Source organism: Ixodes scapularis, unplaced genomic scaffold, assembly GCF_016920785.2.
Source record: "Ixodes scapularis isolate PalLabHiFi unplaced genomic scaffold, ASM1692078v2 PGA_scaffold13__105_contigs__length_92229423, whole genome shotgun sequence".
Taxonomy (NCBI): domain Eukaryota; kingdom Metazoa; phylum Arthropoda; class Arachnida; order Ixodida; family Ixodidae; genus Ixodes; species Ixodes scapularis.
This window is the reverse complement of record NW_024609839.1, coordinates 2,495,754-2,567,842: the sequence shown is the minus strand read 5'-3', so window position 1 is coordinate 2,567,842 and position 72,089 is coordinate 2,495,754. Positions and strand designations below refer to the sequence as shown.

The following is a 72,089-nucleotide window of genomic DNA, read 5'->3' as shown; positions in this document are numbered from 1 at the left end:
ATGTACAGGTTTGCCTTCAACAAACACAGATCTTTGTTTACACAGACAATAACACTTTGTACAAATATATACAGCTCAGCATTCAACAAACACGGATCATTGTATGAATATCTATTGTTATTGCATAATGTTTCCTGTACCCCCTGCATAATGCCGCGGTGCTGCAGGTATTCATGTAAATAAATATATATGTTTTAGACACACTTTTTGAATAAGGTAGGTCAGCATGAGAAACGCGACGCCGAAGTTGTTTACTTATGTGATTTGATCTGGAGGGAACCGAAAGAATGACAGGATTTTTGCCCTTCAAGGTCCGGTTCATGCAGGGGGTAACGGAGCACACTGTCCCTCCTGCCATCTTCACTGACTTCAGTCAAGGAGGATAGAAGGGTCGGCCGCGTAGCCTCCAGAAGCCATGCTCCCTTGACGCCTCGCCTCTTTCTCATTTTCCTCCTTACTCTCCTTACTTACCATGCCAACGTGACCACATCACGTGACCACAGCTAGCCTTCGTCTTGCTATGGGGTACTAGAATACACCACAGTCTGTCCTTCAATCTGATAAAACCTACCGAAAGGGGCGCGCGCAAGTCTGCAAGGAGTTCTTCTACAATCCACCATCCATCTCACACGTGACATGTCACGCGCATCAATCGCCAGAGAGATCTGCGGTCACGCTGGGCACAAAATCGTTTAAACTTTTTATGGCTAGGCTTCACCAATATTGCAACGTGCCCCCTCCTAGCACTTCTAACCTCCTCGGCTTCAGCGCAGGAGGCCCATGACGATTACTGGATCATGCTTCCCCGCTGCAGCGCGAGCGAAGCCACCGGGCGACCATCTTGCTCGTAGATGATTTGCGGTTTTGCTAGCGTTGCAGAAGCTGACGGCAGCGTGCTGTAACCACTTTTGTACTCGTTCATCGTCATTCGCCGAAGACGGCTTTTAAGACCCTGTGTAACCCTTGAGACTTGTTGTTCTTGGGAACACGTCAACATTTTCTGAAAGCGTAGTGCCGCAGGAAAAAAGGTACAACTCGTCGAAAGCAAGTTTCGCCGGTCTCGCGGCGGGATCAAAGCTTCCTTGGCACGCCGAAGTGCTGCGCCTCTGTGCCTTCACACGCTTGGATACCGATCAAGATTCTACACCGTGGGGGCGTGTTTTGCGAGTGGGCGCTGGCGTCGATCACCACGTTGTCGACATCAACCACTACCGTTGACCAGCACGGTCGCCATCTTCAAGGTCTCTTTCTATCCCACGTAGGTGTATTGTCGGCTACCGACTGGCCGGACCTTTCAGCCTAGTTTAGCAGCATTTTACAACTTTAAAGGGTCTTTTAGGCAAAACTAGGGGTTATATATATATATATATATATATATATATATATATTCTTTTTTTTTTTTTGCTTTTGAAGAGCGTTTCGGCCATGTGACCGTGTTGTTCTATTCTCTCCATGTCGTACGTCGTGCCTACGGTGTTCGTTCCTGTGCAGAAACATACCGCGCGGCTCACCGTGTACGCTGCTAATGAAAAATGCGGCGCATTTTTCATTAGCGAGTGGCGCTTCTTTTCGAAGTTAAGGCTGCCGGCCTCTCACACCTGTTAGTAGTGAGGAAAAAGCCCAATTTCGCAGCGTTTTCGTCGATAGGCTTTTTTCGCTTGCCCGGTAAGAGCACCCTAACACCACGGAGTTCACCATCCCCCAACCGATTTAAGCAGTGCCGTAAACCGCGGAAGGATCAGAGGGGTACCGAACACCCCCCTCCCCCCCTGTGTTTAGACTGGGGGATTGGGGGCGGGGTGAGATTTTGCATTCGAACAGCCTTTATTTTGACCTGGTTCAAATTTAATGTCAACAAGCGCTATTCCAAAATCAACTTGAAGTTCCAACTCCTCACAGACACAACGAAATAAATAACATCCATTTGATCGGTCCGAACAGATCACTACTTCCGCGAGGTTATGAAGAATAAGCGATAATGCACGCGACTCAAAATGCCTCATTGCTTTCACTGTGTCCTTTAAAAAGGGAGGCGACCAGTTTCTGGCCTTAACGAGAGCCCCGCGAGCTTTGGGTGCCATTTGAGTTCTTACCGTGCGGCCTCTCCACTTTTTTGTCGGCTTTTCTCCCCAATTTTCTGTCCTCGTCGCCTTTTGACTCTCTCGTACATTCTGTTAAAGAGCTCGTGTCATAGAAAAGTCGGCGTCGGTGGCGTGAAGGGCAAATCATGATTGGTAGATAGGGTTATGACGTCGCAACTACGTGACATCGCGCAAGAACGACGCTCGTGTAAATTGTGACGTCACGAATGGAATGAAAGTGATTAAAAAAACATGACCTGTTATGTGAATTTAAGTTCCCGGCATGTCTCAAATTATTTCACTTGTAAAGTAATTCGTTTGCTGCAAAGAAAAATTTGAATTTTAGACAGGATTCGAACCCACGACCTTTCAGTTGCGAGCCGGGCACGCAACTGACACCGCTGCACTTCCTGCTCGTTGGCAGAAAAGAATGAGAAGGTGATGCGAGCGGGCCCGATAGCGCTATCGCATTCCACTCTTAAGAAAGTGCAATACCGCTACTTATTCCTCCGTTTTGACACCAGATGGCGCGCGGCTCATTACATGGTTAAAACGTGCGACTTCTTGATGGTGCCAGTACTGAAGTGTGAAAAGGCCCTTGTTATCCGCTGCGGATAACGCCGGCCTTTTCACCATCCTTCGCCGAGGAGCGTGGACGGCGAGCCTTGCACAGTCGCGGCTTCCCGCGACTGACCGACCTTCATTCATTTCGCAAACGAAAACCTCCGGGTTGGAACACGGTGGCTTGATCTCACCAGAAACCTAAACGTACTAAGTTTCCACAGACAGTCGCTTACAAGTATTTTCAACGTGGGACTTCCAAAGCTTTTGCTTGCCATGGGAGCCTGCTTTCGACCCATGACGCCATAGGCGAACGCAACACTTCCGAGCGACACAAATTCGAATGCACCAAACGAAGAGTGCAGCTGCACTGAACTGAAGCGCGCCCGCTCTTGCCCGTGTGAATACAAAAAAAAAATGTGTGCACCAAGCTACACGGCGAAACTACTCGATCTCTTGTCCTTATCAGTCCTTGCGGACAGAGACTACCATCTACCGGGAAGAGAACAAAATGCAAAAGACACCAAAATTAGTTGGAAAATTGCTTTCGGAAATATTGCCGTAGTTCCGAAACGGATTAACCTACACTAATTATTTCTCTACCAATCAATTCCGTATTGCATTTTATAGGAAATGATGCGAACACAAATGTTTTCTTTCTTAAATTAGTTGATTATGTGAAATGTCGTTGAACCCAAAAGTGTCAAAACAGCTGTTTTCAGTCGGTTTCACAATTTTTAAAAAAGTGTATGCACTAAATATTGAGATATGATCTGCAGCGATGCACCAATTAAGTATTAATCTCTTTATTGTAAAAGTTTCAAACAAATACAAAGAGCAGTTCACATGTAGGAATTTTTCAAAAACGTCAAAAATCTTCATGTATTCTTTATGGTGTTTGTGGGTACTATGCCCTCTTAAAGGCGAAGCTTAGAGGAGCTGTGCAACGATTTTAATGTTGAAAGGATTTGCATCTTGTACTTTCGACATTGTTTATCTTGTTACAAAGAACAGAAAACACACCTCTTTCCTTTGAAGTGTTGCGATTCCGCTGCATCATTGCGAGGCAAAAAATTTAACATTTCTCTATCTGCAGCCGTGAGCAGCGTCCACGAGAACCACGTAATGCGACGTCAAATTTTTGTTAAAAAAAATTGCGGGGCAGCAAATTGATGGTCGAGGCAAATTTGCAGAAACCACAGGGGTGATTATCTATGAGTGCAATAGCATTTATCGTTGCACACCGGCAAATTTAGCGGGCAAACTGAATTGATGCATAGGTCGTAATGTGAATTTTCTTGCTAAGTTTAGTGGGCAAACTGAATTTAGCATCATCCTCTAGGACGACGCTAAATCCTAGTTGTCCTGGAGATCACCCTAGAGGTTGTCCTAGACGTTGTTCTTAACTTCGCCCCAGATGTCTAGGACGACGTCAAGGATGTGAGGTCCTTCTAAGAGGGTGCGAATGTGAAGGAGTGCATACTACCGTTCCACATACGAGCGGCACAAAGGGGTGCGAGCAGCGAGCTGGAATTTATCTGCTCATACCTACTGCACATTAGGAGGCTAGAATATACGTAGCTGAAAATCTTTTGTAGCATAATATCCTATCGCATTAAAAATAGCAAGTTGTGCAGCTACCTGCTTAATGAAGGGTAATTTTTCTATAAATCTCGTTGTTCAAACATAAATTTAAATGCGTCAAAAACTCTGTATCACTGACAAAATTTGTATTATATGGAGTTACAGTGGCACCATCTATCCAAGGCCAACAAAACCGTCGGCTCTATCTACTACCACAAGGAGCCGACAGAAGCCGTACGGCTGGATGGACACACGAAGTAGCCAAAGAATTTCTACGAGCTTTGAAAATTCGACAAGCAGGAGAATTAGCGCTCTTCGCAGTCGTGAAGATAGAGAAAAACCGTTTGTTTACGCTGCCAGGAGAAGTTTATTAGGGTTGTCAAGAGCAACTAAATATAGATATGATGGAGTCAGAGTACTGCATTTATTTTTCCTTCGCCAGGAAATTCGCATTGAAGAAAATGGAATCTGCATAAAAATTGTCCAAGCACTGCTGGGAAGCAGCCTTAAAGAGTACACAAATCTGGGCAGAAGCCATTTTTCGCTAAGCATTTGCCAAATGTACACCTTGCATTGAAGTCAGACTAGTAGCTTGAAGACTCAGCTTTCAATAGGAAGCGAGCAAGCCGGCCGTGTCGCGGAGGTCGCCTACTGTTCGCCGCGACCTGGCGGTAGCCGCCGCAGGAGCATCGGGCAGCAATGGCGACGAACAGCACGGCGGACAGTGTCCCCGTCGTGATTACGACGGGACTTAAGGCAGTTACATGTTCGGAAAGTTCCTTCGGAAGCCGGTGCCGCCGGCTCAGAATCATCGCGAAGTAATAGCAACGAACAGCACAGAGGACAGTGGGCGACTAAGAATCCGGAAAGCTTCTTCGGTAGCCGGTGCAGAATCATCGGGGGGAAGCAGTGGCGATTAGCAGCACAGCGGACAGTGTTCCCGGGGTGATTACGACGGGGTTTAAGGCGGTTACGAATCGAGAAAGCTTCTTCCATGGTGCCAATATGACGAAGAGAAAACTGTTTCATGAATCTGGCCGCATGTGCGGCGTGAAGGAGGTCCGTTTCGACAGACAAGTGGATGTCACGGAGTGCCGTACTCTGCAAACAAAATGAAGCGCTCCCGCAAAAAAATTTTGTTGGCGTTGAGTGGACCGCGGTAATTATGTACGTTTATTTCTGAATCAACTTGACAATAACTGGGCGATATTTTTCGCGCAGTTCCGCGATTCTCTTTACTATCTTCCTGTAGGCTGCTGGAAACGTCCAACGGTAGGCTTAGGAGGGCGACCGCATTCCGCTTCTCGATTCCAGTGAAGTATTTGGTGCATACTTTAGAGTTCGCCGTCGGTGTCGACGCTGTTCCATCGTCGCTAGAACAGAAAAAAAAAAGTTAATTGTATTATTCGTGAGCAGCTTAAAGGGATACTACAACGAAATTTCGGCGCTCATTTTTTGGTCTATATGTGTTCAAAAGAGCAGTATCACATGGAACATACCAATATATTGTTAAAAAAGTCTCGGAAAGAAATTTTAAAACGAATTAAACGATTAGCAAAGAGCACCTGGGGATGTCGCTAACGCCTCGTTTGTAATGCACGTCTAGGAACCTTGACAGCTAGTGACGGAGGTTGTCTCGTCTCCGGCCACGACGAGTGAAGGGGGGAAGGAGGAACTCCCCTCCTTCCGAGAATCCCTTTTGTGTGTCGCAGAAGTCGCTATTGTCTCCCTAGAAGATTATAGAAGATTAACCCGTCACTCAAAATTCGTACAAAAGCAGCCGCTTCGGTGGCTGGAACGACTAGGCCATCCTCTCGACGTCAGCCTCGCCGTAGCTTTGCTCGTCTTGAGACGACCTACGTCACGATTGCGTTGGATGTCACGTGCTCTAAGCTGGGCCTTCTCCGAGCGCTTGCCAGAGTGGGCCGTTTATAACGAAAAATACAGCCACCAGGATCAAAATACAGACGTGCGATTGTCATTTACGGATATTGTGGATCATATTCAACCTATTTTTGAACACGACGGGAATATTTCAAATTTCGTTGAAGTATCCCTTTAAACAAAGCGCAAACTGGAAGGTAAGAAACACCACTAACCTGTATTGAGGAGTTTCAGCGACGGTGTCACCGCCCTAGCGGCCGCTCGCCGAAGGAGAACGAGGGGGATAGGTTCGCTGGGCGTCGGCTTGGTGCAAATAATGCGTTGGCCGCGAACGTAGGCTTATAAACCTCGGCAGCAAGAATATTACGCGGCTCTGTTCCGGTACGAGCAACAGAGGTGACACGATATGCTACGACTAGCTACGACCACCCGCCGCAGCGATGCAGGCGTCGAAGGAGCGCAACCTGTGTACTACGCACTTAGTCGCCGTCGCCCACCCGACGCAGGTCGTTTGGCATTCAGGGCGTTCCGCCCCAGGTTCTTCATACGTACTTGGAACCGAGTATTATTTCCTGTGCTTGTGTATGTGCTCAGTGGCTGGATATGAACCTCATAGAGCAGTTCATCAGACTCAACAGCAACTCAAAGTTGACGGCGGAGGGGCTTGCAGCAACGCTTTCGGTTGGTGCACAGGTGCGACGACTACACGGATAAATTTTAAGATTGCTGCTCGCAAGGTGGGCCATAGTCGCTTTATGTTGACACGATTTTGAGTGTAAGTACTCCGTGCAAAGGCGAATCTATCGCGTTTCTAATCCACCTTTGTTTTTGTTGTTTTTCGCACGGACGACCGACTGCTAAGCAAATGCTTCTGTACCGATCACGGAGTGAATGTCTTCGGCCTTACATTGCGGAACGCCCAATAAAAAATCATATTCGTTCAGCGAGAAAACTTCCCTTTCGAGTGACCATCTTTGATAATTTCTCCCGTGCTTAAGTGCTTTAATCAACACGATCGATTAAGTTTGCTTCCCTAGTTAGGACATTTTTGTGCCACATGCGGCACTAATTGTAGAGGACGCTAGTGTAGCGACAGAACATCTATGAATCGTGGCGCCACCTTCGGGTTTTGGAATGGTGTATTTAAACAAAGTGCGGAATAAACCGGGGGCTTTTTTCTCAACCGAACGACGTGGCTGGCGGGTCCACTCACTCTCGGCCGCCTCGGCCGCTCGCGCCTGATCCTTGCGCGCTCGAGCCTTCTTCATGGTGTCAGAAGTGCCAAGATGCCCGACACCCAGGAAACTTCCGCTGTCTCGCCGCTCCTGCCGTCAGCTGCTGCCTTCTCGCTACGGGCCCCGCCGCCGTTCACGTTCGACGAAGCCAGCCTGTGGCCTGCCTGGCTCCAGCAATTTGAAGATTACTCCTTCGCATCGGGCCTGTCCGTCGCTTCGGAGGAAACCAAAGTGCGCACCCTCCTATACTGCATGGGTCCCCAAGCTCGCGTGGTCCTTTCGTCCATCATGCCGGACGACGAGGCCTACCGCTCCTACGCCGACGTCGCAGCCAAGCTCACGGGCTACTTCGTGCACCCCGTCAACGAGGTGTATGAGTCAAGTCGCTTCCACAAGCGCACGCAGTTGGCGGGCGAGACCGTCGACGCGTTCTTCACGGCGTTGCGTAGCCTCGTCAAAAAGTGCAACTACCCGGCACCGGAGGTGGAAGACCGCATCGTACGAGACCGGTTTGTCGTCGGGCTGCACGACTCGCGTCTGTCCGACCAACTTTGCCGGAACCCGAAATTGACGCTCCAAGAAGCGCTCCTGCTGGCTCGACAACATGAGGACGCTGAAAACGAGAAGAAACGTCAAGCAACGACTTCGCAGCCGAGTACCCTCAACATTGACGCCGCGTCGCGAAAGTCAACCAAGATGGCGCCTGCCTCCAAAGTTCGAGAACCTTCTCGAAGCCGGGACCAGGGCCGGGACAGCTACCCTCGTGGGTCGAAAGCGTCGTGTGACTACTGCGGCAACGCACCGCACTCACGTTCTGAGTGTCCAGCCAGGAGGGCTACATGCAACCACTGCCGAAAAAAGGGACATTTCGCAGCAGTTTGCCGCTCCAGAACGAAGCGCCTCAGCCTTATCCAGCTGCACTCCGTTGAGTCGTCGCAAGCGTCCGGCCGGTACGTCGTTGTACGCGTCAACGGCCTCCCCCTACAGTTCAAGGTGGATTCCGGCGCGGACGTTTCTGTTGTCCCCCGCTCTTTTCCGGGATGTCCTGCCTCGTTGGACCAACCCACGGGCGAGCAACTCGTCGGTCCGGGACGCTGCCGTCTCAATCTTCTCGGTACGTTCCCGGCAACCCTGGCATGGCGAGGTCGGACAGTGCACCAGAAGCTGTACGTTGTCGGCGGCGTAGACACTCCTCTGCTAGGCTACGCTGCAATCGTCGCTCTAGGGGTCGTCAATTTTGTCGATTCAATAACCGACGCCGACCTGCCGAAGACGACACCGTCGCCGCCCGCCCGTCGTCGCCTGCCCCGACGCCGCTTGCAGCTGCGGCTCCGCTCTTCACGGGACTGGGTACAATGCCTGATGTGTACCATATTCGCATCAAGCCCGGAGCTGTGCCCTTCTCGCTAAGCGTACCCAGAAGGATCCCCATTCCTCTCCGCGGGGTGGTGAAAGATGAACTCGACAGAATGGAGAGAGAAGGCGTCATCCGACGTGTTGAGACGCCTACGGCGTGGTGCGCCGGACTTGTTGTAGTACCCAAGGCTGCTGGTGGCTATCGCCTCTGCGTTGACCTGACCAAGCTTAACCAGGTCGTTCTACGGGAGAGACACCTGATGCCGACCATCGACCAGGTCCTGGGACTACTGGGAAACGCTGTCGTCTTCTCGAAACTCGATGCGTCGTCAGGGTTTCATCAAGTTCGTCTCTCCGAAAGCAGCCAGGAATACACAACATTCATCACGCCCTTTGGGCGTTACTGCTACAGGCGCCTTCCCTTCGGCATCACCTCGGCCCCAGAGGTGTTCCAACGCCAGATGTCGCGCATTCTCGAGGGTCTCGACGGGTGCGTCAACATGGTGGATGATATCCTCGTTTTCGGCAGGGACAGACCGGAGCATGATGCTAGACTCGACGCCGTCCTCAAGAGACTCCAGCAGTCTGGCGTCACCCTTAACGCCTCCAAGTGTCAGTTTGGTGTGTCGTCCGTCAAGTTCCTGGGGGTGATCGTCAGTGCCAAAGGCATCGCACCTGACCCAGACAAGGTTTCCGCCATCACGAATATGCGACCTCCGACGGATGTACATGGGGTGCGACGCCTCCTGGGCCTTCTGAACCACGTTGGACGATTCTTGCCGAATGTGTCGGCCACGACTGCTCCGATCAGACTCCTCCTCAACAAGGATACAGTATGGACCTGGGGATCAGCCCAAGCTTCCGCCTTCGAGTCGCTGAAGAAGATGGTGGCCTCCAGCTCTTGCGTCGCCCGCTACAACCCCGAGTACCCCACGACTGTATCTGCTGATGCCAGCTCGTACGGCCTGGGCGCCGTACTCCTACAGGAGCAACCGTCAGGGGAACGCCGAGCGGTCGCGTTTGCATCGCGTGCCTTGACAGCCGCTGAAGAACGGTACAGTCAGATAGAAAAAGAAGCGCTCGGAGTCTCGTGGGCAGTGCAGCGCTTTGAAGAGTTTTTGCGTGGCCTCAGCTTCACTGTGGAGACTGGTCACCAGCCACTCGTCAGGTTGTTAGGCACTGCCGACCTCGACCTTATGCCTCCCCGCATCCAGCGTTTCCGCATCAGACTTCTGCGGTACCAGTTTTCAGTACGGTACGTTCCGGGGAAGTACCTGGCCACTGCTGACACGCTGTCACGGGATCCCGAAGGCCCCTCTCTAGCTGCCTCTTCCACCGACAGTGTCGAGCTCTTTGTGTCGCAAGTCGTGACAGCCCTTCCTTCGACTCTGGCGGTGCGCCTCGACGACTTCAGAAGGCATCAAGCGTCAGATGCCGAGTGCTCCGCGCTGAGGGTCTACTGCACTAGAGGTTGGCCAAGACGAGATAGACTCCCCTTGAATATGACCCGTTACTGGGACCACCGGGGCGACTTCTCCATTTGCGAAGACCTGCTGCTCATGGGTGGACGGCTCGTCGTGCCTTCGCTGCTGCGCAAGGACATCGTTGGCCTGCTCCACGACGGACACCAAGGTGTGAACCGGTGTCTGGCCCTGGCCAAAGACTCTGTGTGGTGGCCGGACCTCAAGAACCAGGTCAAGACTGCCGTTGAGAACTGTACTGCGTGTGCAAGCACCCGAGTTCAGCGTTGCGAACCCATGCTTGCCACCGAAACCCCTTCAGTGCCATGGGAGCGGGTTGCTGCTGACTTGTTCTACTTAGATGGCCAGGACTTCCTTCTCGTTGTGGACTACCGTTCGAGGTACCCCGAGGTCATAACGCTCCGGTCGACGTCTGCGGATGCAGTCATCTGTGCCATCAAGAGCATTTTCGCGCGGCATGGCATTCCACAGACGTTCTTCAGTGACAACGGGCCGCAGTTTGCCTGCAAAGCGTTCCGGGACTTCGCGAAATCCTACGGATTCACACACCTCACGAGTAGTCCTCGCTACCCTCAATCGAATGGTGAGGCTGAGAGGATGGTCCGCACAATCAAAGAACTGTTCCGGAAAGCGGAGGACCCCTTTCTGGCACTGCTAGCGTACCGGAACACTCCCGGTGTGTCGGGATACAGCCCTGCCCAGCTCCTGATGGGACGTTCTCTACGAACACGCCTACCCGTCACCGCCGCAAGCCTGGTTCCGGATTGGCCTCAAGTCAAGGACTTTAACGAGCGCGACGCTGCCCAGCGTCGTAGACAGCAGAAAGACTTCAATTCTCGCCACTGTACGCGGGATCTTCGCCCTCTCCAAGACGGGGAGGAAGTGTGGGTACAAGACGCCCAGTCCACAGCAACGGTTCTGAGTCCTGCTCAGAGGCCACGGTCGTATGTCGTCCAGACGCCCAGCGGTGTTCTCGTGCGAAACCGGAGACACCTCGTTCCCTGCAGCAGCCCTCCATCTTCTGCAACTCCTCAAACAACTGACGAATCGGCAGCTCTGCAGCAGGCTTCCGAGGACAGCGACAGCGGCGGAGCACCTCTTGCATCTCTGCGAGCACCTCCAGCTTCTCCAGGGACTTCACGACCGCGCTACTCCCGTTATGGACGGCGTGTGATTACCCCTAAAAGACTGAACTTGTAGGGCATGTTCTTTTTGTTCTGCTGCGCATAGGGCAGGACTAGACTGAGCATATTTCCGTTGCTCTTGTGTATCTAGGCATTGCTTCTCTTTACGGACTGGGCTGCGTAAAGTCTGCCAAAGGTTTCATTCTAAGGCTTTCCTTTAAGCTTCTAAGTTTCGTAAGCATAGGGCTCCCGAAGGGGGGATGTAGAGGACGCTAGTGTAGCGACAGAACATCTATGAATCGTGGCGCCACCTTCGGGTTTTGGAATGGTGTATTTAAACAAGGTGCGGAATAAACCGGGGGCTTTTTTCTCAACCGAACGACGTGGCTGGCGGGTCCACTCACTCTCGGCCGCCTCGGCCGCTCGCGCCTGATCCTTGCGCGCTCGAGCCTTCTTCACTAATGCTTGGCACGATGTATGCCACTGGTGGTAATGTGAGTTGGTTTACTTCCAAAGCTGTGGGACCATTCAATTTGCTAAAAATCTGATATGGGAATTTCGTTGCATAACTAGCGTTTTACGTTTAAGATTGATCAGAAACATGCTCATGTGATGATGCATGTCTACAGCATAAGCTTTGCAGATCCAGAATGGACGTGCTATAGGCTACAGCCTCAAGATGTTTAATGGACCAAATCGGTGATTACACGGCAACAAATATTGTGGTGGAAAACTGCCCATTGACTCGGTGAGTTTTGACCTTGACCATTGGTGTGCTGTTGGCAAATTAGGTAATGGCACACCTTATCCCTGATCATCTGGCTTCAAGGGACATTGCATCTAGATGAGCTTAAATAACTTTATTTCAAGGTTCAATGGACCCCCCTGCATCATTACAGGAAGGCAGTCTCAAGCCACAAGAAACAGCAGTGAATATACAGTGCATAATAAGAGGCACCAGTGTCCAGGCGTATAGTCCACAGAACCCAATTTGAGCCTAAAAATGTTTGTTTTGTTTAGATAGTTTGCATTTGGTGTATAATCCGCAGGGCCCGATTTCCGCGCCCAGTGCATAGTCTGCCAAGCTGGTGCGTTGCGTCTTCATGCTTTTTTTCCTGGGTGGTATTTTCTTCAGAAGTTCTTCGGCAAACACTATTGAGCCTGAAGAACTGCTCTTGAGGCCCATATCCAGCCACTGAGCACACACACAAGCACAGAAAATAACACTCGGTGCCAAGTACGAACGAAGCACCTGGGCGGAAGGCCGTGAATGCCAAACGAGCAGCGTCGGGGGACGGCGACTGACTGCGTTGCACCCCTTCGACGCCTGCATCGCTGCGGTAGGTGGTCGTGGCTAGTCGTAGCGAGATGATCTTCACTTCAAGCAAGAAATCTTGCCATACCATAGTCAAGATATGCGTGCAAGTGTTCGATGACGTGGACTCTCTCACGTTGGTGCAGTTGTCATCAAGAAAGGTACATATCAACAATGTTGCGTGTTTGAGGCTGAAACTAAGACGCCTACTTATCTAAACCTAAATTTGTCGGTCTGCGGCTACAAACATTTTCGTTGACGTTGCTTAGATGACGTAACCGTTCAGGCCTCGCAATAAAAGGTGTTGCGAACTCTTCGGTTGTGTATGAAAACCTATTTTTGCCCTAATAGAAGACAGTTTCAAAAGGACACGTGTCTTCTGTGGATACATATCTTCCAATTTACAATGCAGAGGCAAAGAGAAAATCAACTGCGTACATTTACCTCTTAGCATAAGCACCTTTTGCCATTCATCCTTGAGCACACTCGGAGATCAGCTTAGGTTGCTCTTGTTTTAGAAGCTTTGCCCTGTTCTGTAAAAAGAAAACAGTTAAAAAAGCTTTACCTTCGTTTTCCTTCTCGCATTTAATACAGACTTGTTTGTCAGCAGATCACACACACAGCAGATATCACCGTGGCACATACAACTCGAATAACAGGAGACTATTGCTATTACAATAAAGCTTTCCACAAGAGCGAAAACGAGGCTTGTGGGGGTGCACAAGCACATCGAAATGTGATTGGCGCTTCCGGGGCTTGTTTAAATTATGCGTAAAAACAGGACGATCGGCGACCAGCTGATGGCAATATAACACCAAGGTAACCGATGTTTCGATACATAGAACGCGGGATAAAGACCTCAATCGTCCCTTGTATGCTGTAGTTGTTATACTTCCCATCCAACCGCTTTTTACTAGAACAACCGAAGAGTTCGCAACACCTTTTAATGCGAGGCCTGAATGGTTACATCATCTAAGCAACGTCAACGAAAATGTTTGTCGCCGCAGACCGATAAGTTTAGTTTTAGATAGAGTACGCGTAATGATTTCAACGCGCGAACATTGTTGATATGTACCTTTCTTTGGACCCGCGTACATTCGGTTCAACTTCGTGACAGCTGCACCAGCGTGAGAGCTTACGTCGAACACTTGCGCACATGTCTTGACTATGGCAAGATTTCTTGCCTTCGATCGGCTTGAACACTTCATCTGTAGCATCACGGTAGGTCTTGGTTGAAACGATGATCGTATCGCACACGGCAACAAACAGAGAACGGCATGCTTTGTTTTATTTATACGCTACCGGTCTACGGGCGCCGCAAATCTATCCCCCTCTCGTCCGCCATGTTGGATCGATCGGAGCGCCCCCTATATTCGCTGAAACTCCTCAATAGACGCACAAGTAGTACCCAGGTCGCGCAGTACTCTGCTTCGTACGGCTTCGAAGGGACGACGTAGTACCAGGTAGTACTTCGTGCCGTGCGCGATCTTGCCGACCACGCAGCAATTGTTGCGGCTTTCTTGGTGCGGAATAGCCATCTCAGAAATTACAGCGCTAACCCACTACAACGCACAACCAACGCAGCGACTGGCAGAAAATGCCCGATGCAACGGACCCGTTTGCCGCTAGGGGCGCCCTGGTCGGGGCTTGAATTAGATCCGCACGGTTCCTATTGTGCATAATCACATTCTTATAATGCAGGTGATGTTCTCTCAGAGTTCCGGCAGGCAAACAATGCAGGCCATTAACGTGAACCATGTTGCTGCCGACAACATGGAAGTCTTTGATGGAGAGGCACGACTGCACATGCGTGATTGGTCATGTGCCACCGGGGCTGCAAACGCACGTGACTTGAGGATGGTGAAGGAGTTGAGATATGCCGAAAACCTCAATCTTTGTCATTTCTTAAAAAAATAAAAACTAGGACATGCAGGCAAAAGCTTTTTTTTTTTTTCTTTTTTGTTCTCTACTTCAGAAGGGTCGAGACACCAACTCCTACAATTATTTAAGCAGAGTACTGAAATTGTTGCACACCTCCTTTAAGCATCCTCCAAGTTTTGATAAAACCAACTCTGGGGTCAATTTTCAGGGTTTATTCATATTTACTGAAAACATGGAATCCTACTTATAAACCTAACATCTGTCAGTCGACAATTTTATCCTGAAATCTTTTACTTCGAGTGCTTTTTTGTATACTTCGTGGTTGGTAAGAAACCCTGTATATTGAAATGAAGACTGTTCTGAAAGCAGACCTCAGCAAGGTTTTGGCAATTTTTTTTCCTGTAAATAGGAAAAAACTGGCTCTTTTTAGAGTTCTTTTGTTTTTCTTCGAAAACCTAACCTTGCAAGATTATATATGTTTCACAATAACTTGACGAATCGTGGAGGCTATGGCCCCCTCCCCCCGATCCAATGAGAGCATCAGAGCAAGACAGATGAAAACACCCTATTCGCCTCGAGATCGAACCGTGTCGCCACTGTGCGGCCGAAATCGGAAACGCGCGAAAGCTGGGATACCGCCGTGCGTCGTCTGCTACGGGCGCACGTTCAGAAGCATGGATCTCGACGACGCAAGCCCGTTTCAGGCTGAGCTTGATATTCCTTATTAAATGTTATGTTTTTAGTGCCGTTTCTTCTTACTAAAGTTTGTGTTGTATCGTTTTTCATGCGTAGAAATTCAGCAAAGCGATTATTATTAAGTCGGAAGCTTCCATAATCTTAGTGTGTTGGTTTGTATACAATCGCTGGTCCTACGTATTTTTGTTATCTCGCACAAGCCGTATATTCATAAAGCATTGAATGTTGAGTGGGTCTATGGTTTGATTAGAAAATTAACTCGACTGATCGCTGTCCTTTAATAGACTAATCAATCAATAAATCTGTATATTGATTTTTCTCCGGTCATATTGCGTGCAAGACGTTAAAAAGACACATTTGTTTACTGGTTTTACTATGTCATAAATGGCATATTGCATTCCCATTCTAAACTTCACGTTGTGAGTCCTACATAAATATGAACACGGGAAGCCTTTTAAAATGAAGTATTTTTTAAAGTTTTTATTTAAACAGTATAATCACCCTCGGTGAAATGACAAGCACGCTGAAGTGGTTTACCGTGCAGGCCAGTGTCGCAAAAGAAATAAAGACGTCAAAAATATTAAAGCAGGCATTTTTTACTCCTTGTTGACTTTCTCCAGCACAAGCCTCCAATTAACCGGCAAAGAAAAAAATGCAATTAAAGCATTACTTGAATAATCTGGAAGTTAATCTATGAACTGCCACGTTAGGTGAGGGCGGAGGGTGATCGGAAAGCCTCTTGAAGGTCGCTAGCCCTCATCAGTAAAAGAGTATCACTGCGGCCGATGCTGTCTGTGTCGTGGTGCGCGTCGTTTGTTGGGGTTGCAGAGTCTACTGTGTTGAATACAAGATTATTTAGCCAGAAATTTATAGCATTAGCCTCTTTACACCCGCGGCCCTCACCAAGAAAATTGAAGCGGGTGAACCCACACTACCGAGAAAAGCATTTAATAACAGCAACATTGCTGCGTTGCTCGGTTATACCCGTTTATGACAGTCACGGCAGATGTATTAGAACAGTTTGTTTCACTTGTTTCAGATGTCCTGCCAACCGTGCAGTTTGCAGATCTTAACTAGAAGAGGCACTCTCTCCTCATCGCAACGCAGTAGATTTGTTCATACTCCAAAAAACATACCCACACTATGGCACAGTAAAAGGGCAGAGGAACTCAATAGCATGGTAATTTCCAATGCAGCGCTAACTTATCTTCATTTTAAATATTTATATTACTGCAAAAGCTAGAAGTTAAAAAAAAATAATAGAAGCTGCGATTTCACAGCCCACAGTACCAGTATTATGTTATCTGGGTTGGAATTTATTATTTTTATTGCCAAGTTGATGAACCGATACATCAATTTTAAAAGAAACAAATATTTAACATAAATACTCCAGTTCAGCCAGAGACAGGCATCATTCGTGGTGATCCATGCTTTCCAACGTCTGCCTAGAGCAGACGACGCACCCACAGAAGCGATTATATAAATTTAGGCCGCACGCTGGCAACACGATTCTATCTTCACTGAAGCACCGAAGAGTAACGCATCCTTTTCCGCTAGAATTGTTTTCCCACCGATAGTATGCGACAAAATAAACGCAAGAATCTACGCCGTCCCGCGCACAAACGTGGAGAGACTATGGGGCGGCCGTTGTATCCCCGCTTTGATGATGATGATAGCGCGACCGTAGCGCCACCTCTAGGTCGATCTCGAGGCAGAGACCTCGTTACTGCTAGAGCAAAAGCGCCGTCTGCGACAAAAAGTAGTTCTAGGCTTCTTTTTCTTCTAGCTGTGTCAGACTCCTCTGACCGCAGCGTGACACGACATTAAAGACGGACGAAGATATGTCACTTTCAACAATACTTAAAGGAGCTGTGCAACAATTTCAGGGCTTCGCTTAAATTATTGTGGAAGCCTGACACTTCTGAAGTGAACTACAGAAAACAGATTTTGCCTGGATACCCTAGCTTTTATTTTAAAAAAATGAAAAAGATCCAAGTTTTCGCCGCCTCTCAACTCGTACGTCTTCCGGGTCATGTGCGCAGCGACGTTGAGGGGGTAGGCGCGGGGTTCGGGAAAAGTTCTCTTTAGAGCCGTCAGTGAGCAGCAAGAACTCCTCCGCTCGTGACCGCGTGACCACGTCCTGGCGGGTGCCGCGCGAACAATATGGTGAAAGGAGGAAAGTCTCATCCGGGTCCGAACATAGCCCGTCCGGCCCTGTCCCCCTCCCCCTTTGGCTTCTGGCGGCTGTTCGCGGTAGCAGAGAGAGCCGACGGTTTTGTGGACCTAGGACAGATTAGAACGACAAGATTTGTAGAAAAGTTACCTTTTATCGAGCAGGTATTCGCACAACTTGCTATCTTTCTACAAAATTCCCCTCTGACGTCACGCCGCGTGTTTCTCATGGCCGCCGCTCGTGGCTGCGGGTCAGGGAATATTCATAATTTTGCCTCGCTATTACGCGGCGGAATCGCAACATTTCGATGAAAGGAGGTGTTTTCTGTCATTTGTGACAAGGTGAACAATATCAAAACCAGAAGATACCAATTCTTTCAATGTTAAAATCGTTGCACAGCTCCTTTAATACGTACCAATACTTTTCCGAGAACAATGTGGCTTTTGAACAATATTTGATTGATCACAGCCGTGTAATCGACCACCTCCACTCAAAACATCCGCCTGGCATTAGAACCCCCCCTCCCCCCCCCCCCCCCCCCCCCCCAAATTAGAGTGTTCATCGACCGTATGCTTGTCTCATGAACTGCTCCCGAAGTGCTCGTCACTCTAGCGAACAGCAGTGTTGAGGTGGTGGACGGTACGAATCCAAAGTTGGTTCGTTTCACAGCACACGACTCTTGGAGAGCAGACGACAGCCGGTTCCTCCGGGTTTCGCATTTGACGTAGTGACACGAACGCTCCCATGACATAGTGTCACACGGGGGCGGATCCAGAGGATCCCTCGAGGGGGGGGCCTCAAGATTAAAAAAAGGAGGGGGGGGGGGTACAGAGAGGGAACTCTCGCTACACCTCTCATGGAATGTTGGATCTTAGTTCAAACCTACGTATAAATAGTAGTGATAGGTCTCTACTAGTTAGACGCCTATCTACTATTAAAGACCTATCCCCCCCCCCCCCCCCCCCCCGTCCAGGATCCACCACTGGTGTCGCGCGCCTCGTTTGAACACTCTTAATAGGTCGTGGGGCTGTAGCCTCCACAGTTCGCCAAGTTATTGTGAAACGGAGTATAGTATGATAAATGCACCACCCGAAGAGACTTTAGCGAAAAGTTTCATTGGTTTATTTATACAAATTAATTTACGCGCGAATATCGCTTGAGAACGCCCTGCAGTGCGATGAAACGTGCAGGCTTTATTTCTTCTTCAGAACCTTTCTCATGGCCCGAATCTCACGCTCTTCAGCAACTTGGTCTTTCCTGATGTCGGCCAGCATCTGCAGGAACTCTCTCGCCTGCTCCTGCAAAATATGCATTCAAACGGCCCTAATGACACCAGAGTAGAACATGACTCTGCTATGCAAAGATTGACCGTGCACTGTACAGCAGTGCATCCTGACGAGAGACTCGTCAAGATCCATGATCCCAAACTGCAGAACATGGGCAAGGAAGAAGACAAGATATCAAAATGGACACACAAAGTAGCCACAGAATTTCTACAAGAGCTTTGAAAATTGGACAAGTTAGAAAATTGCCACTCCTCGCAGCTGTAAATATAGTTAGGGGAAAACTGTTTGCACTGTCAGAGAAAGTTGATCAGTGTTGCCAAGAGCAACTAAATATGATGGGGTCAGAGTACCGCATTCATTTTCCATTTAACAACAAGTTCGCATTGAAGAAAACGGAATGTGCATAAAAAGTGAAAGCCGTTTAAAACTCCCTGCAACCCCGAATTAGAGAGCAGCTCTTGAGGAGGGAAGGGTGCCGAGGGGAAAGTATACCCCTCACCCTGCCTGTTACCCTTCCCTCCGAGCGGCGTCGCTGTCGGCGTAACCGTGAGGTCACGTCCATATAAACACGACATGACTTTAGTTCCCCTAGTGTTGCCAGCCTGCCAGATAAAGTCGTCGAGCCTGCGGTAATCATTAAGACTCTGGCTGGCAGACAAGCATGCGAGTGTGCAGCAAAAGTTAGTGCCACAGCTGCATTGCCCTCGAGTTTGCTATTCCCGTCTCACTTTATTTTGCAGCCCAGAACAGCTTCTGGTCTGCCTGGTTCCTCTTATTTTCTTGTCAAAATTTAAAAGGACTGGGTTCTAGTAGTACTACATGTTGATTGCAAGGGGGACAATATGGCAGCCACAGTCAAGGCTCTTTCTAATGCATCAACTGTCCCATAAAGCGAACCGACGTCATAAGCTTTTGAATCCGCGCCAAACGGCACCTTTCCCCTGTCCCAATGAAGCAAAGCCTGTCGTCTGTAGCAGAAATCTGATGGCTCCCATTGGCTGGTGCGCCTCATAGTTTCAAGGAACGAGGCTCCCGTTGGCTCTTGAGCAGTATAACTCCAAGGAATGCAACCAGAGGATCCCTTTCCATGGTGGCGCAGCGCACGCAGCGGCCTGGTAGGCAGTAAAGGGGCAGCGTTTGGCCGCAGAGCCCGCACGGGCAAACTGCGGAGAGGCTGCTGTGGCCGAGCTCAGCGCGGCCACTTCACGAGAGTGCGCGCTCAGCCGTCGACTGCTTCCTCGGCAGCAGCGAAACGTGGCCGCCCACGCCAGTACGCCGCAGACGAACCAAGAGAGCAGAAGAACGACATTCATGCTTTTGCATTCACAACTCGTAAGAAGTGCTTAGGTGTTCTCAAATTTTTTTAATGCATTAGCTTGTACAGAGATACATCATAGATGCGTTTACAGTCAAACCCGTTTATAACGAACAGCAGGAAACGCTACGATTGGTTTGATATAGCAAGTATATAGCGAAAACCATATACAACGAACCTCCATGATGCGTTCGTTGTAAGGCAAGTGTTTCTCTTTCTTTCTCATCTCTTCACTTCCGCCTTGTAACAACGCGCTAAAAGATTTTTTTTTTTTTTTTTGCTTGCGTGCAGAGTTTGTTATTTAGCTGATCTCCCCTTCTGAATCGCTTCTCTTCCTGGGCAAAAGCTTTGGGATGAAAAGAGTTTTTCTTTTTTTTTTGTGCGTGCATACATAGTGAATTTTTTAGCTTTCTCCCCTTCTATATCGCTTCTCTTCACTCAATTTAATATTAATAATAATATTATTAATAATCCTTTATTTCTTTAGTGCCCCAGAACAACCGTGAGGTTTTGGTGTGGTGGTACATCAAAACCTTTGCTCGCAACTTGAGCTTTTGGAATTTTCTTTCTTTACGTGTTTTTTAGGTAAACGCACAGGCTAGAAGACGATTGTTTATGAGTTTTTGGAAGCCTTCCCGGGGGGGAAAAGTTCGATATAGCCAATATGTTGTTCGTTATAAAAAGAACTTTTTACATGCATTTTTATTCAGATTTTCCGCGAGTTCGATACAAACAATATGCGCTGTACGTGGGTTCATTCTAAACGGGTTTCACTGTATACTGTACCCAAAAGTGTTGCGCTCAGGAACGGACCATTTCATACCCAAGAAAAGGATACTGTGGTGACACCAAAGGTCACCACAGGAATTATACCGTATTTACCCGAAAATAGGTCGACCACGAAGATAGGTCGACCCCTATTTATTGAGCCCACCGAGAATAAAAAGAAATAATTCAATTATAGGTCGACCTTTCTTTTCTTTTAAGCAACAGGGGAAAGTTAGGGCAAAAGAAACAAACCCTTATTTACAGCACTCTCAGCTAAATCACAGGGCGATGTCAAAAACTTATTCATCGTCAGAACTTCCGCACATATCGTTGTCCGAAGCTTCGTCAGCTTGGTAGACATCCTCGCAAATTGGCAACAATACCTCACTGACACCGTTGTAAAATGACGACAAGAAGAAACGAAAGAAGGTGGAGACGGGCGAGCGACGAAAGAACAAATACTAAGACACGAGCAAAGCTGCGAGCCCCGTGAGCAACACGCGACCCGCCGGAAAAAGAAAAAAAAAAAAAAAAAAAAACTAAAGTACCTCTGTTTTTTTGTTTTTTTTTTTTTTTGCGCGTTTGCGAGGAAGAGAGGAATGGAGGGCAAAGTGCACGGCGCATCGCGTTCCTCTCCCTCCCCCTTGCCCAGCAGGGGGAACGCTACAGGCGTGATGGCGAAACCGAAGCCCGAGGAATGTGCGCGAGAGCCCTAGCCGGCGGCCGCGGGCTGTCGGCTGCTGCTGTTCGGTTGTTTTTGTGCATCAAAAGCTTTTTGAAACAAGAAGCCGCGCGGCTCTACCGCAACGCCGGCTAGGTGATTGATAGCTTCATACCTTCGGTAGGGTTTCAAATTTTGGTCGGCGAATTAGGTCGAAATTCTTTGGTCACGATTATAGGTCGACCCTCAATTTTTGACAACATTTCCGAAAAAAAAAGGTCGACCTATATTCGAATAAATACGGTAGTTTGTGGGGATAACAAACTTGATTACACATCTTGGTATAGTAATAAATGCTCCGAAGAAATTTCACTGAGAATAATTTCCTGCTAAACAAAACGAGGTCTAACCCTATTCTGTGTTCTTTCAGGTTTGAAACTCTGTGCTGCACACAGTATTGGGCATGTGCCCACTATAGAGTAGGGGACAACTTTCCGTGGCTATGTAGTCAAAGTTTTGAGACTATATGCTTGAGTGCCAATTTAAATTGATCGAACATGCACTCTTCCTCTCCGAAAAATGCAAAGTGTGTTTGCCTTTCCCTCGCACAACTTCTTTATAACGCAGAACATATTTTACGTGTAATTTTCTATGAGAAAATAGTCGTGAACGAATGCCCTAGCCGAGCGCCGTGAATAAGCGACACCCTGGGAGGGTTGCACAACGTTGAGGTGATATATAAAGTTCGAGTTGGGTCGGTGCAGTGCCAGTCAGATGCCCACTCAGTTGCGTAGCACAGCTGCTCTGGAAGGATTGGGCTCCCACCAGAACGTGCCAGCGAGAGCAGTGTGACGTCGTACCATGTGTCCGCTAGTCGTACCATGTGTCCAAGCCATACAAAGGTAGTGCCCGTGCGGCGCGCTCGGGCACCACGGATGTTAGCCCTGGTAAACACCTGTGGCGTGCAATGGAACATCTAGCATAAACCACGCATGAAGTGCGGTTTGTGCTAGTGTCTCACACGCCTGTGCGGCGCACAGGACACATTCTCTGTCAACAAGATTGAGGAAATTTTTTTCTAAAGTAATTTGATTATCCTTTTTTATTGACATGAGCAGGATTCAAAGTATCGAGGGTTACCCACTCGGAAATGTCGGCCGATTTCCTTACCTTGGACAGCCTCTTGGTGTTTTTCATTCTCTTCCGGCAATTGTCTAGGCCGTCTTCATATTCTTTTTGTGCCTTTTCCAGGTCTCTCTTGGCACTGTCCAGGCTGGTGGAAGATACATTTTTAGGAACCGGGTGAAAACTCCGTAACTATAGAAATTAAAAAAAGTTTACATTAGACTACCATCACTTCCTATAGGGCAGGCAGGAGCTTTCAGCCCGAGAGCCACCAAGGATGCCAACAGAGTAAACACTGAGTAAGGAGGATTTAATTTCACTGTGGAAAGATCTACAGATGAGCCTTCTATACCTGCGTAAAAAGGAAGAAACCCATATTAATTCTCCTTCAAATTTGGAATGCTGTAGCAAAAATAATAGGAACAATGACATGAAACACAATCGGTGCACAGCTATGCAGGCTATGGAGGTGGTGTTCAAAACGGTGAAACTCGCTGAACAGATTATATCTTTCCAATGTCTGAAAAAGAAAATTGAAATATTCAAAGATATTAAGGGGAGGCACTGCACTCCCTTGGGGGCTCAACTTTTTAAATATTTGTGCTATTTCAAGGAAGTTGGCAGGGTATACTAGGCGTGCAGACTTAGGTTAATTCTGTGCCAAGTTACAGCCTCATTTCTCAAAACTGGTGCAACTAGTGGCGCTGAGGAAAAAGACCATAGTTCAGAAACGGCACTAAAATGGCACAATTTTCCTGGAATGTAACGATGGGTGATGCTAATTAGTAGTAGGCTTGGAATAATTGTTATTCACATATGTACCGGGTGAAACAAGGAGACGGTAGGCTCTTTAAATCGATCGGAAAATTCGGTTTCTTAACCTATCGCGGTACGACTTTGTGCAGCGTTGCCCACAGATGGTGCATTTTTTTGGTAAAATTTGCAAAGAGCGAACTTACCTGAGGAAAAAGTAAAGAAAGAAAAAGGCTTAGCTCCTATGGAAACGCAGCGACGCCACCGGTCTGCAATCAACACGGCGCCGTTTTGCACGGTAGACAAGAGATGGCGCAACGAACGCCGCCAACGAACGAGCATACGGGCGCCGAGAGCCGGCCGAGGTATTCCTCAAAGGCTCTTTAGCAGACGATCTTTTCGACTCAAAAGCGGCGCGCGTTCCGCAGGCGGCGACAGTCGCAGAAACAAAAAAGACAGGCGCGGTAACAACAAGGAACTGCAGTTCCTTGTCTGCTAAATACGCCGGCTCTCGGCATCGTCTGCTCGTTCGTTGGCGGAAGTTGGCGTCGCGACCGCTTGCGCCATCTCTTGTCTACCGTGCAAAACGGCGCCGTGTTGATTGAAGACCGGTGGCGTCGCTCCATTTCCATAGGAGCTAAGCCTTTTTCTTTCTTTACTTTTTCCTCAGGTAAATCCGCTCTTTGCAAATTTTACGAAAAAAATGCACCATCTGTGGGCAACGCTGCACAACGTCGTAGCGCGATAGGTTAAGAAACCGAATTTTCCGGTCGATTTAAAGAGCCTACCGTCTCCTTGTTTCACCCGGTAGTAGTGGAAAAATGAACTTTGAAGAATAGCTTTTCTTCCCCTTCATTTTTACACTTACGAAATTGCATTTTCTTTGTCAAAGCAATAATCTTGAAAGGGTAAGTACATAGCCAAGTGTTCTAGTAAATTTCACTAAAAACAATAGAAAAACTGCCTGGCAGGTATGCAGGCATCTCAGTCATCCAACAATAGATTTAGAGTAATAAAGAAGAAATTGTCAAAACATAAAGCTGAGAAGGATGCATGTAAAGGGGGGACACTGGCTAGAGTGTCCCCCTTTAAATTATAAGAACTATTCGAGAAACTGGAATGACATTTGCAGGGGATATTTAACATCAAAAGTAGGTGTATTGTGCAAACGTTCAGTTCTCTAGGACTATTTTTCATTCCTGCATAAGAAGATGTGCCACTCTTCGTTAAGAAATCTATTATATGCAAATGAAGCTATTAAACACTTTTTGCCTGCTTGGATATAAAGAGGGAGATGTGAGTCTTCGAGCTATCTAGTTTCTATAACTCAAATGTAAATATTTCAGGAAGAGTTATCTCAAAATATGAGATGCATATCTGTTCTATGTCAATTTTCGAAAACATAGTTCTTCCTCAATGAAGACTTCAACTTAAAACAAAGTAAAGTCGATAGCCCAATTCTCCAGTGAATTTCAGTTCAGAAAGACCTTGATTGTGGTATCAAAATAATTTTACCATTAAACAAAAGATTCCTTCATATGAAATTTGCAGCAAAAAGTAACTGAGAAAAATGTATTCAAACATTGAACTGCTTTACTTTGGTACTGCTTCACAATGTGTTGAAAATATTTCATATCATTGGAACTATTTGGCATATGGTTATCAAATTTAGTGTAAGGGTATATAATAAATTTCTAAAACCGAAAACATCAAATTAAAAAATGAGCCTTTTAGAATAAAACTTGAAATTTAGGCCCATGTCCCCCGCCCCCCCCCCCCTTAAAAAAATATTGAACCAAAATATGGATTTCCCAAAATAAGGCCGCAGAAACGTGGAACGGGACGCTACGAACTCCAAAACATCACTCGTACATCGATATCTCAAACGGATGGCCGCACCTCTAAAAAAGAAGAGGGCGAACAAGCGAGGTCTATAACGTCATTATCATCCTGGAGAATTTGACAGTGAGGGGAGGCGGCCTCGCTTCTTTCCTCGCTTCGGTTGACCAGCTCGACGGGACATACCGAGGAAGAGAGGGAATGAGAATCGATGCGACGTCCCGCCTATCCATCCAGCCTTGTTTTGTGAGCTCAAAAATGTGTGTTTATCTTTAGATAGGGTGTGCCATTTTATCTGAAATGGGGCATAGGTCAATCCTTCCCCTGCACGGTCCTTCTCCGCCTGGGCCACAGTTTCCATCTTTCTTTCTTGTGGTACATCTTCGATGACTGGAGCGCTTTCACATGGCCTTCGCAACCTTTACCTGGGTGCATACGACTCTGTGCATACGACGCTTGGTGGCTGGACACCCACTTCTGACAGACCTTCCATGATGCCTTGAGGCTTAACTTGAGGACTGCAAGGGCCACGGCACGCTCCACTGTCCTGAGGGAAGCAAACTCCACCTTGAGGCACCTCTTCCACACTAAGGCATTGAAGCTTCCGTTGGTGTTCCGAGTATTCCTCCGGGAACACCTCTTGAGCAGATGCCTCCTTGACGGGCGGTTGTATAGGGGTACCAGCTCCCTCGCAATCTCCTTGGAGAAGGCTCCCTTGTGTGGCCGGGACGCAGGTGGTTCTCCCGCTGCCTCGGGGGCCTTGCTCCGATTGTGGAAACACTTGGAGTCCGTGCCTGTGGGGCATCCCATGTGCTTTGGCTCCTCGTCAGTGGAGTATGAGTGCAGAAGGGAGGTGTTGGTCAGCTTCTTCGTATTGAGGTTTGTTAGGTTCCCTTTCTAGCAAAATTCCTCCTTTGTCTTTTTCGGGGCTTCTGGGCCTGTATACATGTTTTGCGACATGGTTGACACAGCCTTCCTTTTTTATCTCCTTGTCATAATGGTCGAGATTTGTTACCTTGGAAAAGACCTTGCTGGATCGCCATCACACAGCATGGTCGTATACTGCATACCGTGTTGCACCACTGAGCGTCAAAACAAAATTGTGGCTGCTTTTTTTTTATGGCAACTGGCTCTGCCAGTTGAGCAAGTGATCTTTCATCGACTTGTGTACCACTCTAACTGGCTTTGGACCCTGGGTGCACAGCTCGCAGTAGTGACCGTGGACGCTCAAGTCAAGCACAAGATCACTCTTGAGTTCGATGGCGACACCAATACTGAAGAGAGACGTGTGGGCACGTTAATGCCAGGTTTCGTCGTACATGACGCACATGTCTAGATGTTGCCTGTTGTTGGCCATCTCTGCTTTGCATACCAACTGGGCAGTGCTCATCACGTTGCTGGCAGCTGTGATAGCTGCATCGTGTACCTTCGCGGCAACTTTCTGAAAGGCCTTCGGAGTCATTGGCAGCGGTAGATTTATGCCAGAAGGCTGGGCAGAGAAACTTCCTCTCCTCCTAGCTAAAAGTTCCCATTAGATCCAACTGGAACTCCAACTGGTTTTAATTGGAACCAATTGGTTTGAGTGGTTCCAACGGGAAGCACACTGGCCAATGGGTCTCACCAATTAAAATTATTTTTCCAGTTGGAAATTGAATACGTTCCAACTGGTTCCCATTGGTTCTTGTTGGCAGTGATCAATTGGTCGTCCGAAAACCTTACTGGTACCAATGGGAAAATTACAGTTTGAACCTAATCGGAATTTTTAACTGGGCTCTCCTTCGTTCCTACTGCTCTCCCTTCGGCCTCGATTGCCCTCCTCTCCTAACAAACTTCCTATAGTCCGTTGCAACTCAAGAAGGTAGGGCGAGGGTAAGATAAGCCAGGGAGGAGGAAGCAGATGGAATGCTGAAGAAGAGAGGGGGAAACCTCTCTAGCCTCCCGTCTGCTTCCTCCTCCCTGGCCCGTCTTACACTCGCCCTAACTTCTTGAGTTGCAACAGACTACAATGCTCGCCCTTTCTCTTCACCTGGCGTTGCCTTTGCCTGCACTGCACACAACTAGTGATCGAGTGTAGGCAAACAGGTCAACTGCTGAACTTCACAAGCTAAACAAGTCTAGCATTTCACGCCATGTTTGCTTAGCCCGATGTGCTCCCATTTTCGAGTATCAGGTGACCAGGGTAGCCAATCAATCGAAGAGATGAACTCTCCAATCCCTGTGATTGGCCTAAGCCATTTGGAGCACCTTTCGGAGGAGCCAAAACAGTGTTTTGGAGCAGCAAATGTAGCCTTTGGAGCAACCAAGACAGTGTTTCGGAGCAGCAAAAGTGGCTTTTGGAGCAGATATTCTAAGAAAAATAAAAATATTTGTGTTAAGTGCTGTACAAACAGAGGGCACTTTGTGTGGTGTTCTGTTCCAATGTGACGTGTTGTGATGGAACTCGCTGCTTGTGTTTTTAGTGCTCAGACATCCCACAAGTGTACAGTGCTGTAGGCACTGTCGAGCAATTCCGAAATACCGCTTCCCGCCGTTTAACTAGTTCCCGACACTCCAGATTTTCGTCAAAAGTAAGCAAACGTAAAACATGGATTGCAAGCGTCCCGGCTGGTGCCTGTGTCGTTCAATCATGTTCGCATACACGTAGGGCAACTTCGGCAGGCTTGCAGTTGCGCGTGCGTCGTCGCGCGAGCGAAGACAATGGCTACTCGATCTAAACCGAAACCATGCCACTCCGCTCCGTCTGACTGTCGAGCATACGAGAAAAAACAGTCCAGCTGCGCGTGCTTGCCAAGCCGGCAAACAAGGTACAAGCTAAGCACAAAAAAGAACCTGAGCGCATCGATGCAAGACATTGCGAGCCAGGGTAAAAAGATCTTGGATCGCTTTGCGCAATGACTGATCTCGCGACAAACAAGCGCGCTGTGCGGGTTCAGCGTGCACACATTGCCTTCTTTGCTTTAGCTCACTTCGCTTCACCAACTTTCTCTTGCGGCCGATTTTTCACGTACCGGGGAAGCTCTCGAAAGAAAACCCACCGAGAGAAACCTAGGTAATCAATACTTCGACACAACAGTCTTTCAGTTAAAGAGGGATTTTTTTTGTAACGTACGATTAAAACAAGAAAAGGAATGTTGATGAACATGCGGCAATACTTGGTTTCATTTTAGAATGCGTCATATGTACAGCAATGTGGAGACGGCAAGACCCGACATCGCGCGACCACAGTGACTGAAAGGCAGGGACCAAATATACAATTTTCCCACGGCCGTTGCTTTCAGGAGCGAGTGCTTCAGCTCTCAAAGTAACTCCTACCGCGCAAAAATATGGTTTCGTTTCACAGCATGACGGCATGTCTGGTACCCGGCATGCTAGCGTCAGAGCATCCGCACACACCCGCGTTTATCGTTGAAAATGTTTAAAAAAAAAAAGATGCGTGACAAGACCCACGGCACGACGAGACCGCGGGAAAACCATGCAGGGTACTTTGTGTCAGGCGGCCGCTTCCGCCACATAACCCACATATGCTCAATTACAATACTCAGTTTAGTTTTGGTTTTGAAAGGCGACCGAAATTAGTTTTTTGGCGCAGGTTTGGCACAGATCACCCATATTTTGGCAGGATGTAGCAGGGTTAGCCCCTTGGTGCAGTTTGGCGCAATCGATGCACATCACTGCAATCCTTGCAACTCAAGAAACAATGTTGAGATGCAATCTTACATGCTCTTTTTGTGGCCGACATCCTCCTCCTGCGTTGCCTGGCTTGTCCTCTGCTCGGCGGAAAGTTCTGCAATCTCGGCCAAGGCTTTCTCCAACTGCTCGTAGACGGCTTCCTGCTCGTCTCGGAGTTGCTGCACACAAAATTGCCCTCGCTCAACCTAGAGCCAACGAATCAACTAAGCTCCGAGTATCAACACTGTACTCCCTAGCTATCTCGTGGGAGCCCCCGTTTCAGCGCTTAGCACAGACCGGGCGTAATTGATGATCGTTGAAACTGTGAAGATGAGATGCCTCGAGCGCTCAAACGATGTCGGGAGTTCAGACATTGTTTTGGATTGTGGCAGTCTTTTCTCACACTCCTGAAAAACGGAAGGACGTTTCCTGCAATTTCGGGTAAAGCTTCAGATAGCTGGCAACAATGAGTGTCGTTCCCCCGAAGCAGGGCCTATTTATTGGCTAGTTCAACCAGTCCCCTTTCGAGAACGCTGGAGGTTCTTGGATGTATGTAGGGTTCCGCGTTTTCGGTTTCTATTTTTTCAAAATTCAGCGTACTTTTTTCGGTGTTTATTTTAATATACAATTTTCGGTTTTTTTCGGCGGATATTTATGCCCACAAAAGTTTATCGGCTTTTTTCGGTGAATATAAAATAAACACCAACCGACACCGGATCAGTTGATCCTTGTACATAGCTCTGATGTTTGTGATCACTCAAAGAAGAACGGCACAGATACATTGAAAAAGAAATGGACACTTCGTTTGGCAAATGTGTGCAACTGTAAAAGAAACAAGAAAAAAAAAATAGAAGTACAAACAAGTCAGATATGAAGCCTATGCCCAATAAACATGGAACTTCACTTTCTGTACATCAGGATTACGCAATCTCATTATAGTACACACACATGTACTTGCCAAGGTTCTTCTCCTTAATCCGCACTATTTCTCTTCTGTTAATATGCCCCTGAGCTTCGAGAATGCCCTCTCAACGCTAACACCGGACACGGACAGGCTGAGGAGATGAAGCGCTGCCTGAGCCAGCATCGGCCCATCAACCAGTTGTGACCGCCGAAAAAGGCACGGTGCGACGTTTTAAAGCACAACACAACATGCAGAGCTTGGATCACGTCAGTCTTCCTTAAATGTAAACATTTCGGCGGAACTCCGCCTTCCTTACAACGAGTTTGAAAGCATGCTCGTACATGGCGAAGTCATGGGGCATTTCGGACTTCACGTTCTGATCAATGATGCGCACATTAAACCAAAACGTTGTGATGCCATTCGTGTATCCCATACTTTCTGACACGTTTCGATAGACACTGTCGTTCCACTTTTTTGCCACGGCTCTGTTGTACGACTGGAAGGTCAAAGTGACCTTTTCCGGTTAACACTGAATTTTAGAAAATGGACTGGACGAACTTTTATCGGTTTAAATCGAAAAGGCCGAACCTAAAAACTCACCTTTTTCGGTTAAAACCGAATTTCCAAAAATGAATTCGGCGTACTTTTATCGGTTTTTATCGGTTTAAACCGAAAACTCCGAACCCTAGATGTATGGTACCACACTTAGGCTTGCTCACAAATACAGCACCACACTAATCCGGTGCTAATTCAGATCTGGAAACTTTACGTGCCCGAGACAATGAGAGACGCTTTAAGTAGCCGAGACGTTACGAGAATGTGTTGCAGTGCTTAAGATTCTGGCAACCCGCTCCCCTTTTTGGATGAAGATGTTCGATGATGTGTGCAAAGAACGCCGTCGAAGTACCAAGCTTGACCCAATACTAAAAATTTTGTCGCTTACCCGTTGCGACAGCGGACAAAAACAAACACCAGGTGCGCCTCTATGGTCCGTGTAGGATCTCGTAAAATTGATCTCGCTGCAGCGAACTACCCATGGGTATTGCAAGTTGCGAGAAGGAAACATTTATAGTGAGGAAATAAACTTCAGCAATAAATGTGTTGCCAATTACGGCACTGCATTTGTGAACCGGCCTTTACACGACTATAATCCAACCTTTCCTAAAAGTATGGTCATTCAGTTTCCCAAAGACATACTACGCTCAACCGACATCGCCCAACTTTCAAGAGATAAGAACATCTCGCAACAGAGAATTTTGCTCTGGACCCCTTTTTTCCGGTAACCAAATGTGCACACAGCAAAACATCTGCTCACCTTTACGACAGCTTCTGCGCAGGCCTTGCTTTTCTCTGCTATCCTCTGGTCCCATCTGAGCTCCATAGTGATATTTTCTATGTCGAACTCGTACTGCAAAGAAAATGCACTAGACTAAGAAGCACATCTACTATACTCCACTTCACCTTACGTGTGGGCGCAGCAGATCTTACGAGCCACAGTAGCCAATCCAAGGCCGTGTGGGCATCATGCGACCTTGGAGAGGGGGCACAGCAACGAGCGGCAACCGTACCACGGGCTACGTCCACGGAGCGGGATTGGCTAGGATAGCTTGTAGCGACCGCCGCGTTCAGACGTATAGGTGAAACGGAGTATAATGCTAACCCTTCTAGGCTTTGTGTGCTTGTGTAGTGTAGCCCATTGGGCCGCATTAAAGCCATTCTGGCAAGGATGGCTCAACAAGCCGAGAGATTCGAAAGCATGCAAACATTAAGCTGGCTGAAAACTGAAAAAAAAAAATAAACAGAAAGTTACTGAAATTTATATTTTTGTGCAAACATTCAAATATTTTAATAGTTGCAAATAATACGCTATTCAATATTCGCTTTGAGATGAACCGAACACCGGTGCAGTGCAGAGAAACAACACCCGCGAAGCTCGCTTGCGTGGGTGTTGCCTCTCCGCAGTGTACTCGTGCTCGGTAACACGCGCGTTCAACAGGGCAAACCCGCAGTGATCAACGCTTCGTAAAGTACAAACATCGCAGTCGCGTGCTTAAAAAGGAAGCACACTTCAAAAGCGGGGTGGAGCATGAGCACACCTGGTGTATTTAAAAAAAGAAACAAACTTTGACTAGGGCTATTATGCAAGAGTACTGTCGCCCAGCTGTACTCATGAATGTTGCTCCCAAACTTCCACTTGCTCATTTCCAAACTCCGTTAATTTCAATGTCACGTGTGATGTCATTATGGGAAACGTCCCATAACGCAACGCAGTTACGCCGACGCTGCTCAACCCGGAAATTGGTGCCTAAGAACTGTGCTCTAAAAAGGGGGGATGTAGACCAGTACTAGTTTGTACCAAGAGTGCATAAGGAGAGGGAGCAATCCCTCAGCAGTCGTTCAGAGGCCAAAAACTGAAATTAACCAGACATTCAAAAAGAGTGCACGGACGGTACACACCTTCTCAGAAAGCTCCTTTTCATTCTTGATGTAAGCACAGAGCTTCTCTTCCACCCGCGTCATCAGCTGCGAGAGCTGAGCAGATGCAGCCTCGTTGCAGGATTCCTGCTGCTGCACGTCTTCTTCGGTGAACACTGGTCGCAGGTCAAAGTCCCGAAGCACTGCACTCTGCTGGCCCCGCAGAACACTGCTCACAGGCTTCTCCAGAAGCTTCAACACTGCTGCCCCATCCTCACGCACATCTTGAAGCTGAAAGTAGGACATCTATCAACGTACAGTACAGCCGACTGCCAAGAACCAGGGGTTATGTGCCTTGCATGGTTCCCTATAAGCAACGAACCCTCCTGCACTCGTATTGCGTTGCGCTCCAATTTAGAAAACAGGCTAAACAAGTACAGCAGCATCCTAAATAATATCAGGGTCACTTGGCTGTATTTAGAAGATGTCACCTCGAGAGGTATACCTCGCCAGCAGAGGACATGCAGTGTAAAGTCACACTTGCATGTCTAATGACCATGACAATGCGAAGGCACAAAAACCCCCCCTCCTGCTGGTTCACGCTGGTAGGAAACTATGCTTCAAACTACCGTAAAATGCAGAGCAAGCGCCCACTCAAAATATGAAGATAATTGCGAAAATTGGGTCATCAATTTTACCTATATATGGACTGTGCACATTTTTTTCAGATGTTGCAAAATTTGGGGGGGGGGGGGGGCGCTTAGAATGGAATGGTCGGATATCGGTATTTTATGCTATGTCTAGCAGCTCACTCGCTTTTTTTCTCTCTTATTGGTCGTACAAAAGAATAAACAATTAGCAAGAGTTCGTGGAAAGGAGCATCCAAACCTTCTCGTGCTCCTTCTTCCAGCCCATCTGTAGTTTGATGTGCTCTTCCTTCAGGGCTTCAATCTGGTTCCTGCTGCACCTTATGTTGTCCTGCAGCTCAGACCTCTTTGTGTTGAAGGTCACCTCGTCCTCTTGCCTCTGAATCTTCTCCTGAAGCCCCGACCCAAGCCCGCAGAGCTCGGCCTTGAGCATCACTTTCTCCGCTTCTGTAAAGAATGAAAACGGGAAAGAGAATAGGTTGTGCGGCAGCTTTTCGCCGCCCCGTGACTTAACAATCGCCGCCGTACGGTGGCAATTACACATTTCCAAGTTCCCGCCTAAATGCGAAATCAAGCACGCCCCAGGAGGTGCTACTTCCTGTTAAGTCTTTAGAGAGCCATAAACGTTGATATTAGCACCGTTTCGCTTTGCTGGGGCTATTTATAGTTTCAAAATAGGACTCTTTGTGCTTGATATGAGCGCACGATGGTTGCTTTGCATGCTCTCACGGTAGCGACTACTGGAACAGCAGCTCTCCCAATACGCTTTTCAAAATCGAGTTCTGAGAACGAGAGCTCCTTGTCCGACGGAAAGGCTCTGTAACGTACGTCGGTTCGGAATCCGAGACCACCGAAATGTCACGGATGCAGATGCGTCAAAATTAAACCGTAATCGAAGAAAAGCGGCAACTTTTTGCCCTCAATGTTTCCATCAGATGCTTCTCAATCTGGAAGGCTTGCAAGCACTGCACATACCCCCGCTAGATCACCTTAAAAAACCTGCACATCAACACTTTCTTTGTATTCTCCCTATGGACGAAAAGTCACCCCTTTGCCATACTAGTGTGGCAAAGGCAGTGGTAACACAAAATCTGATGAGTTAGTGCGAACGTGGTGTGAAGGAAAGGCAGAAGTAGGTGGCCGAGGATTGGTATACATGTTGCCGCGTGCGGCACTTGGAGGAATTTGATGCCGCCACGAGATTGCAGCTCTTCTTAAAGTGTGTCGTCCGCTCGACTGAGGACCTGGAAGCACACTCTGAAGGCTCCGTGCGTATGGCTGGCCTCGCAGCCCTGTATCATGCACGGTTGGCGCGTGAATCCTTCATTGCCGTTTTACTCGTGGGTGGCCATCATCGACAGTGCTAATGTGAATGTGACCTTCTCAGAGCCTGCTGCAGTGCGAGACGCAGTAGACGGGCCGTGCGGAAAACAGAACAATTGGAATACGGCAGCACCGTAGAAAGCCTAGACTAGAGTTTCCGACGGCTCGATCAGAGTCACGTAAATCCTGCGCCGCGTGTGCAATACGAGCCACGAGGAGGCGGCTGAAGCGCCTCTTCGTGGCTTGGCTAAAGTGGAGATCGCCTGCGGGCCTCTCCACCTGCTTTCCCATTCGCCATGCGATTACGCAGCACGTGCAGACTTGCAACTAATGTCCGCGGGAGGTGGTGGCCATCACATTGCAAATGCTCCCCATTGGTTTGAGACAGGCCCTCTGTTCACTCTCCATTCTCTGCAGCACAGAGCAGACCCCTGGAGCCCGCTCGTAGGAAAACAGAAAAAAACACTCGGATTATCTTGACCTGCTACGGCAAAGGGAGCTGTCTAATGTAGCGCAAGCTTTTCTGTCACGCTCTCCTACGCGCCCTTTCTCAGGGGAAGCCTGGAGCGCTGTAGGTCCGAACACACCATGTTTTATTCCTACTGGGAGTGACACGGAGGCAGTCTAGGAAGGGGTTCGGCTGACACTGGTGTCCAATCGGTGAGGAGACGAGCGCTGCATGAGCGATCGGCTGGCAGTCAGCATGTCGCCTTCCATTGCATGGAGCCTGACCAGATATGGTTAGAAGCCAGCCATGGAACACATTCTGCATTAAATAACCACTGGGACACAATTTTTGGGAAGTGGTTGAGTGGAATGTTTAAACTTTAATATCGTCACGTAGGGTGCAATAATATCAAAGAATAAAATTGGAGAAAACAAAGCTAAAATGTCACGTTAGAAATCTGCAATACTCAAAGAAGGATGCACTCTGTGCCTACAATGTGGAAAAAAGTAAAAGCGATAGCTATAGCACGCTCGCACACCTCTGGATCCTGACATCGCCATGTATGTGCGGGGCAGCCTCTTGTTGGTAGTCAGCATGGGCGCAACGCCGGTCGCGAGCCGCATAAACCAGTAGATTTCTTAGCGCTCACTCATGGGACGGAATACAGACTTGGTGCGGCGACGCCGTGACGTCTGCGGCAGTGACGACGCAAGCGAAGGCAGGTTTGCCCGGTGTTGAACGATGAAGGGAGGAGATAACGTTGACGTTAGCCTAATCTGCTAACAGGTTAACCCAACGTTTGACTATCAACGATAACCTGCTACTTGAAGCCGTCGCTTTAAATGGCAACTTGTCCAGGATACATACCGGCATCTGCGAGAGATTTAGAAGCCTCCTGCGTGCCAAACTTCGTTGCTTCGGAGTGCTGCATCATCTTTTCAAAATAGAGGTCATGCTTTTGGATCTTGGTCCGAGTCTCTTTGAGCTCCATCTGGACTTCCTCGTACTTGGCCTGCAAAACAAGAAACAAAAGCTGCACAAGGAATTCTTCACCTTTGCCACAAAAAGCATCGGACAGCTTCGACATGACCGTGAACAAAAAAGCACAGAAACCTTGAAGCCACTAGCACTTTACAATAGTAGTCGCACTGTAATTACACCGTTCAGCACTGCTGAACATTTTCTGTTGTTCAACAGGAGCAGCTTAACTATGTACAGCTGATTTGGCTAAAGTTTCATTACTTACAAAACAATGATGTATTGAAAAATGCTTATTCATCTATAATACTTCGTTTGGGAATTTATGAAAGAGTAGAACATTTCTTTACTAAAAAAAGATTTTCGGGAAAAATAATTGCTTTTTAATACAAGTACCTGCACTATATTAGAACTTATAAGTGCCTCTACCACTACACTAAGCACACTTACACTTTGCTTATTTATGTTCCTAGCTTTGCAATATCTCTCGGTTTGTAGTGCCCACTACAAATGTTTCTATCAATTCATTATCTCACATCAAACTTCCTTAAAGTTCCGAGAGAATGCCCGCCCCCAAGACCCAAGAAATTGCCCATCGCGTTTCAGGCTTATTATAGATTTAAGTGACCCATTTCATCTCTCTTCTAATGGCCCCCAAGGCCCCCGACTAAGCCCCAGGGCTAGAAAAAAAAGACGGCATTAAGCTAGCACATTCATAGCTGAATGCCGTTTTAGCTAGGTGTTTCAAAAGTTTGGCGGATGTTAGCCGAGGGAATAATCGTCAGTTAAATAATTCACTAAAATCTGCAAACCTTTTAAGTATTGGTTTTAGGGGTCATGTTGCAATTGCAGATATGAATGTAATTACTATTGAGACCAGATCCATTAAAAGCATTTTTAAATTTTTTTATTAGGTATTGAGATGTTAGTCAATCAAATTTTATATTTATAGCCAAATATAAAGACTGTGGACAAAAAGCCCGTTGCAAGCGCTGCACACAATGATGCTCAGAACAGTGAGTATGTCACTCTTCCTAGCATGATTGTGGGGCAGGGCTCGCAGCACGTTTTTTTGTGGAATTTCCAAAAAAAGTTAAAAAACATGAAGATTAATAAATTAATATCTTAAACATGATAAACTTTTGCGATTTCTTTGAATTGGTCTGGCCTCTAATAGCAATATCTGCCAATAACACAATTGCAACATGACCCATAAAAGCAGTGATTAAAAGTTACAGATTTAAGTTAATTAGTCAACTTACCATAACGATTATCCTCTCAGCTCATGTCCGCCGAACTCGAGAAACATTAACGGAAGACGGCGTTCAACTAGCAGTTTGCATCTCTTTTAAAGACTGTTTCCATTAAAACATATCACCCCATATATCTGATTTACTACAGGATGGTTCTACTGCAGGCATGAAGCAGAACGTTAGAAATTGAAGACTATGTCCTCCCCTCTTTCAAAGAAGCAAATCCAAAACGTACACAGGCCTGTTTTCAGTGATTAAAGGAATCGAAGGCTCGAGGTACACCTAAGCACTTGTTACGAGTTGTGAATGCGAAAGCATGCACATGATTCTTCCGCTCCCTTATTTCGTCTGCAGCGTACTTGGGTGACAATCAGGCACTATAGTCAGATACAACATAGGAAAGACAGGGCGAGGGGAAAAAGGGCACACACGTAAGAAAGCTGGAGTGGAGAGGGGCAACCTTCTTTCCGGCTTTTCTCTTTTTTATAGCTCTCCTGGGCACGCTGACTTTGGGTGTGGAGCCGCTGCCTTGCGGACACTCAGCGCCATGGGGTGGCGGTCGTTGAAACTGACGTGCAGCGGCCAATGGTAGCCTTGTTTCTCGAAACTATGATGCATACCAACCAATGGGACCATAGTCGAAATCCATCAGCTTTACTCCGCTCCTTAGGGATCGGGGAAACTAGGGACCGTTTTTCGTTTCATAGCTGGGAGCTGACTTCACATAGAGAAAAGATGTGCCATTTGGCACAGTTTCAAGGCTGACGACATTGGCTCACTCCATAGACCCTTCCAGTTAATGCTTTCACATTAAAAAAAGAGAACATAGCGTCTCTTTTCTTGCTGAATATTGAAAATTGCATTCTGAACAGCTGAATGCTCAAGAAATAATTAATGTTTCTTGCATTCTTACACATCAGACAAAACATGCATTCTGTTGAATGAAAATGTAGCTCTACCTAAACAAGATGCCCATAGTGCACCTTTCGTGACGCAGAGCTCTAAAACCTGCTTACACATACACCAGTATTTTCTGGCAATCTGAAAATGATGCAGCAGTTTCTGAATTTCGACCCATTTTTCGCTGACACATTTGCAAGGATACATCAATTAAGGGCAGTAAATTGAATCAAACTGGAGTGTAAAACATGATAAAATGAGCTGGTCTCTTGCCTGCCAATACCGATCAGAAAGGCAGCGATGCAAATATAAACGCAAATCGATGGAACGCCACGAAACAGGAGCTCCGGCCAGAGCTGCCACATACTTTCCACCGCATTTCTGAATTTTCAGGAACCAAATTGCATCATTTAAAATGGGAGCAAGTTAGACCTACATACCGCACGTGCCTCCATATCTGCCAGAACTTTCCGCTCCCTTTGAATGTCCTCGTCGAGTTTGTCGTCCTCCTGTGGTACTTGTTGCGCTGCTAGTTACGACAAGCAAACAAGATCAACTGGTGAGGTATATATCCATTACGCTGGCTGGAAGGTGTCTCCGACAAGCATGTTTATTGCAACTTTCACTCTGCATGCCGAATTTTTGCCTGGCGATACAACAATAGACCAATCTCACTAAGCGTTCCACACATGCGTAATGCCGCCACAACTGTACTCCACAGTTACGAGGGCAGTGCACGAGACCGCTCGTGCAGTCTCGTGCTCTGCTCGCAGCAGGGTCGGAACGTCTGCAAAAAGAAAACAGTTCCCACAATGCATGGCGACAACGGCGGCATAACAAGACTGGCTGGCAAGACCAGTCTATCGGGCGCTCCGAGATTGTTGCAACCCTTGTGGGAGTTTTCTAAACTGCCAGTGCTTGAAACAGTGAAACCAGCAGGTATCCCCTGAACAATAAGAGATGCAATACTTTATTTGGCCTTCTATGAGACCAGCAGCCATCACAAACTTTAGGTGTGCATCGTCTCTTGATTTATAAAGGAGTTCATAAACAAACCTAAATCTTGCAGTACAGTTTTAGAGAGAACTAAAGATTCTTTCAAAGCTGGCAAGTATGCCAAAGAGGAGCAACAAGCTGTTCACACTGATTACATCCGCGATAGAGCATCTCCGTATCTCACGCGCCTGCCAGACGATAACGCCAAAAACCCTTACTGTATATGCAGGACACTTAAAGAGCGGTGCAACGATATTCAATTGGAATGTTTTTCACTTTACACAAGCTTATTGGCACTAGTGGGACTCAAGGATTATCGCACGCAACGCCACTGGCCAAGAAACTCCTTTGTTGTGGTGTAATTTCAAGAACAAAAGCGATCATTTTCATTCAATCTCTCCTTTGCAAAATTTGATGACGTAACATAGGGATCATAGTACACCCCAATGACGATATTTGAATGCGGTTCATAGATTGGACCCGAGCATTACGTGGGCACTCGATTTAGGCTCGTGATAATTACTAGCTCGAGAAGTATTCGGGTAGTGGTCCGTGTCCAATCGCTGCAACGACGACAATAGGCGAGCCATAACAATGTCTGGAACTCAGCGCGTGTCTTGCGCTTTGCCAACCCCGGCGCGTGGCTATGATCAACACTGGTGGCATATAATCGGCTCCAGATCACGTGGCCGCTTGTTCTGGCTGCGAGTTGAGGGAGTGAACGCTGCTCGTTTCTCTTTCATTTTTTCTGCAACTTCGATTGCGTGTGGTGAAAAACAAACGCGTGTTCCGTAGGTCATTAACGTCGGAGATCCGTTCTAAGCGGTATTTGCGCAAAGTACAAAAATTGTTGCATCGCCCCTTTAAGAGCCTCTTCAGCCTAAAATACAGGTCGTTAGTTTCGTATAAAAAGCTTGCGACGGGTACCAGGACGTCCTCATGGAAGTGTTCACGAAATCTCAGCTCGTCATTTGGAGAATAAAGCATATAAAATGCCTATAGAAATTCCTGTATTGCAACGTGTTCAATAAACGCACCGTCTATATACATTGCTTCCCTCGCCGTCTGGCCTGTTGGCGGGATGGGGCTTCTGAGAGAAGCTCGACATGGGTAAGGAGGGGAACCGCAGGAGGAGTCACGTCACGATTAGTGGCTGTGGTATCCCGTTACGCCACAGTTTTGTGTGTCAAAATGTTCGCTCCTCGATTTCATTTCTAGATGAAACCTTAAGTTATTTTGGTTTGATAATTTGGCAGCGTAATTTAAAATGTGTAAAATTGAGCAAGGCGCGAGGACCTACAATCACAATTTTTAGGCTGGAGCGGCCCTGCACCAACAGTGGCATCAAAATTGTTCGGGAGATGTAGGGGCAATGGGAGTGGGGGGCGAGAGGATTTCCCTTGTTCTGCCCCCAAAATATTGATTAGAAACGCTGAACATGTCTGGAGCGGAGGACGGGGGCGTAGACCCCACCCCCTGTTCCAACGCCGCTGCTTAGAAGCCTTAAATTGCAATGTACCCGACCAGACATCAGGTATAAGTAAATTGTGACAAAAGTGACCATCTTATACTCTTTTCGTAAAAAGTTGCAAATGCAGACATTTCTCATTTCAATTTGGGTAACCAAAGACTTGGAGCAATCTAGATCCTAAACTGTCGAGACCAGTTATGACAAAGTCAACGGGAATCGGAAATCACTTCGATATAGCCGCTTCTTCGTTATATCTCGACTCCATAAAAGTAACACGCAAAAAAAAAAAAAGAAGACAACACAGGCACAAGTTTATCGTGCCTGCAAAAAGAGGTTGGGGCTTCCCTGCATGTCCGCCAGATCGGAAACGCTTCTTGTCAACTGCGAGAAGCTCCGATCGAAAGAAGGCCTTCCAAGCTACGTACAGACTGCGTCGACAGCTGCGACGGACGCCGCAGAGAACGGCATTCTTTACATTTATGTACACTTCGTCAAAGATGGTGGCACGCTTTGCCTTCATCTTTGCCGTCATGGGGCCGGTAGTGCCGAGACTCGCGATTGTTGGGTGGCAATGAGTCGCCACATCGGTGCTTGAGCGAAGCTAGACTTTTGCGCATAGAGCGACCACATCGACCAGCGACGTCAACATGGAACACTAAGCAAAAAACAAACAGTCGCGCACGGCACCGAGTTTGTGCTCAAGGGCTCAAGTTTGTGTTTCGTCAGTGAAGAGAGCCTAAAATTAGGAGGGGGGCAACTGCTCAATCGGGGTCACGTGGTTTGTGAGCCGCATTTGCAAAACGAGCTGCAGCCTGCAAGGAGTCAAAAGTGTTCATTGTCTGCAAACGTGTCTGCCTCTCCGACGGTTCAAGACAACCAAATGCTAGGCGCACTTGCGCCAAGCGGCCAGGAGGCGTCCGCCATTAAGTTGCAAATGCTCTCAATGGTTTGGGTTGCTCCCTCTCTTAAATCTAGGCTCTCTCCGTGATCACCGTCGGTACTTGTCGCTAGCGCACGCCACGACAGCTTCCCCGCGTGCGATGCGGAAAAGCCGCTTCATGAATGAGGAGCGGGGAGCAAACGAAAATGCAGAGGCTGCCGCCGCAGCCTTTGCAGTGCACCTGCGTCCCGTTTTGGTTGGAGCCGCTCAATTTCCTTCGCTAAAAACAGACACAAATACACCGAAAAAGTGCAAACGGGAATGAGAAAAAGTGATCGCTTCGCCGTAGCCGCCATTTCGTTATGAACAGTCGTGACAGCACTAACATTAAGCCACAGTTGTGCAAGAATCTGTCGGTGCGCACACAGAAAATAGAAAATTCCTTACCGAGCGACTGAAGAAACCTTTTGCAATCCGAGTCGTCAGCATCAGGATTGTCCAGGCAATTGAGCAGCAGGTCCGCAGCGTAATGGCCCTGCACACGAAGGAAACGTCTGCCACATGGCACTACACTGCAGCTGGCTTCGTCAGACGTTCATGCAAGTCCTGTAAATTTGCATGTAATCAGTTTGTTTTAAAACAGTGTCTAATACCGCTAGAGTAGGGTGGATGAAGACCGACAAAAGTAGGATATGTTTGGTGTAGTCAATCTGCCACCCCAGTTTCAAGATATCAGTCAATCTGTTGAGCATTGGCATGCTCAAGTTTTACTGCTCAGACATATTTCACAAATGGTTAGAAGCCATTCCTACTACATATTTTGGCAATTAATGTGCGCTGTGCATGCCAGTTCTGCCCTTTGGGAAATACGGGCTTCCAAAAAGGAAAAAACATCCGCCACTGGTCGAGATGGTGGCGTGTCAAATGGAGCGGACTTTCTTCTGGTTATACATTTTGCTGACTGCCCGGGAGCTATACTCGGGGAAATCTTCGCTTTTCCGAGGAGAGCTTGCACACAGCTTTAATCAGCACTCCAAATGGGACTGGGCACATGGGCCCATACCTTGGCCTGCGTTGCCAAGTTGTAAACGAGTATACTAACGGAAATCACCACAAGAAATAGTACCTAAGAAAAAGTATGCATCTACTCAAATACTACAAGTCGATCACGAATATAGGTCGATGCTTTTATATTAAACTCGCCGAGAATAAAAAAAATATATAATTCGAAAATAAAACAACCTTTCTTTTTTTTATAAGAACAGTGGAATGTTTGGGCAAAAGAGTGAAGCAAATCTTTATTTACAGTGCTCTCAGCTAAATCACAGTACCATGCCAAAAACTTCATCATCGTCAAAACTTCCGGACATGTCATCGTCATCGGAAGCTTCGTCGACATCCTCACAAATTCGCAACAATACCTCACTGACACCGTTGCAAAATGGCGACAAGAAACAAAAAAAGGTGGAGATGGGCAAGGTGACGAAAGACAAACTATAAAGACGCGAGCATCACTGCGAACCGCCGCAAGCATCGGCAACGCCGTGAGGAGCCGCCGTGAGCAACAAGAGGCAAAACCTCTGTATTTTCTTTTGCTGTGCGTCCGCAAGGAGGAAAGGAATGAAGGGGAGGGGGCCAGGTGCGTGGCGCGTCGCGTCCCCCTTCCCCTCTTGTGCCGCGAGAATCACGCGTGAGCGGCGCCGGCCGCGGCAGCCACGGACAGGCGCAAAACTCGACAGCCAAGGGATGCGCACCAGCGGCGGCCCCCCGGCTGTTGCTGTTTCGGTTGTTTTCGTGCACCAAAAGCTTTCTGAAACAAGAAGTGGCTCGGTATTACGATGCCGCCGGCTTGGTGACTCGTTAGCTCCGTGGGGTCGCGAAATTTGGTCACGAAAGCAGGTCGAAATTCTCTGATCACGATTATAGGTCGACCCTTAACTTTTGACAACATTTCAGAAACAAAAGGTAGACTTATATTCAAATAAATATGGTACTCCCCATATATAATCATTCTAGCCTGGTCAAAACAATAAGTGCAACAAGCAGTTGGCAATTTCCGTGAAATTCATTACAAAGTCCCAATAAAAAGTTAATACGGGAACAGTCTCTGTCTTGCACTTTTACAGACATATATACCGATAACCTTGGAACCACATTGTACAGCTATCACACTATGTGCTGAACAATCATTCCCACTGGGCTGTGACTAACACTTCACCTAGATTTGAATGTCTAGGGGAGCATTGCAGCCGCAGTTTGACAACACCTAATGCCTCTTGGCTATGGCACCACAAATTGCTAGTCCACGTCTGGGACTGCTCGCCGTGAAAATGTTCGTGAAACCAAATTTATTCGAAAAACTCAGAATTGCAAAAATACAGAAAAAAACTGTCATTGAGAGCACAGGGTCCCAACCAGAGGTCACTTCAGCTTCCTTTCTAATGTTGTATTAATCGCGAAAGCAGGATTACCATATACCTCGTCAAGGTTCGTTTAGAAAAACGGGTCATTGCACTTCTGGGTCACGGCAAAAGCCACTGTTCTGGCTTCCACTAGGACCATGTGATGGACTAGTTGGTTATACAAAAAAGGTAGCTCTAAAGACATTACAGTCTTTAGCGCTACCTTCAATTTGGTTCTGGTTTCCAGTCGGGACCATACTATGTATCTAGGCTTCTTAGAAGAGTGGGTTGTGTCTTTAAAGTGGTAGCTTTATATAGGGTCAACCAACCTCAGGAGTTGCATAGGCATGAAATGTGCAAGTTGAAGTTCGTAACCGCTAAACAATCAAAAAAAAAAAAAAAAAAAACAGCAATTGGGATGGTTGAGTGTGCTGCTGACTGAGCTACGGACCGAACACACCAGAACGGGAGGAGCAGAAGCAAGTGGTGCGAGAATGCGTGCAGAGCAGAGATTTGTGGGAAGCGCAAGAAGGGGAGGTGCAGAAACAAGGTGATGTAGAAAGAGCGCATATAACAAGGAGTTGAAAGGGTGCCATTGTCGTATCCAGTTAAAGAAATATTTAATACAGGTGAATGTAGGGTATGCTTGCATGTGGATAATAATCTTTTACTTTTAAACTTTCAGAAATTTCGAGCACAGCAAATTTAAACCCTGAATTTTGGAGAAACGGGAAAGTAACAAAAATAAACCCCAATAAACCCTGAATTCATGGCGAAAAATTGGCTGGGAAAAACAGGCTTCAAATTTCCGGAAAAATAAACTCCGAAGACGCGGAACCTTAGTTACGAGGTAAAGTAACCAAATTCAACATTATTAATTAAAAACTGCATCATATTGAACATTCTAATAACTCCAATACAGAAATTATTTCATTAAGCCAATCGTGTTGCCACTTCCTAAACAGAAGGAAAGCTAGTTTTGCGACATTATTAGAAGCCCAAATAGTTGAGTTGCTCTAGCAAAAGTAAGTACAGTTTACCATGCAAAATAGAAAAGCATGAACAAGGGACAAGTTAAGCAAATCATGCCACAGGTTCCCATGTCTCCCACACATACTCCCCCTTTCACGCATGTCTTGTTTCATGTAAAGTCAGATATGGAACCACTCGTTTAGCAACGACTCAGTCACCCGATGCATCAACACTGCTCCTTACTGAAATTCTTAGAAGGCCTCCCAGTCTCCTAGCCAGCAGTTGTTTCATCCCATCTCACCCGCTCAGCGACACACTTTACATCATTAAACACTATCTAGACATTTGGAGTGTTTTTGTGCCTACCCCTGGCCCTCCATAACTAAACATTTCTATCTAGAAAGAAAACAGCTGATGAGAATCTCGATCAAACATTAGATAAACTTTCAAGGTAATATGTTGCAATTTAAGTTGTATATGAGTATGGGAACAAGCAGTTAGGTGATGGGGTGCTGCAAACTATGAAACGAGCAATTACTGAGAACTCTAGCCATTAAAACCCCCAACTTCATGCGGTGGAAAATTTGAAATTCTGCAAATCCAGATTAGAAGAATCAGCAAAGTTCTGTGGCAGCATTAAACAGACATAAGGTACATGTAACAGTTTATTTATTAAACACTTTGAGGCTAGCATCAATTTTATACTGAAGGAAGCTGTTGCGGCCGAGCATCAGGTGATGCTTTGTACCGTATTTGCACGAATATAACGCAAGTTTTTTTTTCTTCGGAATTACGTGCTCTAAAACGCACCTCGCGTTATATTCAGAATCGAGTTGAGGCACGAGGCGCGCGAGTCTGGAGAAAGCCAGAGGAGAAAGCCATCCCTCTTGCTCAATGCAGGCGATCGGGTGGAAAAAGAAGAGGGGCTGTGAAAGGTAATTTATTAGCTATTGGGCCACCTGAAGGGGCGAATAGCGAGTCTGGAGAAAGCCAGAGGAGAAAGCCATCCCTCTTGCTCAATGCAGGCGATCGGGTGGAAAAAGAAGAGGGGCTGTGAAAGGTAATTTATTAGCTATTGGGCCACCTGAAGGGGCGAATAGCGAGTCTGGAGAAAGCCAGAGGAGAAAGCCATCCCTCTTGCTCAATGCAGGCGATCGGGTGGAAAAAGAAGAGGGGCTGTGAAAGGTAATTTATTAGCTATTGGGCCACCTGAAGGGGCGAATAGCCAGTCTGGAGAAAGCCAGAGGAGAAAGCCATCCCTCTTGCTCAATGCAGGCGATCGGGTGGAAAAAGAAGAGGGGCTGTGAAAGGTAATTTGTTAGCTATTGGGCCACCTGAAGGGGCGAATAGCGAGTCTGGAGAAAGCCAGAGGAGAAAGCCATCCCTCTTGCTCAATGCAGGCGATCGGGTGGAAAAAGAAGAGGGGCTGTGAAAGGTAATTTATTAGCTACTGGGCCACCTGAAGGGGCGAATAGCGAGTCTGGAGAAAGCCAGAGGAGAAAGCCATCCCTCTTGCTCAATGCAGGCGATCGGGTGGAAAAAGAAGAGGGGCTGTGAAAGGTAATTTGTTAGCTACTGGGCCACCTGAAGGGGCGAATAGCGAGTCTGGAAAAAGCCAGAGGAGAAAGCCATCCCTCTTGCTCAATGCAGGCGATCGGGTGGAAAAAGAAGAGGGGCTGTGAAAGGTAATTTATTAGCTATTGGGCCACCTGAAGGGGCGAATAGCGAGTCTGGAGAAAGCCAGAGGAGAAAGCCATCCCTCTTGCTCAATGCAGGCGATCGGGTGGAAAAAGAAGAGGGGCTGTGAAAGGTAATTTATTAGCTATTGGGCCACCTGAAGGGGCGAATAGCGAGTCTGGAGAAAGCCAGAGGAGAAAGCCATCCCTCTTGCTCAATGCAGGCGATCGGGTGGAAAAAGAAGAGGGGCTGTGAAAGGTAATTTATTAGCTATTGGGCCACCTGAAGGGGCGAATAGCGAGTCTGGAGAAAGCCAGAGGAGAAAGCCATCCCTCTTGCTCAATGCAGGCGATCGGGTGGAAAAAGAAGAGGGGCTGTGAAAGGTAATTTATTAGCTATTGGGCCACCTGAAGGGGCGAATAGCGAGTCTGGAGAAAGCCAGAGGAGAAAGCCATCCCTCTTGCTCAATGCAGGCGATCGGGTGGAAAAAGAAGAGGGGCTGTGAAAGGTAATTTATTAGCTATTGGGCCACCTGAAGGGGCGAATAGCGAGTCTGGAGAAAGCCAGAGGAGAAAGCCATCCCTCTTGCTCAATGCAGGCGATCGGGTGGAAAAAGAAGAGGGGCTGTGAAAGGTAATTTATTAGCTATTGGGCCACCTGAAGGGGCGAATAGCGAGTCTGGAGAAAGCCAGAGGAGAAAGCCATCCCTCTTGCTCAATGCAGGCGATCGGGTGGAAAAAGAAGAGGGGCTGTGAAAGGTAATTTATTAGCTATTGGGCCACCTGAAGGGGCGAATAGCGAGTCTGGAGAAAGCCAGAGGAGAAAGCCATCCCTCTTGCTCAATGCAGGCGATCGGGTGGAAAAAGAAGAGGGGCTGTGAAAGGTAATTTATTAGCTATTGGGCCACCTGAAGGGGCGAATAGCGAGTCTGGAGAAAGCCAGAGGAGAAAGCCATCCCTCTTGCTCAATGCAGGCGATCGGGTGGAAAAAGAAGAGGGGCTGTGAAAGGTAATTTATTAGCTATTGGGCCACCTGAAGGGGCGAATAGCGAGTCTGGAGAAAGCCAGAGGAGAAAGCCATCCCTCTTGCTCAATGCAGGCGATCGGGTGGAAAAAGAAGAGGGGCTGTGAAAGGTAATTTATTAGCTATTGGGCCACCTGAAGGGGCGAATAGCGAGTCTGGAGAAAGCCAGAGGAGAAAGCCATCCCTCTTGCTCAATGCAGGCGATCGGGTGGAAAAAGAAGAGGGGCTGTGAAAGGTAATTTGTTAGCTATTGGGCCACCTGAAGGGGCGAATAGCGAGTCTGGAGAAAGCCAGAGGAGAAAGCCATCCCTCTTGCTCAATGCAGGCGATCGGGTGGAAAAAGAAGAGGGGCTGTGAAAGGTAATTTATTAGCTACTGGGCCACCTGAAGGGGCGAATAGCGAGTCTGGAGAAAGCCAGAGGAGAAAGCCATCCCTCTTGCTCAATGCAGGCGATCGGGTGGAAACAGAAGAGGGGCTGTGAAAGGTAATTTGTTAGCTACTGGGCCACCTGAAGGGGCGAATAGCGAGTCTGGAGAAAGCCAGAGGAGAAAGCCATCCCTCTTGCTCAATGCAGGCGATCGGGTGGAAAAAGAAGAGGGGCTGTGAAAGGTAATTTATTAGCTATTGGGCCACCTGAAGGGGCGAATAGCGAGTCTGGAGAAAGCCAGAGGAGAAAGCCATCCCTCTTGCTCAATGCAGGCGATCGGGTGGAAAAAGAAGAGGGGCTGTGAAAGGTAATTTATTAGCTATTGGGCCACCTGAAGGGGCGAATAGCGAGTCTGGAGAAAGCCAGAGGAGAAAGCCATCCCTCTTGCTCAATGCAGGCGATCGGGTGGAAAAAGAAGAGGGGCTGTGAAAGGTAATTTATTAGCTATTGGGCCACCTGAAGGGGCGAATAGCGAGTCTGGAGAAAGCCAGAGGAGAAAGCCATCCCTCTTGCTCAATGCAGGCGATCGGGTGGAAAAAGAAGAGGGGCTGTGAAAGGTAATTTATTAGCTATTGGGCCACCTGAAGGGGCGAATAGCGAGTCTGGAGAAAGCCAGAGGAGAAAGCCATCCCTCTTGCTCAATGCAGGCGATCGGGTGGAAAAAGAAGAGGGGCTGTGAAAGGTAATTTATTAGCTATTGGGCCACCTGAAGGGGCGAATAGCGAGTCTGGAGAAAGCCAGAGGAGAAAGCCATCCCTCTTGCTCAATGCAGGCGATCGGGTGGAAAAAGAAGAGGGGCTGTGAAAGGTAATTTATTAGCTATTGGGCCACCTGAAGGGGCGAATAGCGAGTCTGGAGAAAGCCAGAGGAGAAAGCCATCCCTCTTGCTCAATGCAGGCGATCGGGTGGAAAAAGAAGAGGGGCTGTGAAAGGTAATTTATTAGCTATTGGGCCACCTGAAGGGGCGAATAGCGAGTCTGGAGAAAGCCAGAGGAGAAAGCCATCCCTCTTGCTCAATGCAGGCGATCGGGTGGAAAAAGAAGAGGGGCTGTGAAAGGTAATTTATTAGCTATTGGGCCACCTGAAGGGGCGAATAGCGAGTCTGGAGAAAGCCAGAGGAGAAAGCCATCCCTCTTGCTCAATGCAGGCGATCGGGTGGAAAAAGAAGAGGGGCTGTGAAAGGTAATTTATTAGCTATTGGGCCACCTGAAGGGGCGAATAGCGAGTCTGGAGAAAGCCAGAGGAGAAAGCCATCCCTCTTGCTCAATGCAGGCGATCGGGTTGAAAAAGAAGAGGGGCTGTGAAAGGTAATTTATTAGCTATTGGGCCACCTGAAGGGGCGAATAGCGAGTCTGGAGAAAGCCAGAGGAGAAAGCCATCCCTCTTGCTCAATGCAGGCGATCGGGTGGAAAAAGAAGAGGGGCTGTGAAAGGTAATTTATTAGCTATTGGGCCACCTGAAGGGGCGAATAGCGAGTCTGGAGAAAGCCAGAGGAGAAAGCCATCCCTCTTGCTCAATGCAGGCGATCGGGTGGAAAAAGAAGAGGGGCTGTGAAAGGTAATTTATTAGCTATTGGGCCACCTGAAGGGGCGAATAGCGAGTCTGGAGAAAGCCAGAGGAGAAAGCCATCCCTCTTGCTCAATGCAGGCGATCGGGTGGAAAAAGAAGAGGGGCTGTGAAAGGTAATTTATTAGCTATTGGGCCACCTGAAGGGGCGAATAGCGAGTCTGGAGAAAGCCAGAGGAGAAAGCCATCCCTCTTGCTCAATGCAGGCGATCGGGTGGAAAAAGAAGAGGGGCTGTGAAAGGTAATTTATTAGCTATTGGGCCACCTGAAGGGGCGAATAGCGAGTCTGGAGAAAGCCAGAGGAGAAAGCCATCCCTCTTGCTCAATGCAGGCGATCGGGTGGAAAAAGAAGAGGGGCTGTGAAAGGTAATTTATTAGCTATTGGGCCACCTGAAGGGGCGAATAGCGAGTCTGGAGAAAGCCAGAGGAGAAAGCCATCCCTCTTGCTCAATGCAGGCGATCGGGTGGAAAAAGAAGAGGGGCTGTGAAAGGTAATTTATTAGCTATTGGGCCACCTGAAGGGGCGAATAGCGAGTCTGGAGAAAGCCAGGGGAGAAAGCCATCCCTCTTGCTCAATGCAGGCGATCGGGTGGAAAAAGAAGAGGGGCTGTGAAAGGTAATTTATTAGCTATTGGGCCACCTGAAGGGGCGAATAGCGAGTCTGGAGAAAGCCAGAGGAGAAAGCCATCCCTCTTGCTCAATGCAGGCGATCGGGTGGAAAAAGAAGAGGGGCTGTGAAAGGTAATTTATTAGCTATTGGGCCACCTGAAGGGGCGAATAGCGAGTCTGGAGAAAGCCAGAGGAGAAAGCCATCCCTCTTGCTCAATGCAGGCGATCGGGTGGAAAAAGAAGAGGGGCTGTGAAAGGTAATTTATTAGCTATTGGGCCACCTGAAGGGGCGAATAGCGAGTCTGGAGAAAGCCAGAGGAGAAAGCCATCCCTCTTGCTCAATGCAGGCGATCGGGTGGAAAAAGAAGAGGGGCTGTGAAAGGTAATTTATTAGCTATTGGGCCACCTGAAGGGGCGAATAGCGAGTCTGGAGAAAGCCAGAGGAGAAAGCCATCCCTCTTGCTCAATGCAGGCGATCGGGTGGAAAAAGAAGAGGGGCTCTGAAAGGTAATTTATTAGCTATTGGGCCACCTGAAGGGGCGAATAGCGAGTCTGGAGAAAGCCAGAGGAGAAAGCCATCCCTCTTGCTCAATGCAGGCGATCGGGTGGAAAAAGAAGAGGGGCTCTGAAAGGTAATTTGTTAGCTATTGGGCCACCTGAAGGGGCGAATAGGAAACATAAAAGAGCATTTTTATTGCTTTTGTGCTTGTACAACACACGCACGCCACAGAAACTCAGCATGCGTGCCATGCGGGCACTGGCCAATTCGAGCCAAGCCAGGCCAAGTCAAGTCAACAGAAGCCCAAGCCAAGACCACCGACCGCGTTTATGCCACTGATCTCTATGACAATTGCTGGATCACGTTTGCCCGCTCCGTGAACGCGGCCACTGGTGGCCATCTCTTTGGTAGAGTTATATTACCTCTAGCCAAGGTACAGCTGCTGCAGCCACTATCATCCATCAATGGCAGACAGCGTTGTGGCAGTTGTGGTGGCAGGCTGCCATCAAAATAGCGTCTTAAATGTAAACATTTCGGCGGAACTCTGCCTGGTTAGGTAAGTAATAAGAAAAAGTACAACGTAGACTCTAACCAATTTCTTCAATGTGCCCGACGTTTCGAAGCCAGCTCGGCTCCTCTTTCACGGGTGACTGTATATGGGCCCAAAGGTAGCAACCTGTCGACATTTTTTTCTCTTAGCTTTGTTTTCTTCCTCCGTTTCTGTGTGTGGCGTATTTTAGCCAGTGTATATAGCTGCTTGGAAGCGTTCCGGTGGATCGGTTCAGGTTGTTGCTTGTATTTTGTATGTGCCAAGATTCCATAAAGAGTCGCTTTCTCCAGTTTCTTTCTGTGTCGAGGATGGAGCTGCTTTCAAAGCCTCCATCGTCTGTTTCCTCCACTGATGGGAAAGACCAATACACATGTCGAGAACACTGCCCACTTCATCGAACTTGCTTCGGACCTGCAATTGAACGACGACGAGTGCCTTGTTTCATTTGATGTGGTATCTCTCTTCACGAGTATTGCCATTCGACTCGCGGTGCCTGTTGTCAGAACGGCACTCAAGGCCGACACGACTACCTGAAAGAACACACCTCTCGGTGAATGAGGTCCGTCACTGTCGCCAACCTCACAATAGAAGCCATAGAGCAAAAAGCCTTATGCACATTTTCTCCCACACCGACTCTGTTTCTACGTTACGTGGATGATTGCTTCTGTGTTGCCAAGTCCAGCGAAGTAGATCGCCTTCACAAACATCTCAATTCCATCCATCCAGACATTCAGTTCAGGGTTGAACATGAGTCTAACGGGTGCCTTCCATTTCTGGATGTGGCAGTAGAAAGAACAGGGAACCATTTATCCTTCCAAGTATACAGGAAAGCAACGCACACCGGTCGCTACCTAAACTTCTCGTCAGACCACCCTACAACTCACAAATCCACTGTAGTGTCGGCGCTCTTTCGACGCGCCCTCACGGTCTGCTCAACAAAGAAGTCACTCAAGATGGAAGTCGATATTATAAAGCGAGACGTTCGGAAAAACAACTACCCCACGAGATTTGTCAACAAAATATACAAACAACTTCGTCACCCTCCTACATCCAAGAACAAAAACACCTCCAGCCGCATGTGCGTCCCGTACCTCCATGGCACGAGCGAGGTCCTAGCCCGCGTTTGGGACCGTACGGCATTGCAGTTACGCATAAACCTGTCTCAACTTTGGGCCATTTTCTTCCTCTTCCAAAGGATCGTCCACCAAAAGAAAAAGCTCAAGGCCTGGTTTACCAAATTCCTTGCGCCGAATGCGACGCCTCTTATGTGGGGGAAACAAAGAACTTTCCCGAATGTCTGCATAGACATAAGTATGACGTAAAGAAGAATGACATCCAAGGCAGCGCGCTGGCGGAACATGCTCAGAAGACCGGCCACGTCATTGGCTTTGAAAGCAGCTCCATTTTCGACACAGAAAGAAACTGGAGAAAGCGACTCTTAATAGAATCTTGGCACATACAAAATACAAGCAACAACCTGCACAGATCTGCCGGAACGCTTCCAAGCAGCTATATACACGGGCTAAAATACGCCACACACAGAAACAGAAGAAGAAAACAAAGCTAAGAGAGAAGAAAACAACGACAGGTTGCTAGCTTTGGGCCCATATACAGTCACCCGTGAACAAGGAGCCGAGCTGGCTTCGAAACGTCGGGCACATTGAAGAAATTGGTTTGAGTCTACGTTGTACTTTTTCAAAATAGCGTGGGTGATATTTCATGCTCGATTGAAATTGTTTGACGAAACATATTTTTGAAACCCTGCGTGAACGGTAGCCCGATCTTTGGGGACTATGAAAATTTCACGAAATCGCAGCACCGGGGAAAAGCAGCGCAGCACGCTGTCAGGGCCCAGCGAGCTTCCACGCTAGCTCCGCTTTCGGGTTCAGAACAAAGGCACGCTCATAACCGGAACTGCTTTATTCCGGAGCACTCGCGCTGCACCGCGCGCTCCGCTCGCCATCCTGCGTCCGTCCCTTTTCTCCCCGCTCTCCCCCAGAGCCACCGCATCCCGTGCGCCATCTCTAGAGTCCCGCGGAAGGCGTCCTCGCGATGCGCCGTGGCGCCATCTTGTGGTGAGGCATGGAACTGCATGCCTCTCCTAACAGATCCCCCCTCCTTAATCTGTGCATAATACCTACGAGTCGTAATAGCGCACCAACTGGTCGACATTGGCCAGTCCACACCGTCGGCCCGTAGTAGGGTCCTTCAGTCTGTACACGTTTTGTCCTACCCGGGCCACAATGGCAAAGGGTCCAGAGCGTCGAGGGGCAAGTTTGGCAGTGATTCCGCGACTGGCGTTGCTCAGCGTGTGTGAGTCTCGGAGAACCAAGTCGCCCACAGCAAACCCACACTGTTGTCGCCTCCGGTTGTAGTGTTGTCGCTGTGTCTCCTGCGCCTTGCGTTGGTGGTGTCTCGCAAAGTCGAGGGCGTCTTTGAGGTGTTGGCTCAGCTCTGCACTGTAGACATGGGAAGTAGAGGGCTGGGTCTCGGAGTGCTCCTGTGGGCGAAACTCCCACGGGGTTCGAAGTTCTCGGCCGTAGCAGAGGAAGGCAGGCGTGTAACCGGTCACCACACTCTCGGACGTCCTCATGGCAAACGCCACCTCTGGGAGGCGCCTGTCCCAGTCGCGGTGGGTGTCACAGTAGGCGGCAATACTCTGCTTGACTGTGGCATTGTGCCGCTCGACTGTCTGGCCTGCTGGTCTGTACGGTACCGTATGGCGCTCTGCAATGCCCCAGTGCTTGAGCACTCCCTTCCATAATCCACTTACAAACGGCTGGCCGTTATCACTGGAGATACTCTGGGGCACCCCATGTCGGCAGAAGATATCTACCATACGCTCCACGATGGCTCTAGATGTTGGTGCCCGGAGAGGACAGAGCTCGATGAACTTCGTGAATTTGTCCAGGATGACTAAGATGTACTTGTTCTGTTTTGCTGTGGCAGGAAGTGGTCCGATGAGGTCTACACTCAAGTGCTCCATGGGGCCAGTAGCCCAAGAACTATCCATTAGGCCCTTTGGTTTTTGTCGTCGTGGCTTGAAGGCCTGGCATGTCTTGCAGGCACGGACGTAACGAGAGACATCTGCCCTCATTCCAAGCCAGTGGAATCTCCTCTCCGTCCGTCGGAGCGTCTTAAAGTACCCTGCATGGGCACTAAGCGGATGGTCGTGCTCCACCTGTAACACCAGTGATCTCAATTGGAGGGGTAGCCACGGAACCTTGTTGCCCTGGCCCACGTACAGCAGGAGACCCGTGTCGTCAATCTCGCTATCTGCTGCCAGGTCTTGCACTCTACGTGACTCCCTAATATCACTGGGTAAAGAGTTGTTTTCCATGAAGTCAATTACTGTTCTCAGAAGCTCATCCTTTCTTTGTTCAGCAGCCAACCCTTTGCCATCCCTCAGCAGCGATATGTCCACAGACTCTGAGGCGGCAACCTCCTCAAATCGAATTGAAGGAATGGGTTCACTCACGTCGATCGGAAACCAGTCTTCGGCAGTAGACGGTGAAGGAGGCTCTGGAGCAGACACTGGGCAACGACTTAGGGCATCAGCAGGGATGTTAGCTTTGCCCCGCCTGTGCTTGACTCTCACTCTCATGGATGTTCCACACGGAGCAAACCTCCAGCAGGGTGAAGAGATGGGTGCTCCGTCTTCAAGGCTTTAAGTGCACCACTTAAAGCCTTGAAGACGGAGCACCCATCTCTTCACCCTGCTGGAGGTTTGCTCCGTGTGGAACATCCATGAGAGTGATGCATGGTCGCAGTGTACTTCGAAGTGGGCAAACTCTATGTATGGGCGAAACTTGTCCAGCGCCCATACAACTGCCAGACATTCCCACTCCTGTACGGTGTAGTTGCTCTCTGCTTCTGTCAATGTTCGGCTTATAAAGGAAACTGGCCTGAGGTGTCCCTCATTCTCCTGCAGGAGGACTGCGGCGATGCCAATGCCACTGGCATCTGTCTCAATGATGAAGGGGCGGTTGAGGTCGGGCAAGGCCACCACTGCCTCCTCTGTAAGCCAAGACTTTAGGGATTTGAAAGCTCCCTGCTGTGGTTGGTCCCACCTCCAAGGTGTGCTCTTCTTCAGCAGTGTCGTGAGAGGTTTTGCGATGTCGGAAAATCGTGGGATGAATGTGCGGTAGTATCCCACCAGTCCCAAGAACGCCTGCAGCTGTTTGACTGATGTTGGGGTGGGGTACTCTTCAACTGCTCGAACCTTTTCTGGATCTGGCTGGCATTTATACGGAGAGATGACATGGCCTAGGAATTTAAGTGACTGCTTGCAGAGCTGCACTTTGCTGGGGTTGACGGTGAGTCCCGCTTCTGTGATCCTGTGTAGTACATCTCGTAAGTGCACCACATGGTCTTCAAACGACTCTGAAAAGACCAAGACATCGTCTAGGAACGCCATGCAGTACCTGTGTTTCACTCCATCAAGCACTTTGTCCATTAAGGCCTGAAATGTGGCTGGGCCTCCGGCTACGCCAAATGGCATGCGTTTGAACTGGAACGTTCCCTGGTGACACAGAAACGCAGTCTTCGGAATGTCCCGTGTTGCCACTGGAATTTGGAAGAAGCCTTGGGAAAGGTCGAGGCTAGTAAACCACCTTGCTTTGCCAAGTTGCGCCAGGATCCAGTCCGTTCGGGGCATTGGATGCACTGGGACATCAGTCTTTGCATTGAGTGGTCTATAATCCACTGCAAGTCGGTAGCCGCCAGTTTTCTTTGCCACCAGGACAGGGGCACTGGCCCAGGAGCTTGTGCTTGGCTCTATTAAGTCCTGATCCAGAAGATCTTTGATGCATTCATCTATTATGGCTCGTTTCTCTGCATTTACTGGTCGCATCTTGCAACGGATGGGTCGGCTATCACCAGTGTCGATGCTGTGTTGGATCAGTGAGGTGCGTCCAGGTCGTACTGTGAAAGTGTCTTTGTAGTCATTGAGTACTGTCACTATCCGCCGGTCGCCTTCTGCCTTTTCTCCGGGAGTCCCCCTGACCATGGCTTCCTCTGGGCAGGTCTCAACTTCTCTGGGCGCTGCAAACAGCTCCTCCAATGAGTACACTTCCTCGGACAGGGCGACAGGTGGAACTTCCGAGGATTTGCCGAAGCGGACCAGCTCCTGAATCTCCGTCCCCAAGGTCCAACCTCCGAGGGCCACATGTATTGATAGACCCGCTGCGATCAAGAAGTCTCTGCCCAAGATAATGTCACGGCACAGTCCTGGCATGTGGATGAATCGCTGTTTGCGGCATCCACCCAACCAACGGATACGGCATCTGATGGACTGCATTGTGGTTGACCATCCTGTTGCCAACCTGAGGGAATGGGTTTCCTGCTTGAGTCCTGCACCAGTAGCCTGAGCAGCCACCACAGCTGGGTCCCCCATTAAACTAACACTGGACCCAGTGTCCAACAGGGCAAGGAATACCTGGTTACCCACGGTGAGCTCGAGCAAGGGCTCCCTCCCTCCGGCTGTTGCTGCAACTTGCAAGGCAGTCTCGTAGATGCTGGCCGGGTCAGCCTCTACGCTCGCCCGTTTCCCGGGCAGTTAGCCTGCAGATGTCCACGTTCGTTGCACCTGTAGCAGCGTTGTTGGTTGCGTTGTTGGTTGCGTTTTCTGCCAGTTGCGCAGTATCGGGCAGAGTGTCCAACCCCCCCACAGCGTTGACACAGTTGTCCTCTGTTGGAGGCAGGCTGCAGGTTTGGAGCCTGCTGTGCAGTTTAAAGCCACTGTTGACCCTGTTGTGGCAGAGGTGGTGCCCAGGCTGGATGCTGCAGTGCTGCCCACTGTGGTGTTGGCTGGGGCATGGGTTGAAATGAGGTAGCCAATGTTTGGGGCTGCTGCACTGCCCACTGTGGTGGCAGTTGCGGTGCTGGCTGGCAGGGCATTGTGGTTGGAACCCACATCTGGTCCTTGCAGTAGGATGACTGCACTGCTGCTGGATGCAGGGGCCACCATGGCTGAGGGGCCACCCCAGCACTCACGGCAGCGAGCGTGGATGGAGGGCACTGGTTGGGCACTGTGGGGTGCAGCTCCGCAAAAGCGAGGTCCTTGGCAACTTGGTCCGTTCTTGGCGGCGGCGGAACGTACTTGAGGCGGTGCCATGCACGCTCCATGACGCCGCCGGCTTCCTTCGCAAACTCGCGCAGATTCGCGAACGTAAGCCCTTCGCACAAGTCTTGAAATTTTGGGTGCATCTGACGCCTGACACGTCTCACCTTCTCTTCGTCGGACACCGTCTCGCCGATCCTGTCGTAAAATTCGGCAATGACGTGGATGAAGTGGCGCAAGTTTTCCTGCGGGTGCTGTGTGCGTCGGTCGAGTTCCTCCTTCAGCCGATGCTTGTAATCGACAGACGCAAACTCGGCGTGGAACTCCTTCACGAAGGTCTCCCAGTCTTCGAAGCCTCCCGCAAAGCGCCACCAAAGCTTCGCTGTGCCCTCCAGTGCGGCCGGGAGGACCTGCCGGACGCGCTTGCTGTCCGGAACACCCGTAACCAGGCAGAAATTCTCGAACTTGTCGAGGAAGTCCGTCGGGCTCTGCCTGTCCTCATAGCCGATGAATTTCGGCAACTGGATGTTACCGCACTTCCAAGGCGTCGGCTCCTGCGTGCGCGCATCGGTGTCCTGTTGTAACGGTGTGTTCAGGAGCACGTCCCGCACACACGAAGACAATCACTCCCGGTCCATGGCACTGCCGTCCGTCTGGGCCAGCAGTTCGCTGACCACGTTGTTCGTGCTCATGTCGGCGTGCTGGCGAGATGAGGACGTAAAACTGCCTCGCAGGACTTGCCGTTGGTCTAGCAGGGTAGTTCGAGTTCAGAGGACGAGCCCCCACTTGTCAGGGCCCAGCGAGCTTCCACGCTAGCTCCGCTTTCGGGTTCAGAACAAAGGCACGCTCATAACCGGAACTGCTTTATTCCGGAGCACTCGCGCTGCACCGCGCGCTCCGCTCGCCATCCTGCGTCCGTCCCTTTTCTCCCCGCTCTCCCCCAGAGCCACCGCATCCCGTGCGCCATCTCTAGAGTCCCGCGGAAGGCGTCCTCGCGATGCGCCGTGGCGCCATCTTGTGGTGAGGCATGGAACTGCATGCCTCTCCTAACAACGCATCAGAAGTTGTATCGAAAGAAGCATCAAAAGCACACGCTGGTACGGAGTGTGCTTTCGATGCGAGCTGCGCTGCCTTCCCCCGGTGCTGCGCTTTCGTATAACTTTCGCCGTGTCCTCAAAGATGGGGCGACCGTTCACGCCGGGTTTCAAGAATCTGCTTCGTCGAGCAACTTCAATCAAGCACGAAATATCACCCACGGTACAGTGTACTAGATCCACAGCTATTTCATGGCAGCCTGCCGCCATTGCGCTCTCCGCCATATTACTATGATGGCTAGAGATAATATAACTCTACCAAAAAGATGGCCGACCGTGGCCGCATTCGCGTCCATAGGCGGAGCTGGTCAAAAACGATCCAGCAAAAAGACATAGAGATCAGTGGTTTATGCAATCGTGAGGTGTTTGTTTATGCGGAGGAACCAGAAAGAGAAGTGTGATTATGTGTCGGTTCAGCAGTATTTTTTCTGCCTGCGCATCTTTTAGTTTCTGCTCCAGAGTGGTCTGGTGTTCCTGTGTTGGTGGTTCTGCTTCATGCCTTGCTTGGATTGTGGGCTGCCGAGGAGCTCACTCTGAAGAAAAAGGAACTACCAGACAAGCGGTGCCGAGCTGCTTGCTTATCTGCGTAGCGGCCAAGTGGATTGCAAAAGGAAGAACCAAAGCAGTGAGGATGAGTGCAGTCAAAACATAAACTGATATTTCTTCCATTTCCATTGACTTTTCACTTCTGCTATGCCCACGCGGGAAATTGACGCGGCCTCGGCTAGCGGTATAACAGTAACATTTTTTTTTCTTTTCAAAGGCATCAAAATTTGCCCTCGCATTATACTCGTGGTCGCGTTATATTCACGCAAATATGGTAACCCAGTTTCCCTTTCCACATTTGCACCTGTCGATTTCAATATGTACTCTCTTCACTAAGAGAATGACGGTTAGGAGACACAATGTCACCATAGCGACTGAATGATCTTTCTGCGTCAACAGAGTTGATTGGCATTGACAGGTATTTAAGGGCAATTGAAGAATGTATTGGAATGAGGTGTTCCATCCCTGCCCATAAAGCCAGTATATCAAAATCTACACCTGGCTTTTCTTGTTTAGAAAGAAATGGCACTAAGACCCTGCCACTAGATTTGAGTTCTTGGGCAGACTTCAGGTAGACTTGCCATTCAGCACCTAGGGCTAGTGATCCTTCCCCAAGTCCAGGCACACTTGCAAACTCTGAGCTCTTCTCTGAAAGACACCCGACTTGCAGAAGATCCAAGCACCTCACACTCTTGAAGAACTTCCAAGTGTCAAATCTCTCCAAATACATTAGCGCTTCGCTAGCCGCTTTACTCATTGCAGCCTTCATTTTGTTTGCATTTCGATGGGCCCCGTCGTGTGCAATGTTTTCTTTCGTCAGCTGTGTTTCAAAATCCCTTCTTGTGCAGCTGCTTCCAAATATCCCCACAGTGTAAACGAAACATTGTACGCTTTATGACAGGCTACATGAGGATTCTCTGCTGCTTTCAGCAGGCTTGCAAATTTTTTTCCAGATACTGCAATGCAATGCAAGAAATTCAACACATGCTGCTTCTCCATACTTTTCATAGGTCTGCCTTAGCAAAGAAGATTAGTACTCAAAGTAAGCGGAACGCTGTTTAACAGCTTCAATCCACAAATTCCACCTACTTTTGACCGGTGCTGGAGGTGTTTTGGCACATTAAACCCCACACTTTTCAGATGAGATTTGTAGAAAGCTCTTTCTACTTGACAGACGGAAGGCCTTCTTGATACAAGCGACAAATTTGTCCATTAAGGGGAAAGATACCTGCAATGTACTGCCTACAATGTTTACTGTATGGGCTACACATGTAATGTCAACAGCACCCTCGCAAAGTCGCTTTATGCACTCCTTAAAAGACTTCACCATATAAGCAGCGTTATCGCTAACAAGGTCCGTTACGTCCTCAAACTCAATTTCATACCTCGTCAGTGTTCTCGTTACAATGCGGCCTATCACGGACGAGTTCACTTCATCCACGAATTTAACTTCCACAAGTACAGGTTGTGACTGTACTTGTGGAAGTTAAATCTTCTGGCTCACTAGCTCACTGGATGAACAACACGTTGACAACCGATTTTGATTGGTCATCTGTGGTTTCATCAGTAATTACCAACACCGTAATACCTTAAAACACAGCTTCCAAATCTGTCTCGTGCTTCTCGAACCAGGCACCATCCCGCCATTCCGAACATGTGTCTGCAGAAACATTCTCAGTTTCAGATTGTCCCCCTTCTCTAGGGGAATATTTGCAGATCTCAACGCATCCAGGCATTCGAGCACAATGTCGTGCCTTGCTTCACCAGCGGTCATTGCGGATTCCAGCATTTGCAATTGACCTTGCTTTCTCAGCGTTTCTGAACCACCAATGCCGTCTGCTGATGGTTCTTTGCCCCTTTTTTGCCTGGAATCTCTTGTTTCGGCATTTTAAGATGCCGGTTGCTCTCAAAGTGTTTGTCAATAGTTGACTTCCGCCGATAGTCAACAGCTCTCGCGCAAGCTCGGCAAAAGAGGACTCCTCCAACTTCGTAAAAGCTGGCGTGCCTGTATTCTCGAGCGCATTCTTTGACTGTCTTTTTGCTTAAATAAGATCCCGAGGGAGCAATCTCAATCACCAACTCAGAAAACAAAGTCAAACAAAAAAATGGCGCACTTTCTGTTGCGTCCTGTTACGCAAACGTTGGATGGATAGATGACTACAGCTACGGCTGGAGCCCTTCGATTCCGATGGCGGCTGTGCCACCTAGCAATCCTTTTTTTATTTGATAAGGTTTAGAATATAAAATTTAATTTCTTCAACAGCAAAAGATGATGAGCCAATAGAAACCCTTTTGCCATTAACTAATAAGACAATACTAATTTACCGTCACGTTTTGCCACCTTTCATTTAATCTTTCGTTTTGGGGACGGGTAGCGCCACCTTTTGGAAGCAAGAGTTTCTCTGTAGGTTTTTAACATTTTTTTCGCACTTCAGAAAAAAAAAAACACATCAATTCTGGGTTTTTTCGCGGAATCGCGGATAGGGCCTTTAGCCACTGTTCCCAGAAAGCTTCGTCATATTTAGGCTACCTGCATACTGTACTCTATTAACTTCCCAGTGCCCAAAACTTTCATACAGCAAATTACATTTCCGTGTTTGCAAAAATACAAAAAAACTAATGTCGAAAAAAACAAAAAAAAGATTTGTAGCTGAAAATTCAGAATTGCACTCTGCCACCACACAATATTTCAAAATCCTAGAAGAACCGCAATCAGTGGCAATCTTGACCAAAAAATAAAGCATTAAAAATGCTGTATTGGCCTTTTAGAAAATGAAAAAGATGGCAGTTGCTACAACAAGAGCAGGAAACCCCACTGTGCAAACCACAGTAGCAACTTACCGGGGCATCATCATTTCCAGAGCCTGGCTGCCTTCCAAAAAGATGATCTATGATGTCCACCTCCGCATAGTACTGCCAAACAAATAAAAAACCACATAAAAGACTAGCAGAAAACAAAATGAACGAAGTTTACAATCCCCTGTAACTCCGAATTAGAGCGTAGCTCTTGAGGAGGAGGAGGGGAAGGTACGGAGAGGAGGCTATGCCACCTCCTCCTCTCCTCCCATTTAAGGGAAACTTTAATGCTAAATTTAGCAGGGAAATTTTCCTGCTAAATTTAGCGTGGAAATTTACCCATAATGCACCGCGCGGTTATGACGACGGCAACGCCGACGCCGCTCAGGCCGGAAACGGGCGCCTAAGAGCTGCGCTCTAAAACCGAGGTACGAAAACACACGGCTCGGCTCTACTTCACTCATCTAGTTACTGCATGGTTATGAAAATTGTTGCATTATAGTAGCCAAGGGACGCGTTTGAAGAATACAGTGCTCGTAACCACACAATCTCCACTAGCCACCCTAGGGCATTTTCTTCCAATTCGAGAACCTGCCGCCCCCAGAAGTACCCCACTACCCCTACACAACGCTGTAGAAATGTCCTTAGGGTAGTGGCTCACTGTCCTTCAGAACCTGTTTCTGAGAGAGATAAAAGTTTTGTGGAGATAAGGACAATCACTTCTCGAGGTGCCTAAAGGATCACTTAGAAAAGTGAAGACATACAAAAAGCCTCACACAGACAAACATTAAACAATGCTTTATAACTAGGGCTCAGTGTTTTTAGTAAATTCTGATAAGCCCCAATAAGTGACTCTTGGGCCGGTTTTATTGAAATCGAGCAAAGCTGAAAGACCCCAAATTAGAGATTTTCCCAAAGAAGAAAAAGTCAAGCTTCACAGGAAGAAAATCTTTATCTACAGCTGTATTTTGCATTAACCCGAAAAACGGCCCCCACAGAACTGTCTGCAAAGCACCTTCTTTTTTTAAAAGCAGACCCAATGTCTCATTTCCTTCCTTTATCGGTATCAGGGCATTCTCCAAGTGTTTGCCTCCCGATTCCTGGAGGTTGGAAAGATGGACCCCAATTTCTTGCCAGACAGATGTCGGGTTAATCCGTGGAAAAAGAATAAACCACAAACCCTACTTATATAACTTGGGAGAGAAAGGTTAAGTTAACTCATTCGCTACCAAAGCCGGCGAATCGCCGGGCGAGCCGTCAGAAGCTATATTGCCAAAGCTGGCGATTTGCCAGGCTCCATATATTTCTGTTTTAAAAAACCGCATCTCCATGTGGTGAATGACGTTAATTGGGGCGAAGTTCTGGTGGTGCTTGTCTGCGTAGACGCTGAGCCGCAGCATGCGAAGCCTTTCGTTCGTTTTCATCCATGTCACGCTGCGGTCAAGTGCTCAAATGCGTATATAACCTTGTTCCATACCACACATTCTCTTTCTGACATGGATGAAAACGAACGAAAGGCTCGGCACGCTGCGGCTCACCGTCTACGCAGACAAGCACTACAAGAGCTTTGCCCCGATCAACATCATTCACTACGTGGAGATGCGGTTTTTTTTTTCCTTACACGGGCACAGGAGTACGAGCACCCGACGCCGGACATTGGACGGACATACAGACGGACATGGCTAGCCCCTAAGGAGCTTGGGCCCTAAAACCTATTAATAGACAGCGTGCAATGTAGACTTTGTTTAGTGTAGTTAGATACACTGCCACCAGATGGCAAGAGTCGTTCTGTTCGCTGTGTTGGTCTGACCTTGTTCCTTGGATGTGTCGTCTTTCCTGCTCGATCGCTGTTTGCTTGGAGAAGATGGCAGCTTCAAGCAGTTGGCGTGGCCTTTCTGACGATGCAATCGTAAATATCCTCTTTGGCAGCGATGACGACGGGACGTCTAGCGACGGGAGCGATTCCGACAGCACTTCTGAGTCAGAATCACGACAAAATAGCCCTGGTTGTGCGACGCCTAAGCAACCGAGAAAGCAGGAATGGACCTGGGCTGATGACAACACTGCTGAAAAAGTTGGTAAAATTCCCTTTTCTGGATCTGCCGGATTAAGCGGCAAATGAGCGCAGTCCTAGATGACAGCTGCTCGCCTCTGGAAACGCTGAATGCGCTCTTTGGATAAGATGTTTGGGAACTGGTGACGAACTACACAAATGCCTTTGCAAGGAAGGAGCAGCGGATTGAACCAAACCCTGCGTGGTGCCCTACGACACCAGGAGAGATCAAAATCTACATTGCGTCGGGCATCTTGATGAGCCAAGTGAAGAAAAGTTCCATAAACGCCTACCGGTCACAAAGGAGTGATCAGCACCCCGTTTCTTCGAATCAGTGATGCCGAAAGAGCGCTTTTGGATGCTATCGAGGTACCTTCATTTGTGTAATGTGGAGGCAACAAGGACTGACAACAGGCTTTGTAAGCTGCATCCAATCATCGACCACACGCTGAAAGCATATGCAAGTGCTTATGGCGATTTCGGGGTCGTCAATCGTCGGCAACTTATCTTGCCCGAAAATCTGGCAGGTGTTTGCGCGTTTCCAGCCGGCGCGCACCGTTCGAGCGGTGGTTCTCCAGCAAGCACTGGCAACAGCGCTTTTTAAGCCCGAGCTCCAACCGGCCGGACGACAGACTGTATCCGGTGTCGTCACCTCCGAAATGGGAGAGGTGGCGAGTGAGAAAAAACGAGCAAAAAACAAAACTGATCTGAAATCACTTCAGCAGCCAATACTCAAGTCAGTACAAGCCACTAGGACAATACCACAAAAAAAAAATGGGGGACACGGGTGACGGCGGCGACAGCCTCTTGCTAGGAGTGTCTTGAGGGCAAGCGGCAAAGTAAACTGCCACCACCTGGAGTTTCATGTTCGGATCCTGAGGGTCACGTAGTGTGCAGCTGGCGCATTTATGGTTGCCGGTGCCGGCGGCTTGGTCTTGCTCGGTCTCGCCGGCAACTGACCACCCGAATTCGCAATTACTCTGCTGATATAAACCTTGCCGTGGACAAGAGCTTCATGAAGTTCCGTGGACGCCTGGGGTACGTCCAGTTCAACCTTTCCGAGCGTGCTCGTTTCGGAATCAAATTTTACATGCTTTGTGAATCTTACAACGGCTACTGCCTCAACCTCTCCATCTATTTACACGGGCAAGAAGACAAAGTCAGACGGAACCGCTTCAATGCTATGCAGCAAAGCAGTTGTTATCGACCTCCTTAGAGAACTTTTTGGTGGTGGACAAACCATTTGTCAATTGGTACTCATCACCGTGTCTCTTCCTGGTTCCAACGCTGTTGGATCAGTCAGAACGAACAGAAAAAACATGCCAAAATATCTCAAAGCACTGAAGCCGGCCAAGGGCGAATGTAAAACTTCATTCTCACATATGCCATCATGGCTACTATTCAGTGGCAGGATCGAAAGCTTCTTGCCATGTTTTCAACATGCCACGGTGCTGCTGACATCACTGACACTGTAAAAAGATGACACAGAAGAAAGGAACCAGCACTGAAGCCTCTAACCGTGCAAGAGTACAACAGAGGGATGGAAAATGTCGAGCTGCAAGACCAACAGCTTGCATCCTTTCCAATCATGCGTCGCTTCTATGTCCTTGACATGGCTGTGTATAATGCCTACATTCTTTGTGCGCAGAAAATAGGAGGGAAAGCTAAACTGACTGGAAAGTGGACCTCACCAAAGTAATTATCGAGAAGACAGCTTTTCCCGCATGCCGGAGACGAGGTGCCTTGATGCCGCAGAGTGGGCATACTTCCCCGTCAGATTCTGCCGAATCCCGTAAAGTAAAACCCATCCAGGCAGTGCCAAGTGTGCAAGGCACAAGGTAGGGAAAGTGAAAGTCGATGGGAGTGCGAGAAGTGCGGTGCAGTGCTGTACATGCCCAAGTGCTTCAAGATCTTTCAAACGAGGAAAAATCTGTGAGTGCCTAGTAATTTGTAGACTAACTAACCACTTAAGCATGTAAATAAACATGTTCTCTTGTTTCTTGCACAGAGTTTTACTGTAAAAGCTTATTACACAAGCAAAACAGTCACGCCTACAGTGGCCCCGTTTTAGGGGAAAATATGCGCAATACGGACAGCCCGGCAGCCCGCGAGATGCACGGTAGCCAATGGTTTAACAAAGTAAATTGAAGAGTATTAGAAACAATCTGACAAATTTCCATGAACGGCAAGAAAAGTCCCGTCATCCCGGCCTGTACTATAAGATCAGCAAACGTTTAAACCTTATTTGACGTCTCTCATAATTCCTAGTTATATAAAAAAGACTTTTAAAGGGGGATTGACGACCTTTTGTGCCCAAGAAATTGCTTAGAAATAATATGCCGATTCTGCCTCAAGTTGTTACCCGCGTCAATCTGCCATTTCAATGCTTTAGCAGTAAATACAAACTGAAACCCAAGATGAAGTCTGGCACTAAGTGACCTGAAGGGGTCACTTAGACTCCTTTGAAAGGCATTCAGCCTTTCTACGGTGACACTCCATCGGGAGCTTGAGAAAACCCTTGTATTGTACACACCAGTTTGGAGTCGCGCCTTGGCCCCAACCTTGCCCGCCCAACTGTCGCTGTTGGATAGATTAGTCTCCTTGGAGTCTTTGTTGGCACGTCCCGTCCACCGATTTTTAAGGTGACGCTCATTTGACGGAGTGTCACCGAGTTGCAAGGGTAATCTTTTATAACCGTGACAGAGCAATAGAAGTTTACTACTAATCCGGCAGGGCAGGTTGCCTACATCCCATCTCACATTGCAAACTCTGCGTAGAAATGACTTACACTGACGATGTCGTACAGCCACATGATGACTGCCAACGCTTGGGGGAGGCGGGACCCAATCCCCATGAGCATGCTCTTGGACAGGGTGTATGGGTATCCCAGGCGCTTGAGGCACTGCAACGCTGCGTCCTCCAACTTGCCGACTATCTTGAAGTTGGGGTCCAAGAGTGTCACCAAAAACTGCCACAACAGGAAAAAGGAAAAAAAATCTGCAGCTTTTTACGACAGTGCGCAAAGAAGTGACGGCGATAGCTGCTATTGCGCATAATGATGCCCACTTTCACACACGTCCCTTTATTTACTCGATCACACGAAACGCAGTCTTGGGGTCACTAAAGAAAGTGGGAAAGAGAACACACTGCATACGAGCCAACGTTACTGCCCAAGACTAAATCGAGACCGTTACGAATGCTGCTTTACATTCGATAGTAGATGCAAATTGAGTTTTACGGTGAGGAACAGGCGATGGCATCCCCTGCCAACCATAAAAGACAAAGTCGACAAAGTCTTAATTGTCTTTGTCTTCCTCATCTTCCGAATTAAAACGTCAGTTACGAGTAACCGCTTGTCCTGTGTAGTCTCCCTCTTGTCCTCGTCTTTTGCGCTTCTTATTTTCATAATGCAGCTGGGAAGTCTCTATAACAGCTATCGCCGTTTGTGTTAATTTAGAAACACTGCCAGCCATCACTTGGTAGCCCAGGCATGGGTGAGATACAAAAAGGAAGGCAAAAAGAACACTTAGTAAAAGAGCAAGGTCTCCAAGGACACCGCAAGCATTACACAAAGAACGATAGGCTATCACAGCGGAAAAAATTGCAAAAATATAAACCCTCCTAAAGGGTTTGTGTCCGGCACAAGTGCCAATGTTTGTGCTCTAAACGAGTGCATGTGTGCCGCTTGCTACAAAAACTCAAGGAAATATCTAAGTGCTCTTGAACATCTGCTAGTGGCAGCCTTTCCATAATGTGGTAGGTAGCGAGGAGGACGCAGGTAGGAAAAAGACATACTTGGCACAAAGGTATTGTTTAGAAGTGTTTTCCACCAGATTTGGACAAACATGTCGTAACCAGGGTGGTCTGATTTTCATGTGAGCAAATATAATCGTCACCCAAACAAAACAAAAAAGCAAGCTTTATGCATAGTAGTTCATGAGCTGTGCAAGGTGGTGCTTAAAAGATTGGGTTTTCAGAGGAAAACAGACTCCATGTGTCTGAAATGTGCCCAGGCTAATAAAATAACAAATAACCAATCTTATAGGCAACTCCACTCAATTTTTGTCATTCACCAAACACTGCAGTTGTCTTTAATGTCACCTAGAAAGTGCACGAGTCGCATACTAAGACGTAATTCCATCTATATGTTAATTCAAATTGCCAACAAATTTTGCACAGGTACCAAGTCAGCAAACCCTGCTGGTAGAGGGCATGTGTGATCTCAACTGTGTCAAAGGCGTCACTATTTAAACTCCGCAGATGGTGTCAGCCAGGCATGTAGCCAGGATAGTGTTTTGAGGTCTACCCACTATCCTTCAATCAGAGCCAATCAGAGCTCAGTGTTCTGATGTCACCACAACCCCTGCAAAAGAACTTCACCTTGTAAACCCCGAGATGGGGAACGAAGAAAAAAAAACGGACAAACACAACAAAATCTCAAACGCAGCTGTGTTTGAATTTTCGTTGTGTTCGTGCATTTTTTATTTGTTCCCTATCTCAGGGTTTACAAGATGTTGATTCATTACCAGCTCGCCTGCACTCCATCACTGCTTACAACACAAACTTGCACTCTGCACTTACATAACATGAGCGTGCCATTTCACAACACGGAGTCAACATTGCTGTTACAGCTTCGGTTCTGTGATAGTGTCTAAAGCGAAATTGTGCGAAAAAAAATTTATGTGTTAAAATCAAGCAATGTTACAACATTTTAAGAACTGAGTGGGATTGCACTTTAAATTTGAGTACGAGTTGACCTATTTATGACATAAAGGTGGAAACTGGAACCAGCCCACGAGAATTTTTTTACGACAATTCTTGATGTGAAAACAAGTACTATACAGTCAACCCCCTTTAACTCGAAGTCATAAAAACTGGGAAAAATTTCGAGATAAGCGAAATTTCGAGGTAAGCGGAGTACCGAAATTTCCGATGTACCGATGTACCGACCGCGGATTTCGAAAATCCAGCGCTTCCGAAAATCGTATCAATCACAGCTTCGTTTTAAGCAAGAAATCACTTACTAAAACGAGAAAAAATGAATTAGAAACAAGCGTCCAGCGGTCCAGCGCACGCACATATTCCTCAAAGAGCGCCGCCGTCATCCATGTGGACAGGGTTGAACGAAGGCGACGCGACAATGGCGTGGCGACTACGGCGACTACGAGATCGGGAGAGTTGATAGAACGCCACAAGCCAGCTCAAGCGTAGAGAAAAAAAGAGAAAGAAAAGTCTCGGGAGATGGGGAGAGAGCAAAAAGCAAGAAAACAAACGTCCTTGAACGCTCGTCGCGTTCAGTGCGCCCGGAACGCGTTCGCGGCGCTTCCTTCTTTTGTTTATTTTCCTCCAGTGCTTTCTTTTGTTTATGTTTCTCCGGCGCTTCCTTCTTTTGTTTATTTTTCTCCGAAGACCCTCTCTCTCTCTCTCTTTGTTAGCGTTATTTTTAAGTTGCGGTCGCTTCGTCCGCGATGGAGATAAACTTTCTCCTTCGGGCCTCAGTGTCATTTCAGGAATTTTTCTTTTTATTTTTGCAGGCGAAGTTTCGAGATATCCGATGCCCGTCCCGAAAACTTTTCGAGATAAGCCAAGTCAAAATACATGGTGCCAATGGGGATTCATTTCGCAACGCACAGAAGTTTCAACTTAACCGATCTTTCGAGATATCCGTGTTCGAGTTAACGGGGGTTTACTGTACAATACGTGGCACCTGACGTCATTTCCGATGACCTCCAAAGAAAAGGTGCTCCCGTCTTATCAGGAGCCTCCCGGATTTGCACAGGCCTCGCTATTCTCCTCCCAGGAGATTACAGAAGGTTAATCTGCCACTCAAAAGTCTTACAAAAGCAGCTTCCTTTTCTATGGTGTTCAAAAGTATGCAATGGGACATCAGTGCAAGGAGCCTATATGAAACTAGCCACAACACAACAAAGAAAAAATTATAAGAAAACAGCATTAAACGCACATTTGCCCATTGGGCTGTCAACCATTACCTCATTATTACAATTCCCAGTTGCATTCATCAAATCACTCTCAGAGATTCCCATTATTGCTTGCCAACATGGAGATGTCAGAGACATGTTGCCCTGCTGCTTGCAGAGTCGGAAGACAATTCTAGTTCCTATCTCAGGCCCCCAGTGGCATGTTCTCAATGATGGAGCATCTTACGTGAGTCGCAGCATGCTTATAAAGCAGAGGTCGGGTACTTGACCTACGCACTTCAAATCACTACAAATGACAAAAAAGAAAACAAAGCCTAAAAACAGCCAGACTTACTTGAAATATTCGTTCAAAATCCTTGGTGGACATCCTCAGCAGCTGCTTCGAAGTACACCGATTGGCGTACCCGTGAACCTGCAGAAACTGCGAAATACAAAAATAAAATAAAACTTTCTTTGTGAGGTGGAGGATGCAAAAGCAAAGAGGAGTTCCTGCACAATCCTTGCTGGTTGCAACACTAGGATGGGCCGCCCGAAGTTCGGCAGTCCAACTTTGATATGGCTGTCCTTCCCATTTGAGGCACCTAACAGACGAAGCTTGCCCATTACATTATAGTTAGTAGATCCCACAACCTGTCCCAAGCGGCAAATATGCCAAAGTCCAACTAAAGAATGTGGCAAAGCAGCAGGTACCTTGGTACTGCAATGCACCAGCATTGTCAAGATGGTGCAAGGACTTGCACCAAGACGTTAGCTAGGTGGTGCTGCGGGGGTCCTCCAGTGATGGCCTCGTGAAAAAGTGCAACATTACATAATGTTGCTCCAGATCAATTCAACACTCCCAGAGCTCTCTGGGAGTGTTTATGACTTTCGTGTGTGGGCTGCCAGCATAATATAAGCTAGGTTAAAATCGTCACACTGTGGAGAAGCAAGCAACTGTTTGTACAGAACAGTAAGCTACTTGATGCTTTTTCTTACCCTCTTCGGTGGATTTCACAAGCAGGATGCCTCAAGAGAAGAGATGACACCGAGAATAGGTACAGCAGTTGTTTGGATAACAACAACGCGTGCCATAGAACCTCAACCCTAGACATCAACGGGAAGCCCGGCTGTCGGAAGGGAAGTTTTCTTGCCTCCTTTGATCTATTGGTAACGAAAAGTGTCTCAAAAGCCAAGAATTGACGCCAAAAATAAAGGGCTCGCCTGAACTTGGTCCGTCAAAACGCAGTGTACTAGACACTCCTTGTAGACACCAAATGTAGGCCTAAAGAACTTTCTGACCTGGATTAACCTATGGGTGCCCCAATGTGCACCCCGGGAGCACCCCTAATTCTCGATTACAACTTGCCCTAAATAAAGTGTTTACCCAATTTAGGCAGTATTTTAGTGTTCCTGAGCCATGCAATAAGGTATAACTATGAGCCAAACAGTCCCCAGTATGTGCACTACTGTTATCAAAGTCTGTAGGCTCCTGCACTGCCTAAAGATGCCAAAGGAAGGAGGAGCTGCTTGGTAGAGTCATTCAAAACAGATAGGCATTCCTCAAGATCAAGAACCCCTGGTCTAGGATTCCACTAGAATTTCCAATCACAATTTTCAATTAAGGATGAGGAATTACCTAGTGCCAACAAATCTAAAATCACGACAACCTGTACTAAACCAGATGTATGCTCCACCTGATTAGGATGAAGAAATCTTGATGCGTGCAAGAGTCGACCATTCCCGTGCTTTCCTTCTCTCAAACTTTGCTCTCAGAACAAAAAGGTATGAATCCTGCCAAATTCGAATAGTGGCTGATTAGGAAAATTGTTTTCACCAGGTATGTGCGCTCAAACCCCATTAACCACCCAAACTTCCATGACAGAATGCTGCATTAAAATTCTTACCTCGGAGAGCTTCGCTGCACACTCTGCCTGGTAAGTTTTGTCTGCAAGTGGCCTCTCATCTTTCACGCTCTTCCGGGGACCACGACTGAAGCGGCCGCTCGAAGCCGCGCTGACAAAAAAATTGTGAAATTGTGAAGGTCAAAGTTTGTGATTAAGACAAGTATTACATCTATAGTATAGGGCAGTGTTTCTCAAATGGGGCCGTGGACCCTTTGCAATCCGCGAAGGCATACTAGGGGTCTGCGAAGCACAGCCTCATCAGTCAAGCCCAGCAATAAAAGTTCTTTTCTCAGATTGAGAAGAAATGTTCAGACTTTCGGGCGAGTTTTCTTGTGTATATGTCAATAAGAAAAGTCTATTTCACACTAGCCCTCAGTTTTATCCATTTATTAACTCACAATCACAATTAACCTATATCTTTCCCTTCCCCTCACCACGAACGGGGTTCTCCATTATCTCCCCCCATCCACAAGGGGTCTTTGAAACATCAGTGGCTGAGAACCACGGGTTATAAAGTGTTTGAAATACCCAGGCTCAATCTAAAATGGGCCATAAAAATTGGCACCTGCATCTAGCAATCGAAACTTTTTGTCAAAGGTATATATCACAGGTCGGTTTTACCTTGTAAAATTAGTAAGCGTAGCCCCCTTCCTGTAAAATATAGGGCAAAAATCTTGCCAGGGTCAACGGAGGACAGCAATGCAAACAACCAAGTCGTGTAGCGGGGTGCGTTTGGTGCACGTATTGATAGATGACGCTACCTCCTTATCTGCTCACGACGACCGTGGTCTATCAAGCTGAACATAATATTTTTGTAATGTACCTTTGGTTAAATGCGGACATTAACAGCAAAAGTAGAAGTAACAAAAAATTTTAAAAAATGCGGCTGGATATTGAGAGCGACAACAGCGCTCTTGCTGTTAATGGATTTCGTCTGCATGTTGTCTGCTTTCTTTCGCCGGCGGGCTAAACCTTCCAGTGCTGCTCCC

At 47.9% G+C, this 72,089-nt stretch overlaps 1 protein-coding gene across 1 annotated transcript; it reads right to left on the bottom strand.

Moving 5' to 3' along the window:
- Nucleotides 1-18,470: 18,470 nt before the first annotated feature.
- LOC120845771 (kinetochore protein NDC80 homolog) lies at nucleotides 18,471-71,229 on the bottom strand (the record flags this gene model as incomplete). Its single annotated transcript, XM_040503451.1, has 13 exons — nucleotides 18,471-18,669; nucleotides 22,572-22,674; nucleotides 28,836-28,966; nucleotides 31,007-31,099; nucleotides 32,149-32,397; nucleotides 32,995-33,200; nucleotides 35,392-35,536; nucleotides 38,096-38,184; nucleotides 41,450-41,537; nucleotides 61,271-61,342; nucleotides 66,067-66,246; nucleotides 69,552-69,638; nucleotides 71,101-71,229. Coding segments are annotated over 13 exons (1,677 nt in total), but the record flags the coding sequence as incomplete, so codon positions are not given.
- Between the last annotated feature and the right edge of the window lie 860 nt (nucleotides 71,230-72,089).